The sequence below is a fragment of the Vulpes vulpes genome, chromosome 13 (assembly GCF_048418805.1).
Source record: "Vulpes vulpes isolate BD-2025 chromosome 13, VulVul3, whole genome shotgun sequence".
Lineage (NCBI taxonomy): Eukaryota > Metazoa > Chordata > Mammalia > Carnivora > Canidae > Vulpes > Vulpes vulpes.
In genome coordinates this window covers 119844501-119915705 of record NC_132792.1, presented here as the reverse complement: position 1 = coordinate 119915705, position 71205 = coordinate 119844501, and the positions used below count along the sequence as shown (strand labels likewise).

Below are 71205 nucleotides of genomic sequence, written 5' to 3'. Positions count from 1 at the left end.
CCCATAAAAGTTTAAATATGGGTGGGAGTATCTTACAAATAGCTTGACCCCGTACTCACCATAATCTGTCAGGCCTTGCACGTAACCCCAGTGACAGTCCACCTGGCACAGCTCGGACATTCATGCACAGAGTGACAGCGTGGAACTGCTGAGAAGCGAGAGTGTGCAACGAGTGGGCGGGGTGGAGGGGACATCCTTCCCATCCAGGACAGCACCCACTGCCTTCTGCAGGACCGCAGTCTGAGGAGTGCTCTGCAAAGTCAGAAATCACCTGTGGGAAACGTCCTTTGAGACTCCACTGAGCTCTTGCGGGAGGTCCTAATGTGCTAAAGTGCACCACGCTCTTCAAGTTGTGGACAGGGAACCAGCCTTCACTGGAGAGGAAATAGAGGTGGGCCTTGGGAGGCTCTCGTTCTTCTATTTCTGTAAACGTGCTGCAGTGGGACTTCCCATCCCGACTTCCTCAACCTTCAGACCAGCCGCTGCCTCTCTGAGCTGGAGGATAAACATCTGAGTGACAGTCCCTGATCTGGTCCTCATGCTGCTGGGGCTCATGCTGTTGCTGTGCGGTGAGTAGGATGTGCCAGTGAGTGTGGGGTCCCAGCCCCAGTGTCCCCATCCCTCTGAGGTCTCCACTTATGCCCACCAATGCCAAGATCTCTGCCTCCAACTGGCAGCTCTGAGTCAGGCAGTGGGTGGTAAAGACTGGACAGCCAGATGTTTGAAGAAAACTATCATTTTGGTTTCTATCTCATAGGAAACATTGAGTGTCTGTCTTTCCTTCTGATATGAAATCTGTCTTTGTTCTCCTGTTGTCAATAGCCATGGGGATAATTCACACAGCAGACTGGGCTCTTTGTTCCTTGTGCTTGCTGTCAACGTCTTTCTCTATCCTCTGTCCTTGGTCCCTCATTCCTACCATCACATCCTAGAATTTATCATTACCAACAACAGTTGGTTTTCAAAATCCTTGTTTTCGGCACCCTACCGCAATCCCACCCACCGGCCACATTGCATTTGCAACTTCCCTTCTGAACCTCCCAGAGTGACTTTTCAGTGCTAGTTACTGTCTTCCGCACCCCCGCCCCTCAGCTGAGATGCTGGGGCTGGCCCAACACTCCCCCGGCTACACCCTCTCCATCAACACGCTTCACACTAGTGCCTAAGCAGCTGAATGTGACTTCACATGGAAGGCATCACCCCTTAACTCATGTCCCTTTATATATAGGGCACACGTCTGTGGTGGCACTGGCAGGGCCAGTGACACTCCTACACCTTCCTAGTCAGTGCTTCACACTCAAACCGCTGTCTGCTACCTTCTCTGTCTCCTCAAACTCCTCCTCCTCGCTCTCAGTTTATAAGCTGGCTGCACGTCACGAGGAAGGAAAGCCATGAAAAGAGAATGTCCTCAGCTTTCCACAGCCGTGTCTGCGAACCCCCCGCCCCTGCTGTGTGTCCTTCATCAGGACCACACTGCCCATCCTCCGGTGTAGGACGGGACTCCTCCCTTGTGCATGGGTCCTTGATGCTCTCACTTTCTTACAGCCGTCACTGTGCCGTCACTACATTTCTTCATTCTGGGTTAGTCCTGTAAATATACAAACATGCCACCATGTCTTTTCTCCTAAAACGACAGAAATGTGCCCTGACAGTGGCCTGCTCCCTTTCACAAAATTTCCAGGGAGCTGCTGGGAGTGCTTCAGCTCCTCCCATCCTTCCTGTTTCAAACTCATTTTTAACTTACATGACAGTAAAATTCACTTCTTTGATGCACCATCTATGATTTTCCAGAAGGATCTGCAGTCATGTGAGCACCAGCACCATCAAGATGCAGAGCATTTCCATTGCTTCAAACCCTCCCTCCTGGCCTCCATCCCTTTGGCATAAAACCCTCCAGGTTCCTAAGCCCCGGTGACCACTGGCTGGTTCTCGGTGCTGACAGGTCCCCCTCAACCTTCCTTGAGCCACGGTTGCCCACCTTCTGTCCCCTTCACGGCTCCCGCTGAGACCACCAACCCTCTCCACGTCACCCTGACCCAGGCTCTGTTTTCAGCTTCCTTTCCCTCGGCCTCTCAGGGGTGTTCCTTCGCTCTGTCTTCTGGAAGCACCTCTTACCTCGGCTTCTGGAACACCACAGGCTGCTGGTTTTCTTTGTAACTCAATTTTTGTTGCTTCCTGGCCATCAGTGTTGGACTTGCCCTAAGGCTGGTGCCCAGACCTCATGCTCCACTGGCTCTCACTTCCCAGCCCAGTTCAGACACTTCAGCTCCACTTTGTTCTTAAACTCAAGCTCATTTCCCAGCTCTGGTCTCTCCTCTGAGCACTTTTCATGCATCAACGGCCACTCAGCTGTCCCATCGACACCTTGCACTCCACACGGCCAAATACATGTCCTGATCTCCTGTATGTTCCCCTCACTTAACCTGTTTCCTACGGTGACCTCCACCCTTCCAGAGGCTGTTGCCAAAAATCTAAGACCTGTACTCCTTCTTCTCTTTCTTCTACACTTGACCTCCAAACTGTAAGTAATTCTTACTGATTCTGCTTTCAAATTTATACTGGAATCTGCCCCTTCATGGGCAGCCCTGCTTAGCCTGAGCTGATGTCCTCTGTCTTCCTGACTAAATCGCTACAAGTGTCCTCTCTGCTGCTCCTGCATGACCGTGGTCTGCCTTTCTCCCAGGGTAAGAGTGATTTTACAAGCGTAAGAGGAATCAGAACTGCCCACAGCTCCCCATCATACCTGGAATGATATCCAGACCTGGGGCCAAATCCAGGAAGCCCTCCATGACTGGCTCTGACCACCTCTGACCACACCAGTGCCCACTGCTGCCTCTGTATCCACTCTAGGGCCACCGCCTCTCCTTCCTCCCCCCATGAGTTCATTCCTTCTCAGGTCCTTTGCATTTGCTCATTTGGTGCCAGGGGTGCTTGTTTCCAAACACTCAGAAGGCAGCTCTCTACTTTCATTCTGTTTTCTACTCAGTTGGCATCTCTCCTGAGTCAAGACCATCCTGAGATATTCTAACCTATCTCATGGCTTCAGCTCTCCTATAGCACTGATTGCTCTCTGAAATCAGGTTATATATTGATTTGGCTCTCTCTCTAAATTCCTTGATGGCAAACACTGTTGTTCACATTCATCCTTACAAACCCAATCCCACGTGCAGTGCCTGGCACACAGTGAGCACTCGAAATTGTTTGTAGTATGGGTGGCTTAAAAAATGTGATTTTCATGCCAGCTCCACTGATTGCATTCTGCTGAGGAACAAATAAGCTAAAATAGCAGGCTAAGCATCTCAGACTAAACATGGGCTCGAATAGGTAGCAATAATGAGTAATATTTACTGAATGTGAAATAAATGCCAAGCATGATTCTAAGCATTTTATGGATACCAATATATTTAATCTTTGCAGAAACTCTGGAAAGTAAGTCTATTATTACCTACATTTCACAGAAAAGGAAAGTAGAGCTCAGAGAGGTGAAGCGTCTTCCTGGGGTAGCACAGTTTGTAAGGAAAAGAGGCAGCGTTCAGGTCCGTGCTCTCTGGCTGCAGAGCCTGCAGCTCCCCAGAATGTTCTGTTCTTGATCCTCATGCTGCAACACTACAGTCAAGCCCTTGGGGTTTGGGAGGATCTTTGGAGAAATCCAAATCCCTTCTGTGGACCTCCTCTGCCAAGACATTGGTGCATAAAGGGCACTGAGTGTGAAGCAGGACCTAGCTGTTGTCACTGCGGTCGGCCCAGGGTGGGGTTGTCAGGACATTTGAGAGGAGGGATGAGGGCCAGGGGAGTGAAGGAGCCATGAAACAAAGGCACCACCTCCTAACCAAGGATGGGAGCAATGACTGGGAATGATTTCCCAACCACGAAGGGAACTGTGTGGTGATGGGGCACATAGGAGAGGAAGAGAGGTAAAAAAGGACAGAGGGAGAAGAACAGGGGGCAGGAGCCAAGGAGAGATGGGAGGGGAAGGGGGGAGGAGGGAGTGGGGGAGGGCATGCGGAGAGCAGCATGGGGCTGCCCATGGGCCATCCACACTGGCACTGATGTCTCCTGAATTCTCTCCTAGCTCAACCCCGAGAACCAACCAGTGAAGGTACGTAGCACTTCCCTTTCCTCTTCACGGTCTGCAGGCATCTTGTCACTAGGCCGGTCCATGCAGGGGGCCCGTGGATGCTGTGTGACATCTGGTGACAGCCGCAGAGGTCTACCATGACAGCGGCTCCCCCAGGGACCAGGTGCCTGTGTTCAGACCAGTTTGTGCACCTGACACATGGCTGCTCAGCTAGGAGAGCAGGCCTTGCTCTGACCTTCTCAAAACCACAGTCCTTTCTGTGGGAAGTGTGAGCTCAGGAAGGGAGATGCGCTTCCACAGGAAGTCAGAGAGTGTGGAAGATGGATATTAGAAGAATCTCCGCCTTCTCAGCCTGGAGGGCTCCAAGGCCCCTTGTCTCCCCATAGGGGGCTCCCCAAGGAGTGACGGTGGAAACGCTGCCATCTGACGTCCGTGGAGGACATGACGGTCGGCCCCTGGGTCACGTGAAAGCACAGTAGCCCTCTGCCTCCTTTGCATTCCCGGCCCTGCTCTGTCGCCACAACTGCTGCCCTGTGCGACTTCCTTCTGAGGCCCTGGTTGGTGCAAACCTGCCATTGCTTGGATTCTGATTCACCTTTACCAGACGAAGAGAGGAGGAAGATTTCCCCCAGAAGGAATCTTCCACTGAAGTGGGTTTCAACCCAGGATACATTAGAACTGCTCTTATACTTAGGGCACTAACCCCAGGGCTCAAAGAGGCTTCCTGCCACCTCAAGAACACAGGTCACACGTACAGCCAGGGGACAAAGCTCTGGAGGGCCAGTGGCCAGAGATATTTAGGGCCAAACCAGCCTTCTGGGTGCTCTCCTAAGGTTTGTCCAAGCTGAACTCAGGCCGAGGGTTAGTGCCAACATGCCTCGTGCCTGACCCTTTCACCCTACAAATGCATGTGCCCAATCTGAGCCTAAGCAGAAATCCAAAACCACATCCAGAAGAAACAAAGCTTCCACCCCCAGGCATTTGCCAGGTACTCCTGGGAATACCTGAGAATGATCTGAAACAAGCTTCGTGCTGCAAGACTGAGCTCCCGCCCTTGCAAACTGCCTGTCCGGTGTCTGCTCTATACCACCCGCCCCATTCAGAAGGGTGGGGTCAGGTGCCTAGATGTCTGCTTTATTCCCTTCTTTGTCCAAGAGCTGTGCTGTCCTCAGTGCTCTGGGGACTGCATTTTCCCAAGGAGAGAAAACAGCCCCCAGTGCACAGGAATCCCAGTTCCCAGAGCAAACATCCTGGTACCAGTGTTGGAATTGAGTTTTTAAAAGTGCTAGGGTAAAGCATTCCAGGAGCCAGGCTGGAGGATGACAGGTGTTGGTGCAGCAATCACCTCTCTGCGATTGAGAACACTTGGCATTTTCATCTGGTGAGGAGGGAAACTTCCTAAACTTTCCTAAAGAGCAGAGGCTCTGAGGTTGGATAGACACATGCCTCAAGAGCCAGTGTACTCAGGGATTTGGTGTTTCTTGGGTGCTGCAGCTGGGCCGATGGAGACGAAGGGAAGCGGGACCCAGCTTTGCCCATCTGTAGCCCACCCCGAGAAGAGCCCTTACAGCCAACAAGGGAGACATTCCTGAGGGTTAAGGTATGGATTGAAATTGTCCCTCACAACTGTGGCTTCTACAGAGGTTTGCATGAAATCCCAGAGCCAGGGAGCTGGGTGTGGGCACGTGGCACTTTCAGGCAAGAGTGAGCCTGTTCCTTCTATGGGGAGCAGCACTAACAGGGGCGGGAGACAATCCATAAAGAAAGCACTGAATTCCTCTAACTTCCCCTGATTGGCAGACCCTCTGGTGTCACATTCTGTCCATGAAAGACAGTGTGGCTCTGGGATGCCCGGTGGGGCGGGCAGAAGAAGATAACCAATTAGTTTACAACAAGAATGAATGAGACACGCTCACTTTTTCTGAAACCTCAGGCTTTACCATCTCCGATAACGGTCGTCAGTACCCTGTCCTGTCTCCAAAACAGGGGGTTTTAGCTCACAGAGTGGGAATCAAGCTGAAGATGGAGGTTGCCCTGTGGAGAGAGGAGGTGCTGCCCAGGGGCAGGTGGTGCTGAGCTGGGGGGTGGTCTCTGCACCCAATATACAGGTTGTTTGGGCCTTGTTTCAAATGTTGAGAACACAACATGCCTCTTACAGGAACTCTGAAACCCATTTCCCTGGCATGTCTTTTGTCCTCCTCTCTAGCACTGCAGCTGACAGCCAGGCCCTCCTGGCCCTTGGAGGGGAGATCAATGACCCTGACCTGTGAGACTGAGGCCACTTCTCAGCAGCTGGATGACCAGCTCCAGTTCTGCTTCTTCAGAGATGACCAGGCCCTGGATATGGGCTGTGGCAGTGACCCGGTGCTCCAGGTTCCCACTGTGTGGAGGAAAGACTCGGGATCCTACTGGTGTGAAGCAAAGACCTCGGCACAGAAAGTCACTCGGAGCCCAAGGATCCAGATACAGGTGCAAGGTGAGCGTGGGGGTCCTGTACTGGGGGCTGACTCAGGTGGGGCATGGGTTTGCTCTTCCCTGCAGAAGGAGAAGCTGTTGGAAGTTTGCCAGAGCCTGAGCTTCTCTCCTTATCAGAGTCCTTGAGGGGTCTTCCCTTATTCTTGCTAATCCTGCTCAAGTGCACAGAGGACTCTTAGGAACCCCTCACTGTGTCCTCCGGTGCTGGAGAGTGGGGGTGAATCACTACATAATCATGGCCCGTGATGTCCAGAAGTGCCCTCGGCACTCTCCACAGCTAGGAGGAAACGCGTGGTGGTGGTGGGAGTCAAGGGAGCTGCAGAAACCAGACCTGGATGGTAAAGGCTGGCTTTGTGCAGGAAGCTCCCGGAGGAGAGGCTGGGGCTGGGTTTTGAAAGAGAGGTAGAGAAGGGGGTGTTTTGTGACTCTGAACCATGTCACTCCACATCAGGGTGGACACTCTAACGTCCTCCCCCATTCTCAGACAAGGATGCGTCCATGGTGCCGGGAAGCGGATGTGGAATTCCTCCAGAAGGTTGGCTTTCCTACCCTTGCTCAAAACTCAGCACTGGTGAGGCTGGACCAGAACCAACAACTGATGGGCAGCAGGCCCCGCTCTAGGCCCCAAATGCATTATGTAATGGAACCGCCCCAGCTGTAGGAGATAACTATCATGACCCCTCACATTGTTTAGACGGGGAACTGAGTCTCAGAGAAGAGAAGCCATTGGAGCACACACAGTAAGATGTACGACCAGCATTCCAGGCCAGAAAGCTTGATCTGCAATCTGGACTATGGCCACTGTACTGCTGTGCCTTGTAGAGTGAGGGTTTGAGAAGCCAGGGTCCTGGAGGGAGGGGGTACTGTACCCATTGGCCTTCCTCACCCTACCACCATCCACCTGACCAAGGCTGACCCAAATCAGCAAAAACACCCTTCAGAATACCACCACCTGCCACCATTAAACTGTACAAATTATTGACTTTACCCAAGACCTTTGCTTTCAGGATGGTCACCCCATCTGTGTCACCTTGTGTTTGTGTAGGAGTCCCGGTCTGGAATGTGAGCTTGGAGACACAGCCTCCAGAGGGACAAGTGCAGAAGGGAAAGAAGCTGGTTCTCATCTGTTTGGCCACCCAGGGCACGGGACACATCACCTTCTCCTGGTACAAAGGGGCCCTGGGTTTGAACCTGGAAACAAAGACCCAGCGCTCACTGTCCGCGAATTTCGAGATCCCAAGGGTAACGGAGAGTGATTCGGAGAAATACTACTGCACGGCCGACAACGGCTACGGCCCCAGTGTTAGCGAGCTCGTGAGCATCACCGTTAGAAGTAAGTTTGCGACCTTCTGTCTCGCTAGCATCCCCACTAGCTGGGCTCCACGTTCCCCTGGGTCACCCCGGGGAAGTTCAAGGGGGTTGAGCCTGTGTGGGCAGGGATTATAGGTCTGTCACGACATGGAAACCCTCTCTGATGGCCCGCCATCTCCCTCAGGTCCAGTGTCCCGCCCCATCCTCACCCTCAGGGTGCCTGGGGCCCAGGTCTTCCCTGGGGACATGGTGGAGCTTCACTGTGAGGCCCACGGGGGCTCTCCCCCGATCCTGTACCAGTTTTATCATGAGAATGTCACCCTGGGGAGCAGCTCAGCCCCCTCTGGAGAAGGAGCGTCCTTCAACCTCTCTCTGACCATGGAACATTCTGGAAACTACTCCTGTGAAGCTGACAATGGCCTGGGGGCCCAGCACAGCGAGGTGGTGACACTCAACATCACAGGTACAGCTCAGGCTATTGAACTGTCTTGGTCAATCAATGCCTCTTTCCAGTATCCTGACCCCACAGAATTTCTGGCACTGTGCTACCAACGATGGAGTGTCTGTGGGTGGTGCTGTCCTGGGAGGTATGTCTGAGGGGCACAGAGCATGTGAAGGCTGGTGCGTCTCTCCTGCCATCAGTGTGATGAGCTGCAAGTCACATCATTCAGGCCTGCCACCCCTGCCCCCCTCACTCTGGAGGAGCAGACCTTGGCCTCAGTCCAGCCTCGAGACATCTGCTCTCCCAAGGCCAGCACCTTGCACGGGGGCTCATGTGTGGACCTCTCCCCTCAGTGCCCGTGGAGGACAGAGAGGAACTGCTTGCCTCAGGAATCTTGGAGGGGCTGCTTGGCGTCCTCGGTCCCACCATTATGGCCCTATTCTGCTGTTGGCTCAAGAAAAAAATAGGTTAGTATTTATTTCGGGTATTTTGTTACTGTGACCTTTGTTTTCATGGAAATAGGCACGACTGGGGATGTGTCCATGGTGAGGGACAGGAAATGTCCTGCCAGCAACCCAAACCGCGATCTGCTTCCGGCCCCTAGCAGTGTCTGTGGTCAAGTCCTGCCCTCTCCCTGCGCCCCGTGATCAGTTGGGGTTCAGCTGATGTCTGGTGCTTCTGGATCTAATTTTCACTCAAAGCTGTGACTCTCTTTAAAATAATTAGTCAGCCACTGGAAGAGAAGCACAGCAATTCCTGCTCTGCTGACCACCCCCCAGTTATAGTCACTGGCTCAGTTCTCAGCCCCGCAGAGCATCATGATGTACTTTTCCCCCTTCTGGAATGCTCGTCCATGTATCCTTACATCCTGCTGGCTGCGGGGTCTCTCCTGCTTTTCATCTTAAATGTCTTTTTCCCTGAGAGGCTTCACCCGGCTACACAGCCTACAATGCTCTCATTCTACTCCTCATCAGAGCACCAAGCTATTTAGCTTCCCTGGCTATTACTAATTACAGTTGGTAATTACATATTTATTGGTGCATTTAATGTTGGAGTCCTGTTCTCCACTGAGCAAGATGAAGACGGTGTGAGATTCTCATTTAAATTCCAAGCATGTCTGGCACCTGGGGGCACCTCACCCCATCTGTAACATGGCCGTGGCAGTGTCTGCTTCTGAGGGCCCCTGTTGTGACAAGAGTAGGTAGTGTGTTATTAAAGCCAAAAGCAAAAAGTGCAATAGGTGTTCGGCTTCAGAGACTTGGGCTCAGGTCCTCGCTCTGGTATGAGCTGTCTGGGAAGCTCGACTAACCATCCTGCACTGAGTCTCCTCGCCTGCAAAGTGAAGGATCTGCGTAAATGATCGCCAGCACGCTCTCTGGTACATGCTGGCACCCTGGCCCAAGGAGCAGTCCCCACACGAGGCCCATCTGCCAACAATGACAATCATATTCCCCCTTTTGACATGTTTGCTCATCTGCTTGACTTGTAGGAAGACGTCCGGCCAGGGACCTGCCCAGGTGAGGCTCTGCTCCCTCTGTGTGCAACGATAATGCAGAAAAACCTATCTTAACAGCTTTGTGTTGTCCCCTCTCATGTGTTTGTTGCATATTTTATTATCCCACCTTCCACTCCACAGTTCTCTCACTGGCAACTGAGTGTCCATTTGTCATTCCTCTTCGTTTATGCATTAATTAATTTAAATCCTTCTTCTGTCATTCTTCCTAATTTACCTCCTTCATTGAACTACTTTGACCATTTCACACATTCACCAATGAATTGATTCATTCAGTCAATTGACCAATATATGAGGGCCTATGAGTCATTCTGATGAGGCAGGAGAACAGGATCCCGAGATCCTGAAAGCGTCTCAGAGGCGTGAAGATATGTGTGTTTTTCTATCACTCAGGCCAGAGAGCGATAACCATCCTGAAAACTCGCTGGTGAAGCTGTTTAGTTTAGAGAAGGAAAAGATTTTTAAAACACTTGCACCTGGGAATATCAATGATTAGTCGACATATTTTTATGCTGTGTCGTTGTTTATGCTGACAAAAATCAGATTATTTTCCCAAATTGGAGTAGTCTTCCAGGAGTACACGTACGCCCACGTTCACCTTCTTCTCTCCTTTCCGCAAGCTGCCTGTCCTGCCTACCAGCCTGTTCTCCATCGGGAGGAGTCAATATTCATCGTTCAATGTTCACTGAGCCCCTGTGATGGGAGGGGCACTATTCCAGGTGTGGCAATGCCACACTGAGCCCATCAGGTAAAGACCTGCGCTCATGGGCTCTACACTCCAGGAGACTGCTGTGCCCTGCTCAGCCCAGGTACAGGGCTTGTACCACGCAGCTGAGCTGACTGCCGATTTTTCCCCAAAAGTCCGTATTCTGCTCAGGACCCTTGCTAACAGGCTTCTCTGCTTCGATGTCTTGCTCACAACCCTGGACGGTGATGTCTGGGGTGTCTGGGATGCTGTCCCACCTAGTTAGCGTGTGTTTCCCTGTCTGCAGGAGCCCTCCCCGCCCTGTGCCACAAGCTTCCAACTACGTCAACTCAGCTGCCCCACTGCAAGGACAGTCTGTATACGAAAATGGTGAGGTTTCCCAAATGGCCTGGCCCAAGTAGCTAGAGTGAGCTGAGGAAGGGACAGGGGGGTGAGGTCTGCTGGCCCACTCCGTGCCTGCTGTGCCCCAGTCACCTCGGTGAACAGACAGCACATCTGTCCTCGTGGTGACAGGTGGTTGGCATGGAGTGACATAAGTGGCAGGAAGAAAGGACTGTGTCACACCTCCTTTCTTTTTCAGTGAATGTCGTAAGCGGGGACGAGATTTATTCTTTGGTGTACCATATGCAGCAGGAGCGGCAAGCAGCAGGTGAGATGTGGGGGACTAAATTTGTCTCTGACTTTTGTCTTTCCTGGAGCAAAGAGGATAAATCAGTGGCCGTGAATGACATATAGGAAGTGTCCTTGGGCGCTGCTGCTCTGCTTTGGAGCTGGCTCTGGGCTCCGCTCTGCCTTTCTGAGCACTGGCCTTGGGTCTGGGGGCCCCGAGTAGAGAGCCCAGTGCAGGTGCTAGCTCAGCGCCTACTGTCAAGGTGGCAGCTGGGGTCTGTCCTCTCTGAGTGGCCCCGTGCCCACACTCTCTGTGGCACCCACACAGCTGCCCACTTGCTGCTGTTGTCCTATCCATACCTGGTGTGTCCAGAAATGTGAAGAGAGTAAATGCCCAGGGGACCTACTCACCTGCCCACCTCTAGGCTGCCCATCATTTTCTTTACAGTGAAGAAATCATGTTTGTGATAGGCAGAAAAGCAAGACTAAGAATATTGATGAAAATCAATGTGATTGATTTAAATTACATTAAATTACGAAGGATTTAAATTAATTAGCTAATGTATAAACGAAGAGGACTAGCAAACAGACACTCCTGCAGATAGGAGAAGAAGAAGCCTTTATTAGCATGAGGTTAGTGAAGGACTTTAAATATAAATGACATGTGACACATCTTTTATTCCCCAGCAAAGCCCCTGAGGACACATACCGAGGACCAGGTGAGTTAAAATCCTTCCTGTACTTTCGTTCCTGTTCTTCTCTCTGTCTTCTAGGAACTGGTTCTCAAACTTTTAAAACTGTGGCCACTTAGGAAAAACAAAAGATCTCTGTGGACCATCTCTTCCCTTATCTCCCCACACAGTGGGAAAAACATTCAATCATTACAGTAAAGCCTCGCTGTACAAGGGAACTGTGGAGGTTTGCACAGGTGTTTCCTTTAGCCATGGAGACCTGGATGATTTGTAGTTACACTCTAGTGCATGAGTGGTCTAAAAATTCTATTCTTCGAAAATCTTTATCCTGAAATAATGTTGAACCACACACACACCACTTTGTATTGTGAGGTTAACCACACAATCTGTGGAAAACCAAATTAATATTGAACAAAGCTAAACTGATAGTGGTTTGTGTCAACTCAGTAATTTGTAAACCTTGAAAAACACAACACATCACTGGTAATACAAAAATACTTCCAGAAAATTGCAGGAATTTCAGCTCCATATATGTGCAAGAACAGTAGGTGCTTTGTAAGTTTGTCTAGTGTGGTAGCGTAGCCAGATGTCTCAGGACAGAATTTGTATCCTTGGTAAAATCTAGTGACATGTTAAATGTAGTTTATGAGTACAAAATCCTTAAAAAAAACCACGACCACCCGTGGAACTGCCTAAGAGTGGTCTATCAGGATGGGAGTTTGCATGTTTGGTTGAGCATATGGCTCATCAGGAGCACCTCTGCAGCCCACCAGGGGGACACAGGCCTTTTGAAAATGCTCACCTAGGGTCAGTCTTCCAAGAGGCTCCACTTTATGTGCTGCGTGGAGTGCACATAGGATGCATCCAGGCTGATTGGGGAAGAGAACCAGATGGAAGCATGTTCCATATGTCTTCCCTGCTCTGGTCCTATCCATGTGCCTTTGTTTTTAGGATGCCTCAGCCATTTACTTTAGGCTGAAGAATACAAGCGATACAAGTGTTACAGATGTAGACTATGAAGATGCTATGTAAAGTTCTGGAAGATTTTGCTCTTTGGAAACCTTGCATGACTCCAAGCCTCAGAATCAATGTGTTCTTCAGAGGCCCTGGGGTAGTCAGCTTTCTGGTACTTCTCACCCAGGTGCTTTGCTCCCAGAGACTATTCTTGCATCTACTGTGAAGTGGAAGTGGTTCTAGCCCTTGAAGAAACCACCCAAAAGAACCAACATGAACACGGCAGTGGGAAGGACCTTGTTACCATAACCCGATTCCAACTGGTTCTTTAAGCACATGTCAAATTGTGCTCTAACTTCTTTTTATCAGAGGACACAGAGTGGGTGAAAGAACTTGGGACCTCGGGGTGGAGGGACACCCAGGAGGGACACCTGAGTGAAGCTCACTCAGACTGCATGGACACAAGGCTAGTGATTCTGCAGGATAGCTGCACACAGAAGTGGCTGCTGCCCCGGCCCAGGGCAGACGAGCTCTGTACTCAACCCCAGAACAGAACTCCAGCCCTGACTTACAGGACTCATCCTGTTTCTGCATAAAGTATGTGACTCAGTGCATTAGAACTCAAAGTTTCGTAAAGAGTTACTGTGGCTACATTCAATTTTAGTGACATATTTGTATGTACAGGTCAATCTAGATGCCCCCAAATTTATAATGAAACACAATCTTTCTACGTTTTACCACATCCAAAATTCTGTATTTGTTGCACCTCTAGAAGTTTTATGAATATAATTTTTCTTCTCCTACTTACAAATTTTTAAAAATGTGATAATACCATTTGGAGTCTATATTTTAGTTTAAAAAGAATTATACACCAACTCTTACAAATTAAAACAATTTAGAAGTCTATGATGTAAAAAGTTAGAACCTTTCCTACATCTAATACCGCAAGTGGTATCCATTGTTTAAAAACTCAGTGTTGTTAACTAAATATTATCGTAACATATTTTAACCTTTTAAATCACTGATGGACGTTAGGTGATTTCCAAAAATTTTATATTATAAAAATAATACTAAAATAAATGTCATTGAACAAACATTTTTCTGTGTTCCTGCAAATCCATCTGAAGGATAAATTTGTAAATCAGGGATTAGGACATTTTAGGTTGTGAATATTTGACATTCTTGTTAAATACACTTAAATTGCTCCGTGGTAGCCTCTATCAGTGAATACATCAATCAGCAATACATGAGAGAATCAATCTGTGAGAGCAAAGTATCATTGTTACTGCAATTAAATTGTTTTATTTTATTATAAGATTTTATTTATTTGAGAGAGAGAGAGAGAGAGCACCAGCAGGGGGAGGGGCAGAGGGAGAGGGAGGGGTAAACTCCCCACTGAGCAGGAGCCCGACAGAGGGCTCTATCCCAGGACTCTGAGATCAGGACCTGAGCCGAAGGCAGATGCTTAACTGAAGGAGCCACTCAAGTGCCCCTCAATTAAAAAATTTAAAACGACTAACACAGTTGAACATTTTCCCCCATAAATTGGCTGTTAATCTGTAGTTCTTCCTAAAATTTCCTGTGCTGACCCTTGCACATTTTCTCAGTGTTCATTTGCCTTCTTCTTATAGCTTTTGTAGGAACTATTTATAATTTATATATAATGAGGTGCACACATTTGAGGTGCTTGGCTCCATCAGTCTGACAGACACATGCACCCAGGTAACCCAAACTCTTGTCACGATGTAAAATTCCTCCATCATTCCAGAAACTTCCCTCACATTCCCTCCCATGTGATAATGTTATAAAAAAATGTTCTTATATTTTCTTAGAATGCTTTCATAATTTTGATATACATCCACAGGATCATATGTATGTTTGGTGTGAGGTAAGAATCTGATTTTTCCTGTTTTGGCGTTTTATATTATATTTATATTATGACTTTACTTTTTGGAATTAAACAAATTATGTGAGATAGAGATAAGTATTTTTTTAAAAAATATAATCTACTGTTTTGTATTAAGTCGTCTGCTCTTTTTTCTTTTATTTCCATGCTACTTTATCTCATCAGATAATACACATCTGACATGAACTTCCTGTTTAGTACTTCTGCTTAACACTAACACCCTTTGAACTTCTTTCCAGGATGACTTTGCCCATTGCAGGATTGGCTCCAACTGTGTGGTCCCCAGTGTTCTTCATGCACCCCCTGCCCCCCTCAAGTCGTACCAGCTCAGGACCTCTGCACCCACTCTTGCCTGTGCCATGATTGTCTTTCTCTGGCACCCTCGCTGGCTCTCATCTCCTCAGCTGCATTTCTCACTTGCATTTCTATTTCTGGCCAATAGAAATGTTTAACTTTTTCTTTTTTAGGACACATGTAGGTTTTTATATTTTACATTTTATCTGACACTGCTAAGTATTTGGACCTTAGAGAGGGCTCCAGGAATGAAGTGGGAGCCCCCAGGGACTAGAAGGTTGAACTCTTTCTGGATTTACAGGTGCATTCCACCATTTACTTACTAGCACTGCAATTTGGTCAAATTAGTTAATCTCTGTGTATTTCTTCATGCTTAAAACTGGGATAACAATTGTTAACTAATATACAACACTGTCTTGCTCATTATGTAAAATCATTTGTTTAAAATGCTTCAAGGTCAACTGATGAATCACCAACTCTACCTCTGAAACTAACAATACACTATATGTTAATTGAATGTAAATAAAATTTTACTTTATTTTTAAAAAGATTTTATTTACTTATTCATGAGAGATACAGAGAGAGGCAGAGAGAGACAGGAGAAGCAGGCAGGCTCCATGCATGGAGCCCCATATGGGACTCGATCCCCGGACGCCCCGAGCCAAAGGCAGATGCTCAACCACTGAGCCACCCAGGCGTCCCAAATGTAAATAAAATTTTTAAAAAGATTTAGAACATCGAAAAAAAAATGCTTCGAGGTGCACACAGCACACATTAAATGCTCAAAAAATTATTGTTATTCCTTTTCAAATTTCCCTTTTTGTTTGCTGTTATGGGTGTAATACTTTATTTTATTATTTTAACCACCTTAAAATGGCTTAAATACATTAAATTTATTGTAATTCTTAGGTAGCTCTTCTTCCTGAAGGTTTAGGTACTTAAACCTGCATTAATCACGTTTTGAATCTTGTTCATCATAATTTGGTGGGTTTTGTGATTGTTGATGGAGACACTTCCTCTACAGTAGGAGCTTCACATGATCTGTGCTTCTGATTATCCCTCAAAAGCCATTTTGTAAGTGCTGCTTCTAAGCCCCGGGGGCGTTTCTAACTTGGGACCACTTTTTATGACAATTCTTTATCTCACCCGTGGGAGTGGCACAGTTCTGGGGTTTTGATGTCTCAGGGGAAACTATTTCCCCCAGAGCTCGTAGAAAGATAAGGTTGCTTGTCATCTCTGGTGGTGGGTGAATCTTTTTTCCACTAAGCCACTCTTTTATTACAAGGAAAGCCTGCTGGTGGTCCAGATTTTATGTGTTTTGGTTTCAGGCTTCTCTCTCTTATAAATGGAGGGTTTTGCCTTCCTAGTTTCACATGGACTGAATGCTAAGCTCACAAAAAGTATCCACTATGATAGTTTCCTCCTCTGGGCATCAGTAGTGTCAATTTACATATATGTGTAATACTCTGTTTCCACTTCCTTTTTTCTCCTATCTGTAATGGAGGAATTTCCCTTTTTTTTTTTTACCTGTTTAAGTATGCATTTAAAAAATTATGCATTATTTATCCATCATTGAATGAATGAATGCACGTTTCCTCTGACGGGTGAATCACCACCTCCTGACCTCGGAAGGAGTGGTTAGCAGAGTATGTGAGAAGAATAAGCAAATCCCTGGAAGGGGAATCAAGACCAAAAGCCACAAGTACAATCTGGATCTTGGTTCTTTTTTTTTTTTTTTTAAGATTTTATTTATTTATTCATGAGAGACACAGAGAATGAGAGAGAGAGGCAGAGACACAGGCAGAGGGAGAAGCAGGCTCCATGCAGGGAGCCTGACATGTGACTCGATCCCGGATCTCCAGGATCACACCCTGGGCTGAAGGCGGCACTAAACCGCTGAGCCACCCGGACTGCCCTGGATCTTGGTTCTTGATCGTCTTCTACCACCAACAGCCCATATTTACTGCTGGAAGACACCCAAGGAAACAGCTGTGGGTGGCTCTGCTAAGGGTGAGTGTGCTAAATGCCCCCAAATGTCCCCTCTACCCAGATCACACATATACAATTAGAACAGAAAACAGAGAGCTTCAGATTGAATTGTCTTTGATCCCCCCCCCAGGGGCCCCTTCATGCCTGCCACCCCCAGGGAGTCCGGGCAACTTGGCAGGAGGTATCCTCACAGACCCAGGGAGGTCTGCTCCCTGTTGCACATGCTGCTCCGATAACTACTCAGAGCCTCACTAAGTGCCCCTGTGCCCCTCCCCACCTCAGACTTTTTTTTTTTTAAGATTTTTATTTATTTATTCATGAGAGACACACACAGAGAGAGAGGCAGAGACACAGGCAGAGGGAGAAGCAGGCTCCATGCAGGGAGCCCAATGTGGGACTCGATCCCAGGACTCTAGGATTACGCCCCGGGCCAAAGGCAGGCGCTAAACCGCTGAGCCACCCGGGGGTCCCCCCAACCTCAGACTTCAAGATGGGGCTCACCTCTATTCCCCATCACAAGAATGGCAAGCTTTCTTCAAAAGGGGTTTGTGATACTTTCTACTGACGCTGAAGAAAATGATCCTCTTCATGGAGAAGAAAAATTTGAGACCTGTAAAACTTCGGTCTTCTAAAAACAATCACTACCTGAAACTAAACTTGCTCTTGTCCTTCTCAGATTGCCTGGAGTACATGTATGGATAATTCTTGGAGCGACTGGATCTCTGGAGCACCTTCATTTTCATATTCACCAGGGAGGAAATGGACAACAGTTTCCAGGCATTCTTGATCCAAATTCCCTACCATGCTATCTGGACTATGGAGGACCCATCAGAATTCTAGGAATTAATGAACTGCATTGTAAAGAATCTTCTGGGCAGAAGGGTCTGGGTTTACCTAAATAGCATTTGGAGAGCATCTGCAGAGACAACATTGAGATTCCAATTAGCCAGCTCTGCTCTAACAAACATTAGCACCTCCAAAAAAATGTATCTCTTACCCTGGAAATAAAATTTCTAAGTCAAACCCCATTCAACAAAGACGTATCATGTTGTTCAAGATAATTATAGTAACAATTGAAATTACTACTGTAACTGCTCCCCCACAAGGATGATGGTGGTGAGTTATCACCATGTCCACTGTGTACAGCAAAGTGTGCATTAATTCCTGCAGGAAGTGAATGCATACATCATGATATTCAATTCTATCATCCTGGCCTTGCAGGCCCAAGTTCAACCAAATATATCCAGAGATCTCTGAGGTTAACCAGTTTCATTTTCTTATTGTGACTATCCTGGTAATCAACATCCTCAAATGGGAGATGGTAGTTATTTTATTCTGAGCTGTAGTTTGTGAAGACTCTGTCTCTGTCCAGTCCTGATGCACCTCATGTTGGCATTGCACCTTGTGTTCCTTCCAAGACATGAAACAGAGTTGACAGGGACACTGTTGCTCTGCATCTGACAGAACACTTTTGTTGCCACCCGCAGGATCTCCAAGTCAAGGGTCTACCTGGTTGGCCCCAGAGGCTTTTGTGTCTATAGGAAACTCTGGTGTCCAAGACTCCATCTTGCTGGTAGCCAAATAACCCCGCACAAGGAGTGTTTGTATCTCTCATTTTGGCCAACGCACCCCACCCTACAGTTTCAGTTCCGCCACTGTAATCTTGAACATGAAGCTACTTTGTCCTCCAATGAGCTACTGAGCTCTTCACATCTGGCTGCAGCCGCTCATTTGCATCTGAGTTTAGATGGGCCTGCAGATTGTGTCTGTCCACATGTAAATGTCTGCCATCTGTTAGATGTGAGCAAGCACCCAGGTGGCACACACCATCACCTCAAGGACATGTTGCCACCGTAGTGGCCCACTTACCCCACTGTAGCAACTCAGCTCTCTTCCCCTGCATCACTCGCTTTCACACAAAGCACACCCTCTACCATTTGGAAATGCCATGGGAAATAAAATGAATTCTCAACTCAAGAGCCTACATGCCCATACAGGACAGAATGCAACCACAAATATTTCTGTGAAAAACCAATACCTATCAGCAGCTCTTCCTCCACCTTTTGCATATGCCTTTTTCTGTATCGTCTTCCTTAATTCAATGTTGTCTGTCAGAGTCCTGTGCCGTCCCAACTAGGCAGGGCTTGACAAGAAGCTCAGTGAGCAGCTCTGGTGCCAGGGTGAGGAGCATTCACTCTCTTCCAAACACAAATAAACCATTTGTCTCTGCAGAAAGGTAAAATAGCATTGCTTGATACACTTTGAGATGAGAGAGATCCAAAAAAATTGGGTCTTATTTTCTATGAATCTTTTATTTTTATTTTTTAAAAGATTTTATTTATTTATTCATAAGAGACACACACACAGAGAGAGAACGGGGGTGGGGGCACAGAGAGACACAGGCAGAGGGAGAAGCAGGCTCCACGCAGGGAGCCCGACGTGGGACTCAATCCCAGGTCTCCAGGATCACGCCCTGGGCTGAAGGCAGCGCTAAACCACTGGGCCACCAGGGCTACCCTTTTATGAATCTTTTAGAAACATATAAATAGCATGTATTTATTGTAAGAAAGCTAGAACACAATAATGAGCAAAATGAGGAAATTAAAAACCACCTTTAATTACACTAGTGAAATACAGTCACACTAACACTTTGGTGTTTATTGTTCCACACAATTATTTTTTTTTATTGGGCAATCAGTGGAGAGGATGGTGTACAGCAATAAATTGTATTCAGCAACCCCTTTTTCCTTAACAGTATATCATGAGTAATTTTTATTGCTATTAAATGTTCTACAGAACCACTTTAATGTCTGCTTGGTAGTAGCACACTGTTTAACATATAATTTATTTTTTTAAACTGCTCTTTTGGGGTATTCTTAGCACTTTCTTTTTACACGCCTTTAAGCAAGGCTTTGATGATAGGATGTACGACATCACATACATACATCAGCACTTCCTACAGGAAAATTATGTTTATGGTGAGTGACAATGTTAAGTATTCCCCTGAACACATGACACTGAGTCTATGATTCAATTCAGTATGAGTCAGTCCCCATATTACAAATATCTATGATTTTAGGATTTAAAGTTTCATGCTCCCTAAGTCCACAAAGGCAACTTGTATCTGCCTGTTTAGCCTGCCCCTGAGTGGACTGTTACATAGGACACCTAGGGGACCACATCTAATCAGAACAGGGTGATAATAGGCTTTGGGGATGTGTGCTTGGAAGGTGTGGCCACATTGGAAGCGGCGCACTGTCCAAAAAGCAACATGGATTAGAAATAAAGAAGAGAACAATGTTTTCAATAATACAGAGCACATGTTTTGAATGTTAGCAACATTAGCAGTTCTAGATGGCTAGATATGGGCCGAAGAAAGGGTCACCCGGGGACTCTGAGCGGTTACACCAATGACCCTGCTATCCTAAGGAACGGTGAGAAGCATTATATATCATGGTAAGATCTGCTAGCATTTGAGTCAGACTGTAAGACAGGGCTGCCTGGGTTTGACTCCCAGCTGTCACTGCTGGAAAGTGACCATGCTGATCTTGGTCTATTACTTATCTTTCCTGCTGCCTGTTTCTCTAACTGTGTAAAGGAGATTGTGCAGATTCCAGAAGCTTCCTCAGGACATCAAATAACCCTGTGAGCATAAGGCGCTTAGAACTGTGTCCAACTCATGAACAGCTGTGTGTCAGTGTTAACTGTCATCAGTGTCAAGAGGAGGAGTTTCTTTGGCATCTAGAGGACCATCTTCATTCTCATAGCACCTACAGAGAAGAAGACAGTGGCCAGACGTTGATAAGCCCTTCCACTTCCTTTTTTTCGCTAATTGCTCAAAACTAACTTTGAAAAGCAGTTTCCATTCCCTGCACACAGACTCCAGCTGGTGACTGAGGGAACATTTCTTCTCGGGTAGATGAACCAGGTCCTCATGCTGTTGTTGTGGTCATTGCTGGTCATCTTTGGTAAGTCCAATAATTTGAGGTAGAACTGAGGTGGTACCAGAGTCTCCAGCTCCAGAAAGCCCTGAGGGTTTATCAGAGCCCGGAGACCAGTAGGCATGCCCAGGTGTCTGCTTCCAGCTTAGAGAGCAGAGTCAGATGCATAGCAGTGGGCCCTGGGCAAGTCAGACTGTAATGCATCCTTGTCCTTAACGTTCAAGGTCGGCTACTTTACTGTTCGTGGGTTATGAGTTTCACGAATTACCATTCGTGAATTATCTTAGGTAATTCATACAGTAATGAATTCTCATAAATACAGTTTTAATTATTTCAACATTTACTACTTCTCTATGAGAACTGTTTGGACAGTTATCTCCAAGTTGGAGTTTGGAGACACATGCATACCCTTTGCTCAGGCTCCTCTGTTGAGCCGAGGGCTACCTGGACAGGCAGGCTGCTATAGGGAAATGAGATTCCTTTCTCTACATTCAGGAGGAACTAAGCCAACATTTGTTAATGAGTAAAAGAACCCTCACATAAAATACAGCCAGAGAAACGGAATCCATTCAAGGTGCCTTCAGTTTTCAAAACTGTGTGTGCCCGTCTCAGCCTATCAATAAGCAAGGTTGTGGCTGGACCAGCCCTCCTGGTTCTTATCATGACTGCAAAACCCCCTTCAGTAATAATGGTCAAGAAACTTTGGAATACTAAAGGTTTATTACTTACAGAACCTGGAACTACACAGCACCCCTGGGATCACACAAAGAGGTCGTGGGGAGAGAGACAACATGGGTCTGGGGTTCTGCTCTTATTGGGGTGGAGGCTGGGAGCCCACAATTTCATGGGATTGCACTTTATTGGTGAATTCAAACAAATGAGTGGGAATTTAAAGTTGGGAAGAGAATAAATCAAGTGGCCCACATGGTCAGTTATAGAAATCAGCCAAGATTTCTAAAACGAAAGCCTCAGAGTGGGGAGGTGGCCTGACTCTTCATTTAGTCTGATGACTTCAGTGTGTTGTGATCACAGTCTTCGAAGTGGATGCCTTAGCTCAAAGCTTAAGTCAGGCACAAAGTCTGGCTGAGAAAAATCCCAACTGTCAGGGTTACACTACAAACTCTGGGTGTTTCCTGATGGACTCTTGGTGACTTGGGATATCATGTAGCCAACACACTGGGTATGCAGGAGATTGGTGGGGGGAGGGGAAAGACAAAGAATTGAGAATCACTGAACATCTGGCATCCATCTGTGGGACGTCCCCCACGTGCTCCCTTTGGTCAAAGGAGAGGTTTGCACTTGCCTTGTGATTGTAACATGAGTAGGGGTCAGTTGGTGTTTGAGGGAGATTGCATTGTTGGTGATAATGGAGTAGAACAGAAAAAGGGGTGATGGGGAGTTTGGGGGCAGTTTAGCAGAGTAATAGAAATGTCTAAATTTTGAAGACAAATTCTCTGGGCTAACCTCTGGTTTTTGATCCCCTCACAGCTTCCGCCAGTGAAGAGGCAGGTGAGTCACTTGCATTCTTGTCCTTCCTGGGGTCTGGTTTGTCTGTCACCTGGCACCCACGAGGTCCTGTAGAGAGGGACGAGGAGAGGCCACAGAGATGTTCCAATGTCGTTGCTCCCCTGGGCCAACCTGCCGCAGGGCCAGTCCGCTTGGCTTGGTGATGGGTGAGAAGGCCTGCCTGGCCTGCCCAGGTGGAGTCCACCACCCAATCACACAGCCCCAGCCATAGAGGGAGCATCTAGAAGAGGGTGTGCAGGCTGGACAGCTCATGGGGGAGGATGGTTCTCTGGGCCATGGGACCATAACCCTCTACCAGGTCCGGCTGAGTGTCCCCACAGCTCTGAAAACAGTTGTTCTCTCAGGAAAACAGTCAAGAGTGTCTGCATGGTCAGGATGGTATTGAACCAACACTGCTGCTCTGGCTCTGGGTGGGGAGTGGACACATTGTCCTGCGAAGTCAGAGAGCAACTCTGTAGGCATCTGTTGTAAGCACTGAGCCGCCCCTGAGCAGGACAGCTGCTGTCGGCCACACTTCCTTTCCCCAAATAGGCATCCGGGCAGCTCCCAGACCCTGGTCTGCCCCTGGCTCTAGAGCACTGCCAAATTCTGTGTGCCTACACACGTATGCTACCTTCCTATGGTTGTGTGACTACAACTAATCTCACCTTGCTCTTCTTGACTTAAAGCTGTGCTCACCTATGTATAGAAAGCAAGACTTTATTCTGTATGTACACGAGCCTGGACTGAATCTAGAGAGATGGAGGATTGCTCCTGTGCCTCGCCAGCACCAACTGCCAAGTAGAAGGGGCCCTTAGGGCTCCAAAGCACTGTCCTGGGAGAACAGAACCCTGCCTCACCTATTATGGCCAGACGTTAAGGGAACAGGGATGCCAGGGACACCTACAGGAGCTCTGGCACCTAGTGTGCTCAGGAGCAGGCCTCATCTGTTGCATTTGCGCTCTGCCGTGAACAATCCTTAGCAATGGACTCACAGGCTCACCTTGTCAGCTGCAGCCCCAAGTCCGTGAGATTGCCTACCGTGTGACTTTTCAGGTAGACTTTCAGACTACCAGACTTTTCATGGCATCTCTAACCATGACACAGAATGTTTGCCCCCTACCCTGACAGTGTTCTCCCTGGGAATCCTTCTAGTTTCTGGATGAAGACTGTACTAGCGGTTTAAAAATCAGCTTGATTTTAAGTCCCACAGCCAAGTCCCGGTGAGATCTGGTCTCTCCATCAGTGAAGGAGGATGAAAACCTCAAATTAAGTTAATTGTTTCTACAACCCACCTTTCCTGCCCTTCTGATTTCATTTTTCATAACCCAGATTGTTTTCCCCAATGTCCAACAGGTAAATTTGATTCCCCACCTGGAACAGTAGGTAGCATGTGTTCCAAAAATTATGATTCTAAATTTCACGAGTTTTCTGAGGCATTTCAGCTTTGGTTCTGCTGAGGTATTTGATGAAGCCCTTCATCTCTTATTGGGGTGACCTCTACTTCCCTACATTACACATCCAAATTCTGGCAGCCGTGCCACCAATGAACAGTGGCAGGGAGATTGCTGTTTGAGATATAACTTAGTTCCTCACCTCGAGGTCAAAACCTTCAACTACAACCCTAAAAGGTAATGCAAATGTCCCAAACCCAGAAGGTGGTCTGGTACCATAAATAAGTGGAGTCACAGGGTAGAATCTGAGAGAAGCAGTCCCAGGGGAGCACATTTATTTTTGGCAATGACTTTTCTCACTACAGTCAGTCCCCTAAGACCTTATTACACATGGAATGGACGGGAAGTGTTTGGAAAATAGTCAAGTGGAAAGTTCTGAGGATTGAGATACTGGATCTTATTTCAGTAACCACTTTATTCCCCAGCTATCTAGGTCCCTTGGCCATCTCCTCTGGTGAGGCAAGAAAAAGGGGCAGAACATAAATTGAGAACACAGTGTAGGGCCTTTGAAGGCTGGATAAAAGAAAGCATGGTGGTGGGTAAGCAAAATGTCCCCTGACGACGATGGTCCTCCGTGTGACGTCACCAACAGAGAGAGCTAAGCAAGAAGACCTTTGGCAGGACACTCCTGCACCTATATCTGTGTAAAAAATTCAGACTACTTTGACCTTCCCTGCCATTGATTGGATGTTGAGTCTCACACCCAAACTCGTATGTTGAAATCCTAATCCCAAGAGGATGTTATTTGGGGGTGGGGCCCTTGGGAGGTGATACAGTCCTGGAAGTCCTCATGATGGGATTAGCACCCTTAGAAAAAGAGGCCAGAGAGCTCACAGGTGAAAATACACAAGAAGTCAGCAAGTCTATAACCTGAGAGAGAGCCTCCCCAGAACCTGACGCTGCCAGCACCTTGATCTTAGACTGTCAGCCCCCAGAACCATGAAAAATAAATGTCTGTTGTTGATAAGACACGCAGCTTATGGTATTTTGTTATAGCAGCCCATGCTGACTCAGATACCCCTCAGGAAAAAAGAGGACGTAGCCCCGAGAAGGTGAGGCATGAATAGGGGTGTCTGTCTTGCCTGAAGGTGAAGGGGCTGCTCTGCCCAAGAGCTCAGAAAAGCTCAGGGAAAGGCCAGACATCTAGATTCCTCGCAGAAATGGCAAATCCAGTCCCCTCATGCCCTCTCTTGCAGACTGGCTGACTCTCAGGGCTCCTTCTGCTGTCTTTGAAGGAGACCGCATAGACCTGATATGCCAGAAGAAAACAGACAAGTGGAAAATCCAGACTATGGCATATTACAAGGATGGAAAAGAGTTACATTTTTCAAATGAAGTCTTCAACTTTTCTATCCCAAGTGCAGTTCTAAGTGACAGTGGCAGCTATTCCTGTAGTGCTACTGGTAAAAAATACTTCTGGTACAACTCAAAAAAGTCAAGTAGCGTCAAGATTCAAGTTCAAGGTAAAGCCTTCCCTCCTGTGGGAGCCAGGCTGGAGGAGACTGTGGCAGAGCAGGGTGGGTCCCTGGAGGGGAAACCTGCCCCCACACCAGATATGAACCAGAGTCCTGTAGTTTGACTGCAGTAGGGGGTCGTGATGGGTGACAAGTCTGTCTGAATGCCTTGTTTGCTGGGGTTGCTTTTCAGCAGGAACCATCAATCTCACTGCTTGGGGCACTTGTGATCCTTCCTTCTAGAGCTATTTCCATATCCCGTGCTCACCGTCAGCTCCTTCTGGCCCACAGAGGGGAGCCCAGTGACCCTGACCTGTGAGACCCAGCTTTCTCCACAGAGGTCAAATGCTCAGCTCCGATATCGCCTCTTCAGAGGTGGCAGGGCCCTGGCGTCCAGCTGGAGCAGCTCCCCAGAGCTCCAGCTCCCTGCTGTGTGGAAGGAGGATTCAGGGTCCTACTGGTGTCAGGCAGAGACCGTGACTCCAAGGGTCATAAAACAGAGCCTCCAAACCCAGATTCAGGTGCAGAGTAAGTATCAGTGGGTCTGAGCATGGGCAAATCAAGAGTCTGGCAGCTTCACTTCGGGCTACTTGTCTTTTGGGTACTTGTGTAATTCCTATGCTTGTGGAAAGTGGGTCGTGAGCTAGGGAATGGGCAGTTCATAAAAATAGAAAATGAACAAAGCTATGTTAAAAAACGGAACCCAATGGAGCAAATGTGAAGATGGAATTGACTTTATCAAGCCTTCATGAATTGGCAGGATCCCAACTAGCAAGCAGAGAGATGCCCAGAGGAGTTGTAGGAAATGGAATTTTTTTATAGTACATTTATTTTTTATTGGTGTTCAATTTGCCAACATACAGAATAACACCCAGTGCTCATCCCGTCAAGTGCCCCCCTCAGCGCCCGTCACCCATTCACCTCACCCCCCATCCTCCTCGCCTTCCACCACACCTTGTTTGTTTCCCAGAGTTAGGAGTCCTTATGTTCTGTCTCCCTTTCTGCTATTTCCCACACACTTCTTCTCCTTGCCCTTATATTCCCTTTCACTATTATTTATATTCCCCAAATGAATGAGAACATATAATGTTTGTCCTTCTCCGACTGACTTACTTCACTCAGCATAATACCCTCCAGTTCCATGCACGTTGAAGCAAATGGTGGGTATTTGTCATTTCTAATGGCTGCAACTCAAAAGTCTTAAACCTGCGTTGCTCAAACTTCAGGGCTGATGCACAAAGATACACTTAAATTGGAAGTAAGAATGTTGGGCAAAGCCCCAGAGGTCACTTTTCTGCAAGTGAATCATTTGTATTTATTTAGCGATTTAATCCTGAATATCCACAGTTTTATAAACTTGGGACGAATTTCTATCACTAGTAACAATAAAGCAGCACCTTAAAATAGTTTTGTCTTCCAAAAGCATACTCTGTTGTCTACTGTTTTAAAAACCAACCAACCAACAGAATAACAAATTGCTCTGTCACCACTTGTTCTTCCATAGCTAGTATTCCATTTCTCTACTCCTTTCCCAACAAAACTTCTCAAATGAACTATTTTTTTTCCACTTCTATTTCTTTGCCTCTCATTAGCTCCTCAATCAATTTCACTTCATCTTCCATTCCACCACTCACAGAGACTGTTCTTGTCAAACACACTAGAACCTCCTTGCAGCAAAGCCAATGGTCACCTCTCCGTTACCATCTTATTAAACCTCTTGGCAGACCGGTGCTCTCTCACAGTTAGACATTCCCCTCTCTTGACTCTCCTGGTTTTCTCCTGCCTTATGGCCACTCCTCCTAGGTCCCTCTACTGCTCTCTCTCTCTTCTCTGTTCACTTTCTTCTGGAGTGTTCAAGTCTGACCTAAGCTCTCATCCCTTCAGTACATTTTCCTCCCAGCCAGTCCATCTCACCATGCCCCTTGGCCTTAAATACCACCCACTATCAATGACATCTGAGGTTTTATCTCTATCCCTGATCACTCTATTAAACACCAAACTAATTTATCTAACTTCTTTTTTTAATATATAATAAATTTATTTAATGGAAGTTTTTATAGGCACGAGTGAGGCAAAGGAGATTATTAGCAAAATAAAAGAGAGGATTTCTACAGGCCTGGACATCTTTGGAGAGGAAAAGGAAACTGCAAGGTGTTTTTTGTTTGTTTGTTTGCTTGTTTTTTGTTTTATCATGCAGATGACCTCTCTAGTGTGGGTCAGATTGACTTTCAGAAGGTCACATTCCAGGGATAGGCTGAAACTGTAATTAAGCCTTGGTTTGCTGTCTGTGGGAGACAAATACTTAATTTTGGCCTTTCTTCTTTTTTAAACACTCCTTATAATCCTGTCTTCTTTATTCAAGTAAAATCCATCAATCATATCTTCACTGGTCACTTCATGCTGTGGTGTTTAGGAATGGGCTGGGACTTTTCACAGCAAGGCACCTGCTCTTCAGTGGCTTCATAGGTGGCCTCATGTGCTGCCTTGAAACACAAGTTGGTTTCTTAAAAGGCACCACAGTGCTCCAGCATGGGGAAATAAATGAAGCAACAGAGAAAGCGGAAATCTGAGTGAACCAAGTGGCTGGAGGTGGGGTTGTAATTCTTGTGGACCCTTGACATTGAGAATAATGGAGGAATCTTTATTGATATTGTTAGTGGAAGCAGTGCCTTTTCTGAGGTAGGACTGATGCTACCAGTGACCCCTTCACACTGTGCAGATGGCACTACTGTGCACAGCGACTCCTCCCTCAGGAAAATGTTTCATGTCTCACGGAGCAGATGACCCATCACACATTCTTTAGTGGTTCCATGAAAATAGGGGTGATGGGGAGGAGGTTGGGACACAGTATCTGTGTCCACATTCTTCAAGAGTAATCACCGCAGATTCCCTACTTTGTGTGCTTATAATGGATTACATGAGCCCTACCCATATTCTCAGTGAAGCAAATCATGGGCTGCAGTCCTCTGCAGTCAGCTTCTGACCTGTCATCGTCTGTCCCTCCAGGAGTGCCTGTCTCTAATGTAAGCTTAGACATCTGGGCCCCCAAGGGCATGGTGATCGAAGGAGAGAGTCTGATCCTCCTCTGCTCGGTGGCAGAAGGCACAGGAAATATCACATTCTCCTGGCACAGAGAGGACACTGGAACCAGTGTGGGAAAGAAGACCCAGCGTTCCCTGTCAGCAGAGATGGAGGTCCCAGCTGTGCAGGAGAGCGATGCCGGCCGCTATTACTGCAGAGCTGACAATGGCCATGACCCCATCCAGAGCAAGGTGTTGAGTATCTGTGTGAGAAGTGAGTTGCACTCTGACTCGTCCAAGACAGAAACCCTAGAGCCAAGGCCATGGTACCAGAAGCCCATGCCAGGGGTCAGTGCTGTGGAATACCAACAGCAACTGAAGAGTGGGTTACCCTTGCACGTTAAACTGTAGATGTCTTTGTTTCCATGGAAAAGACTAGAAAGGGGGCTGGACTTGGCATTAGGAAAACACAAGCTGACAATGACAAATGACCATGTCTTTAGACAGTACCCCAAGAGTGATATTCCTCCTAATTTCTAAAGAGGCTGTTGAGAATCTTAGAGATACACAATGACCAAGGGGTGAGGCCCTTTGCGAGGTCCTAGTCTGGGGCTCTGTGTGTCTACGATGGCCTCACAAACCCTCTCCACCGGCCCCCTGTCTTCCTCAGGTCCAGCATCCCGCCCTGTCTTCATCCTCAGGGTGCCCGGGGCCCAGGCCATGGCAGGGGACATGGTAGAACTTCGCTGTGAGGCCCACAGAGGCTCTCCCCCAATTATGTACCGGTTTTATCGTGAGAATATAACCCTACAAAACAGCTTGGCCCCCTTTGGAGGAGGAGCATCCTTCAACCTCTCTCTGACCATGGAACATTCTGGGAACTACTCCTGTGAGGCTGACAATGGCCTGGGAGCCCAGCACAGTGAGGCAGTAACACTCTCCATCTCAGGTGGGTTGATGGTCCCTGGTTACAGGAGCATTATGACCAATGGCTCTGCCCCAGCAGTCTTCATTGGTACCATATTGGGGTTTTGGAATGTAGGTGGAGGTTCAAGGGATGTCTACTCTGTGTGGGAGATTGGAGAAGAAGATAAGTGTCTGGCTGCTTCTCTTTTCTCCACACAAACCTGGAAAGTACACATTATACTTGGATAACATTGTGAGAATTTATATTAACCATTCCTGCAGAGTGTTTGACAAGGATCCAGGAACCAAGTCTTGACCCTCTGAGGCTGATGCACCTGTGCCTTCCCTCAGGAACCAGAGGCTACAGAAGAGACGGCATCACAGCCAGAGTTCTCGGAGCACTGTGTGGTGGCCTCGGCTTTATAGTTGCTGTTCTGCTGCTCTATTGCGGGTTCCACAAGGTATCAGGTTGGTTATCTACCATTTGTTTTGATTGTCCTTTATTTCTGTGAACTTTTCCATTACCGATACAAATTGGATTTGAAAAAAAAAAGAAAGAAAGAAAACCTCTCCATATCTGATCAATTCTTTTCACACTTCATGATTTTCTAAGGTTTCATGCAGTGGGCAATGCCTCCATGTTCTCTTTTATAGTATGTCATGGCCCCTGTGTATAGATTAAAATAGTTAACACACACAAAAAAATAGTTAACACAGTCCTTTATGCTTGCCTTTTAAATAAAAATTTCCAAGTATTAAATCATTTAATAGCTTTCAATAGACAAAATCAGTTTATATGCAGTGGAGTGAAACATAATAAGTAGCTGGACTTAAAGGAATGAAAATAGTCTAGTACATTTTCTCCTTCATTTATAGATTTCTTTTTTTTTTTTTAAGATTTTATTTATTCATGAGAGACACAGAGAGAGAGGCAGGAGGAGAAGCAGGCTCCCTATGGGGAGCCAGATGCGGGACTTGATCTTAGGACCCCAGGACCATGACCTGATCCAAAGGCAGGTGCTCAACCACTGAGCCACCTAGGCATCCCTATGGATTTATTAGTTACCTACTCACAGAAAGAACAGTGTCTTCTCTTTGAATTCCTGAATCTCTTGGATGGGTCATGTGGGGGCATATTCACGCATGCATGATGGCTGGTGCTGGCTAGAGGTTGGGACCTTTGCTGGTACTCTCAGCTACAATACATACACAACCTGTCAGTGTGGCCTAGACCACTGCAGGGCATGACGCCCACAGGGTGGTCAAAAATTTTACATGGTGGCTTCTGCTTCAAAAGTAAGTGTAAGTAAGATAGCTAATCTGCAACGTCTTTTTCAACTAATTTCAGATGACAGTTTCATCAGGTCCCAGTGCCTAGCAAACTTGCAAGAGGAGGCAGCACTGTCTCCACCTCCAAATGGAGGTCTCAATATCAAATAATTGGCAGCCATATTTTAAAAATTTCCACACAAAGCACAGCAAATTCCAATCCGTGCCTCCTTGCCCCACCAGACTTCCTGAAGCACCGGCCCTTGGGCTTCCCTGTCCGGCCTTGGCAAATGCCCCGCAGGACCAGCGGTTTCAGAGCCAGGCCTCTCACCCAGAGCCTCTCCCCTCTCTAACCTGGCTTCAATAGTTCTTCACTTAAATAGACTTCTACCAATATTTTGTCCAATATTTCCAGTTTTCAGAAGAAAAGTCTGTTCAATTTCTTTTTCTGTCATCACTGGAAGAATGAAAGCTCCCCCTTCACTGACCAGCAATCCCATAGAGCTGCTGTGTTTTCAGCATGATGATATCTCTTTGTAACATTATTTGTAAGTCTAAGAATTTAGAAGACTCGTGTAAGTGATATCGCATACTGACCCCTACTAATATTCTGCTAGCCAAGACATGTTACCAATGACCAGTTATTGTATCTGTTATGTATGGCAAGCTTACACATATTATCTGTAATTATAAAAAATAAGTGTGTGTCATGGTCTAGGTTTAACCATCTTGGGAAGTTAAGTGGGCTGTCTTGTTCACGCAGCCACTAGAGGGCAGAGCTAAGACGGAGTCCACACCTCCTGGCCACAAAGCCTGAAGCCTGCCCCTAGAATCTCCTGACCTTCACCATTCTCCTCTTGCAGATCCCCGCCCCACTTCAGTGGGCTTACATTAATTTGTAAGATACAAGACAAGCATGGGGCACAACAGAATCACAAGATAAGCTTTTAAGCTCTTGCAAAATGCTTGCTTAGACCTATCAACTACCACTAGGTAAAAGAGATTTTGGAAACTCATCAAATAGTGAAAATGTAATTGAGTTTTTTCAAGTCCAATGGAAGTTATATTTTTTAAACAGACCATCTAAGACTAAGGAATTGTGATTTTTTTCTCCATTATACTTTTTAGTTGATAAAAATATATGTATATGAAGAGAGAGGTTGTTGGTTAACATAAAATAATTTCTAAATCATCCATTGTGATGGATTCTCTCAATTTTCAAGTTACATACCAATATATTAATCACTTTTCAAATATGGAAATAATCTACAAAGCCATAAAACATTTACTTTCTCCTTTTCCATTTTTAAGCAAATTATTTTCTCATGTCTAATTATATGCACAATGGCCTCTGGTATCTTATGTGGATAAGCTTGTCTGGTTCCTGTTTTTGAGGGAAATTTTTCTAGTATTTCTATGCTGTGTAACATATTCAAATACCTCTTAACATTTTCTCAGAAACAACTTTTATTTTTTTAATATTTTATTTATGCATTCATGAGAGACAGAGAGAGAGAGAGAGAGAGGCAGAGACACAGGCAGAGGGAGAAGCAGGCTCCCAGAGGGAGCCTGATGCGGGACTCGATCCCAAGACTCCGGGATCACAACCAGAGCCAAAGGCAGACGCTCAACCACTGAGCTACCCAGACATCCCCAGAAACAATTTCTAATTTTTGCTAATACTCGTTAGTATTTGTGAAGATAATCACACGTTTCCTTTTTTCATCTATTAAATTGACCAATTACATTATACCAGAATACCTAATATTGACTAATCTTTGCATTCGTGGTAAAAATTCAATTTTAGTGACACATTTTTAACAGAAACTAGCATTGTTTCAAAGGTTTTTTTTATTAATAGTAATGTGTGACTTTTGCCAGGTTCCTTGTTAATTGTGATCTTTTCTGGGTTTCGTACTCAACATTACAAAGGAAATTTAACACTTTTCCTCTTTTCATACGTCTTATATGCTGGGAATCGTTTACATGACAATATAGAAAACATGGCAATGTTTTTTAAAGATTTTGTGGAATTGTGCCTGTTGGGGTTTTGGAGGAGCAGCTCTTTGACAGCTGTTTCTAGCTCTGCTCTTATAAGTCATCTTGTGAGAGGCGCTGCTAATGCTCACTGACACCCGGCCCCCCCTTTGCCTCTGGGCTCATAAGCAGGTGCATTTCCCTGTCTCCTTGAAGTGAGACGCAGCCAGTGAAATGTCGGCAGAAGCCGCTTGTGTTATTTCCCGTCAGAAGAATTTATGAGCAGGGCTGTTGCCTCCTTGTCCTTCCCAAGCAATGGTGCTCATGCAAACTCACACTGAGTGACGGTGTCTTCTCCAGACGGCGTGGCCTCCAGCAGCCTCCTGAGTGACTTACTGGCATATTTTCTTTTAAGATTTTATTTATTTATTCATGAAAGAGAAAGAGAGAGAGAGAGAGAGAGAGAGAGAGAGAGAGAGAGAGGCAGAGACACAGGCAGAGGGAGAAGCAGGATCCACGCAGGGAGCCCGATGTGGGACTCGATCCCAGGTCTCCAGGATCAGGCCCTGGGCCAAAGGCAGCACTGAACTGCTGGGCCACCCAGGGATCCCCCCCAAGCATATTTTTGACACGTCTGGGGCACAAGTGGGAAATTCACAAACCTGTGCTGCTTTAAGCCCCTGCAAACTGAAGTTTGTTTGTCAATGTAGCATAACACACTCCGTCCTGACTGCCACATTCTGTTCACAGTTTCTTTGTCTTCTGGGGAATTTTCCTGGAAAACCATCTGTTTTATCTAGGGCCCAAAATCTGCTTACTCGGAGTGGAGTGAAGTGGTGTCCTGTGATTCCTCTAGCTTATCTGTGGCTGCTTTTATTTCTCATACCTTCTCCTTTCGCATTCTTGAGTGGCATAGAAAAGGAAGTATCTGCCCTTCTGATTAAAAGGTGAAGCTGCTAGAGTTATTTATTTGATCTACCATTTGCTTTCTAATTCTGACATTTCTGCTTTTATCTTCATTAGTTGCTGCATTCTGTTCTTGTTAATCTTATTCTTTAGAAGAAATTTGGCATTTAATAGATTTGCTTTCCTTTGTCTTGCATATTTATATATGTATTTAGTAGCTGAAGACTTAATTCCCTTAAATGTGTATGTTGTAGACCTATCTAGTTTTCTTTATCTTTTTTAAAAAGACTATTCATTTATTTATTCATGAGAGACACAGAGAGAGAGGCAGAGACATAGGCAGAGCCTGATGCCGGACTTGGTCCCAGAATCCCGGGATCGTGACCTGAGCCAAAGATAGATGCTCAACCACTGAGCCACCCAGGTGCTCCACATATCTAGATGTCTTCACAGTTTTGTGATGAATTACCAGTTATACTAAGGTCAGAGAAGATAATTTATACCATTATACCATCACTTGTTAGAATATTTTTGGAATTTTCTTTGGGAGCCAAGATATCACCAATTTTTGTTATTGTTCAAAAGTGTTTAGAAAGTAGACTAAAGTCCATTTTTAAAAATAATTTATTCAGGATGGAGTTGCTAGAATCACATACACCAATTTCCTACTGTTTGAAGATGTGCGTCCTTTGCCTTATGGTTGAGTGACTGGCTTGGTAGAAAATCCCGAGGTCATTCTTTTTTTCCTTGAAGAAAATAAGTTAGTTCCTCCTTCTCTTTGGAGAATACACTTAGGCTAGCCTTCTAACACTGTCTACAAAAAACCCAATACAGTTGGAGCGCTGGCTATATCACCATGCAATGTTTTTCATGATTGCTGAGCTGCATCTAAACTGGAAGGGCTCTGAGTGGGGTTATAAATGCTCAGTGAGAAGCAGAAATAGGCACATCCCCAAGTGTAATGTGACTCTTGAGACTAATCATGTCCCTTGTAGTGGCCTGTGCTCCCATCCATGTGGACTTGTCCCAGAGCTGTTAGTTGAAGGACCAGGAAAGAGCTCCTTCCCCCTGGTGACACAGCTGACACATCCATGCTGACATGCTGTGTTTCTTGTTCTGCATCTCTCTGCAAAGCTAAATGGTGCAAAGGAGAGTCCACTGGGTCTTATGAATGTCAACATCAAGCCTAAACCCAAGACCACTGCTTTGGGGGGGGGGGGGGCGGTTGCAAATATCAGAATATTGAAAAAATGAGAATGTTTCACCTAAACAAGGAGAGTGGTGAAGTCATCAGCAGGTAACATATATTTTGCAATAATTGAAATAGCAATAAAAAATCCAGAAACCGTAACCCATGCTTGTGGGGTTTGCCATTTGAAGTGGCATATCAGATCAGTGGGAAAACACAATGGGTTGTCCAACTAACAGTGTTGGAGTAAATAAGTGGTCATCAGGACACAACATAACTGGATCTCTATTCTGTATCTTATATCCTAGCAGTGACAACATGTGGTTAAGTCAGGTCAAAGTTTTAAGAGGTAAGGACACCTCCCCTAAAATGAATATTTCTTTATCTGCTTTTAGGTGGACACTCTGCCACTGATGCACCCAGGTGAGAACTTTTCTTTTTCAAAATGGGAACTCTAGGGGCAGGCTGGGTGGCCCAGTGGTTTAGCGCCACCTTCGGCCCAGGGTGTGATCCTAGAGACCCGGGATTGAGTCCCACGTTGGGCTCCCTGCGTGGAGCCTACTTCTCTCTCTGCCTGTGTCTTTGCTTCTCTCTCTCTCTCTGTCTCTCATGAATAAATAAATAAATAAATAAATAAATAAATAAATAAATAAATAAAATTTTTTAAAAAAGCAAAATGGGAACTCTAGAGAACTTCCTCATTTATGATTTTAAATACTTACTGCTCCTTCTGCATGTACAGATTACGCAGTATCTTTCTATGATACTCAACCATGTCTGTATTCATTACATTTTTCTATCAGGGTGCTGTCTTGGGGTGGCCCATATGACTCTAGGTGTTATCTTGCATAGGATTCAATGTTTCTAAATTACCTTACTAATTCACATACTCAAGATTATTTATGGAGTATTTACAATACATGAGTAAGTTGTTGTTAGGCTTTTAAAAGTGTGAAAATATGCATAAAATGGAATTTATTTCCATAGGACACATAATGTCTTATGGAGAATGTAAGACACATACAATATATAAAAGAGAGATAAATTGAGGAGAAAGAAGCAGATGAAGTTCTAGGAGAGTTTATAAGAGAAAAAATTAAATCTAAGGCAATATCATTCTCTTATTTATAACTTTAAAAAAGCTAAATATGAGGAATAGAACATGTTTGCCACATCAGAGAGGCTATCCTATTAACAAAGTACTTTGTGATGCTGTGGCCTGTCTCTGGCTGCCCACCTGAAAGACTATACCTTAAGAGTCTAGATGAAGGGCCATCAAATCACCCAAGCCAAGTGCCCTGTCTTCCTGGCTCCTCCTACTCTCTCCTCAGCCTACCTCCTCTCTGTTCTCACTCTTGCCCTGGGGACTCCATGTAGTTAGTTTGTTTCCACACAGAGATGCTTCCAGTGCAAACCCTCAAGGGTCCATTCGCTCCAGCTCACTCCCAGACACTGAGGAACTGCAGCCAGAGTATGTCAATGGTGAGTCTCCCCACTGAAAGGGGCTTTAGAGCTGCAGCTGAGAGGGAAGAGAAAGCAGGTGAAAGAAAACAACAACAACAACAACAACAACCATGAAATGGTCTACATGCCCTGACCCCATGAAGCCCAATTTCAATAAATAAATGACCTTCAGAATCATGTTGGGGTTGGGAGGACAGTCACAAAGCAGGGGACTGGGAAGGCACATATGAAGGTTGAACCCCTGTCCGTGGACACCTGTGAACCATTGTGCACACTTTTTCCTGCAGTGAACCCTGTAGATGTGGATGTGGTTTATTCCCAGGTCTGGAGCATCCAGCCACCAGAAGACTCAGGTGAGAAACTGCAAAGTGGTTCTTGTCAGATGCATCTTCCTAAGAAAGTGGCACCATGTGTGCAATAGAGGCTTTCATACAATATTTCACCTTGGTATGAAATCTGTAGATCCAAGAGGGAGCAAGAGATATTTGCAGGCAAATTCTCGTGGAGAAGCTGAATTACAAAACAAAGCAAAAACAGATGGTTGGTTGAGAAGAGACAATAGGGAGAATCTGGAATACAAGGTCCTGTCAAAGAAGCCTGGCAATGACCTTTCTCAACTGGGACAATTCCTCCTGGACTGTACATACCATACTTCAGGTATTCCCACCCTTATGTGATTTTATTTTCCCCTTGTCTTGTATTCCAGATTCTCCCTAATTGTCTCTTCTCAACCAACCAACCTCTATTGCTGCTCCCGTGTCCTTGAAGCTGCAACCTTCAAACATGCCCTTGGCTCTATGCTTCAGCTGTTTCTGCTGGAGTCAGAGGCTGTTGGTGCTTAGTGGGTTTCCTGGCAAAGGGTCACTCAGCCATGTTTCTCTGAGCCACAGAGGCTGGGTCCCCAGCCAGCCTTGCTTATGGCTGTGCCACTACAGCCTGCAGAGAACCAATCATTCTCCATTCATTCACCTGTCATTCTCCTTCCCTGTCAGGGACCAGCCCAGCAAAACTGAAAAGGTACAGTCATGTCCACTGCATGTTTATTCTCCAGGCCCTTGAAGTGTTGATGTGTTGTTAAGGGCAGGGGGAGATTTAGTTCCAGTCTGCCCACCTGGAATAAAGAGAGGAAGAAGCAGCTGCCACATGCTCAAGCTGCCATGTGACTCAGGATCTCCCCTCCTGTTTCCTTCTATATAGTACATCAACCACCTGTGGTCATTATCTGAAGGACATAAAGGGCTGACAGAGAGTGAGCTATGACAGCATATTGTCAATAATCCATGGAAGTTGCACCAAAGAGAGGAATGATTTTGCTTAACAAGGGTTGGTGGGGGGCTTAGAGCATGGGCGGTCTTAGAAGGACTGCAGAGTGGAAAACATTAAAGCATGGATTCTAGAGAAGAACAGGAGAGGCTGGAACCCACACATTAAGCATCACCAGCATGTGCCCTGGAGCACCATTTGGGCATGAGGTCTAAGTGGAAACCCAAGAGCTGAGTAATATTTTTTCTCCATAGCAAACATCAGAAGGACAATTCTGGAGAACAAGGTGAGCTGGACTCCTGGAGAGTTCTTTCCCCTGTTGTCTCCCCCTCCAGCCATGTTCCTTCTCTTCCTTCAACTGTGCATCTCTCCTAGGACTCCCATGTCATCTACTCTAATATAAAGGAGACGTAACACTCAGAGGAATTGGGAGACAGATCACCAACAAGGACAGAGCAGCACTAAGGGTGCGAAAAATGACAAAATGCCCAACTCTCATGAAGCCTCACAGATAGAATGTGCTCCAGGGGCTGAGCAGACCAGCGGGGTCATCATTTTTGTTTTTATCATGTTATTTCCCAATGTCTTCTTTCATTCATTCAGTATTTATTGAGCTGCTGCCGCATTCCAGATGCCTTGTGGGGGGTTATCTTTGTTATCTTCTCTTTTCAAAAAATTTTTATTGAAATTCAATTTAGTTGACATATAATGTATTTTTAGTTTCAGAGGTAGAGTTTAGTGATTCATGTGATGAACACTGGGTGTTATAGTCAATGTTCATCACATTGAACAGTGTTCATCACATCACATGCCCCCCTTAATGCCCATCACCCAGTCACCTCATCCTCCCACCCACCTCCCCTCCAGCAACCCTCACTCAGTTTGTTCCCTAGAGTTAAGAGTCTCTTATGGTTTGCCTCCCTTAATGTTTTTTATCTTATTCTATTTTTCCTTTCCTTCTCCTATGTTCATCTGTTTTGTTTCTTAAATTCCACATATGAGAGAAATCATATGATATTTGCTTCAATGATCAAAGAGATGAGGAAGAGGAATGAACACAAGAAACAAGTTTTCTTCTTGTTCTGAGGTGTTGTGAACAGAACCTATTTCTGGGCTTCGCTTTGTTTTCCAGACTGGGATTTTGTTGTCTTTTGTTTCTACAGACAGACATCTCAAGTTTTAAATAAATCTCTTGCTCTTGTGAAAACTTTAGAGCTCAGTTTGTGGGAGGGAACAGCAGCTTGAGTTAGCTTGCCATATTTGTCCATTCTTGAATGCTTGGTTTGTATATTGATCCACATTGATTTAAAAGTAACAAGGATATTTATGTCTTCTTGAAATGCTAAGTGTTTTATGTTCATTTGCACCATCATGTAGGGAATAAGATCACAGCCTTTGAGACCCCCTACCTAGGGTGGTGTCCCAACCTCATCCCCCACTGAGTGTGTGGTCTAGAACAAACTACTTAACTTCTGTGTACTTCAGTTTCTTCATCTTTAAATGGGGAAGACCATTTGTTAAATGTTCATAAATCACATAGAACAATGTCTGGCATATAAGTAGCACTAATTAATTATTCAACAAATAAATATGCATAATTATCACTTAGCCTCAAACATAGTTCAAAAAAAGTTAAAAAAGTTGAGTAATGAGAATTTCTAACAAAATGACTATCAAATGCAACTATCAGAATTTTTAACACTGTAACTCTTTGAATAACATCTTATATAATCTACTCCTCTGCTAAAGATAGATCACCAATGGGAAGAACACAGGTGACTGTGGGCTTGGGATTGGTCATTCATCTACAAAGAGGTAATTTGGGATATTTTATATAAATTATACACAAAAATTTGAAGTTTACCAGAAAAAACAATGAGGAATACTTACAATTATTATTTAAAGTTTTATATTTAAATAATTATACACCCTTAGCAAGATCACCTGACCTCTGAGCTCCAAGCATTAGGAACTGAGAGTTAACATATCCCAACAATCTAATTGTTACAGGATGAGGGTACTCCCAGCCCTATAGTTAGTGTTGTTACCACCTTAGCAGTGACAAATGCCCCATAGCTGTTCTTTACACCCAACCATCCCTGAGGTATATACACACTGTCATTATTAACAGTAACCCTGGCATAAAAACTTCTAGGGGAACATATGAAAACTGTATATAGGGACACAGGTAAAAATTTTTTAAAGAATTTATTTATTCATGAGAGACACACACAGAGAGGCAGAGAGATAGACAGAGGGAGAAGCAGGCTCCATGCAGGGAGCCCGACGTGGGACTTGATCACCGGACCCGGGATCATGCCCTGAGCTGAAGACAGACGCTCAACTGCTGAGCCACCCAGGTGTCTCCAGACATAGATAACTGGATGCATCTCTGCTCAGCCTCCCACTAAGCCACCCCAAATCACCCTTATCCATTACAAGTTACTTATCTACCTATTTCTGGCTTGCCAGAATTGGTGGGAAATCATAGGTGGTCACGAATCTTTCTACATTACCAAGGTTTGTTCCAATAGCTAGGTAACCAATGGGCACTCTGATCCATAGATGGGGACAGTCTGACTCAGAGCTGACCCTTAACGCTCCTCTGTCCACACACTGTTATATGCAGACATGCATATAACCTGACTATTCTGTAATCTGAGGGCTACCACCTGGAGCTGGAAGAAGCTGCAAAAACCTATGGACTTTAATATATAAGATAATGAGATGTGGTTTATGTATACAATGGAATATTACTCAGCCATTAGAAACGACAAATACCCACCATTTACTTCGACGTGGATGGAACTGGAGGGTATTATGCTGAGTGAAGTAAGTCAATCAGAGAAGGACAAACATTTTATGGTCTCATTCATTTGGGGAATATAAAAAATAGTGAAAGGGAATAAAGGAGAAAGGAGAAAAAATGAGTGGGAAATATCAGAAAGGGAGACAGAACATGAGAGATTCCTAACTCTGGGAAATGAACTAGGGGTGGTGGAGAGGGAGGCGGGCGGGGAGTGGGGGTGACTGGGTGACGGGCACTGAGGGGGGCACTTGATGAGATGAGCACTGGATGTTATTCTATATGTTGGCAAATTGAACACCAATAAAAAATAAATTTATAAAAAAATATAGGATAATGTATCTTTATTGTAGAAAATTTAGAAATGAAGGCAGCGAAACAGACAACTATTAGATTCATTCATACTTCTATCAGTCAGACAATTGTGCTAGTATTTCAATTATCTATCAGCCAGAGTATTTTCTATGGATGTCTTCCCATGTACGTAAAAACATGTGATTTTAAAGGAAAGATAACTATAATCTATTTTATTCAAAAATTTGTGATGTTTTCATGCTGTTATATGCTCAAAGATCTTTGTGGATCTTTGCTTGGTATTTTTGCATAAATAGTAAGTTGCTTTATAAATTATTTATTTGGGAGCCATTATCATATTGACAATTACTCACTATGATAAACAGCGTTGCAATGAATAACCTTGCTTCTAGGTCAACATTTTGTTTGGGTAGTATTACAGTTTAGAGAGAAATAACCTATTACTCTATTTAGAGTCAAACTCAGCAGGATTTCTCCCAAGAGACTGAAGTGGTTGTGCGAAGGGTCCATCAGCTTATTGTGTGCTATACCACGAACAGAAGTGAAGGGACCTCAGAGAACAGAGTAATGTCCATTCCTCTGACTTCTTTGTGAGAAAACAGAGGTCAAACCCTGGAGGAGTCTTCTGCTTCCTTACTTTCTTTTCATTCAAAATATCCTGAAGACGTGGATGGAACTGGAGGGTATTAGGCTGTGTGCAGTAAGTCAATTGGAGAAGGACAAACATTATATGGTTTCACTCATACGGGGAATATAAAAAATAGTGAAAAGGGATTATAGGGGAGAGGAGAGAAAATGAGTGGGAAAAATTAGAGAGGGTGACAAAACATGAGACACTCCTAACTCTGGGAAATGAACAAGAGGTAGTGGAAGGGGAGGTGGGTGGAGAGATGGGGTGAATGGATGATGGGCACTGAGGGGGGCACTTGACGGGATGAGCACTGGGTGTTATACTATATGTTGGCAAGTCGAACTCCAGTATATATATATATATATCTCCTGAAGGGCAGTTTTTGGTTCCTGCCTCCTGTGACTCTTGTAAGACTCCCTCAGGCCAGCTGCTGAGAGTCTCCTCTCCAACAGCTGAGTGAGGAAGAACTTGTGCTGCTGCACTAGGTGCTTAGTGCTGCAGGTATGTGGGAAGTGGGACAACGGGAATGAGACTGGGAAGTAAGAGGATGGAGACTGAACATGTGGCCATCCCGGGGGCTTTTGTGAGGTCCAAGCCTCTGGCTAAAGTGTAGCAGCCAAGCTGGGTCCCCATGGCCAGTCCAGTCTCCAGAGATCTTTGGGAAGATCCCAGTTTCCAAGAGTGTATAAAAGTGGTACATCTCAATTCCTATCAGGAAAAAATATAGTCCATCTTTGCATAAATTTCTATTCCAATCACATGGGAAACTTTGTAAATGATGTAATTAGCATTCTTTTTTCAATACTAAACCCTCCATTCCTCCTTTGTGCGTTTAAAGTGAAAAATGAGATGCTAAGCAGCGGGATGAGATGCAGTCTGTGGAGAGATGTGGAAAGTGGGAGGACAAAGAGGACAGGAAGGGGAGAAGAGGAAAAGTGAAGTAGGGCAGAGACCTGGGCGTCACAGAGCAGCAGACCTATGCTCAGGCACAGGCCCCTGGGCCCCTGAGCCCCTTGGCCCTGCACCTGATGCTCTGGGCAGCAAGGACTTGGGTAGTTTCCCTGCTGCTCCATCTCATAGGTTCTGAGAAATGCTGTCCTGGTCAACTCAGGAGACACATGGATTCTGCTCCAGACTCCCAAGGTTGAGGATGGCTCACTGTGCAGGGCCCAGGCCACTACTGGCACATGGCCACCGCAGAGTGGACAGATGCTGATCGGCTGTCTGAAGCTCTCTGATACTTGACCCTTTCTATCAGGGGCACAGCACTGGTGATGCCTGGCCTGACTTTAGCTCACACACCTCTTTATTTCACTAGCATTTGGGGGGTTTTGTTCCCATTAAAGCCTTTCCATTTGTGGACAAGATGGCTTCAAGCTCTCAAGCTCTTCCTCCTAATCCATATCTTGGAAATACATAAATAAGAGGAAGGTTGGTGCCTATCAAAACTTTACATGAACTATTATAAATGCAGGACACAGAGATTCAGGGAAACAGAAGCTGCTCAAAGAAGAAGAGGCAGACTGGAGGACGTGGTGTTCTCTGGATGAGACCTTTGCTCCCCAACATTGCTCCGAAGGGATCCTTGCCCGACCCTGTGGGACCTTTGTCCCACCAGCAGGAACCAGGCCACACAGGAGCTCAGCTGTTGTGGGCCGCAGATTTAATAGCAGGTGCAGGTGAGCTGCTGGGCTCCCAAGAACTCCCATCTTCCACCATCACCCACAGCTCCAGGATTGTGACTGTCGCTGAATGGGGCAGAGATATCCTTCGGACAGAACAGTGACCAGAGCAGAAGCACAGAGATGTGCACTGTGGGTGGACAAGTGGGGAAGGACACAGCAGGCAGCCTCCCCTCCACACCCCTTAGATGCATCAAACTGTGCCTAGTTCAAGAATAGCCAAGTCAAGACCACAGATGTGTAAATTATAAAAGTCAGAATAAATAACTGGCAGGTGGATGAATTCACACATGGAATGATATTGAGGAACAAGAGAGTAACCTGGAATATCAGAAAAACTCCCCTGAAAATACATAATGGGGTAGAGAAATGGAAAGTCCAAAGGAAAACAATCTGGGTGCTGGCTGTACCAGGGTCCCTGTGTGTAACATCTGCACTACAGGCACAGATAAGAGAGAAGAAAATCTTGGGGATGATAACCAAGGATCTTACATGAGCAGAGAAAAGAAAGATTTCACCCTGAAAGTATCATAATTTGCTGAGGGACACTGGGTGGCTCAGTGGTTGAGCATCTGCCTTCGGCTCAGGTCATGATCCTGGGGTCCTGGGATCAAGTTCCTCATCGGGCTCCCTGCACGGAGATGCTTCTCCCTCTGCCTGTGTCTCTGCCTCTCTCTTTCTGTGTCTCTCATGAATAAATACATACAATCTCAAAAAAAGGAAGTGTCATAATTTGCTGAGCTGTATAAATAGTGAGAACCAAATATCAGAGTACAGCTGATGAGTGTCAGAGACCAAGGGACTATTCCAAAATATTCAAGAGGGTAAAGCATCATCAGTAAGTCAGTTAGCTTGACTTTCGACTTCCTCACAATAACAATAAATATGAGAAGTCAATGGAAAATAGTATTTTCTTTATTTTTAAGATCTTATTTATTTATTCATGATAGTCACACACAGAGAGAGAGAGAGAGGCAGAGACACAGGCAGAGGGAGAAGCAGGCTCCATGCAGGGAGCCCAATGTGGGATTTGATCCCAGGTCTCCAGGATCGCACCCTGGGCCAAAGGCAGGTGCTAAACCGCTGCGCCACCCAGGGATCCCAGAAAATAGTATTTTCAAGGTGGAACTTATCATTTCATATCTAGCTGCCGTTTACTTTAATTCTGAGGATTAATATGATTATCCCTGGCAAAACGGGCCTCAGTGTCTTACACACACATCATGTACCATGCACTACACATACACACCATATTCACACACATACCACACACAGATACATCACAAACACACATACACCACACATCATACATATCACACACACACAAACACACATGAACACACACCACACACTATACACATACAACACAGACACACCACACACAAACATACCATACACATCACACACACACACACACACACACGCACACACACACACACCTGAAGATACTCTTAAAAGAAGTACTCTATTGAGCAGAAGAATATATTCAGAGATATGCCAGAAGATATAGAAAGTAATTTTGAGTAATTAAACAGTAAAATTTTGTTGTTTATTTATTTTTTTATTAATTCAAAGTACATTTATTCAATGCTTATTTTGCCAGGCCCTAGGAGTGTGAAGTTTACTAAGACATAGTCTCTAACCTTAGGTCTAATGGGGAAGACAGAAATTTTTAAAAATTATAAAACCCACAAGAAAAGCAAACACTTCTGTCATGAGAACAGATAGAAGGGATTTTATTCTGCATCCCAAACCAGGAGTAAGTTCTGTCCTTTGATTCCAAGAACTTTCATTCCGCTCCTAAAAATATTTATGTCAGGGAAGGTCCACCTACAACACTGAGGGTGGACAAATGACAATCAGGGATTCACCAACTGAACAAAGAAAGTGTAGGTATTTTAGGCAAAGGCAAGTGCAAAGGAACTGGGCCCAGAAAGAGCAGTTCCAATAAAAACATTTTTTTTCCCAGCCACTAGAGCACCATGTAGGAAAACAGTAACAGTAATGGTGGGCAAAACAGTTTAGTGGGAACCAGGGGCCTGTACGTGATCTATTTTTACATAGCAGGCAAGGCACTTATGCTTTAAACACAGCTGTTTAAGACAGGACACAATTATGAGGGCTCCACTTTCTCTGAACTTGACTCTAAGCAGATAACCTGTCATTTATTTTTAAAATTCTTTTTTCTTAGTGATTTAGAGGGGCTACTTTCAAACTACTATAAATATTTTATAAGTAATATCTGGCAGTTTCCTCACCAATTGAGTATATTCTGTTGCACAATAAACCACTTCATATTTCTCAGGAAGAAACCCCCCCCCCACACTAAATTTGAATAAAGACATCACCCAATGAATTAGGACACAATTAATGTTTGCTTTAAATATTTCTTTGGGGAAGGGGACACCATACTTTACTCAAATAAGAGAAAGAGTTTTACAATTTTGAGGTCTTTTTTTTTTTTTAACACTTATCATGCCATGTATCCATGGGAAATGGTTTCCTGTGGCTCATGTGCCTTTCCATGGTTCTCATGGTGTGTCTCTTGGTGGGACAGGCTGGTGCTGTCATGGGACCAAGTACCTTTCTCTTTGTCTTCCTTCTCTTTCTGATCATTTTCCTTCACACACTCCAGGAAGCTAGCTTGGCTCTTTGAGTGCTTAATACATTCACTGCTCACATTAATTCTCTTGGTAGGAATCTTGCCCTTAACTTATACTTTTACAACAATGCATGTGGGTGACACCAGAGACCCTTCCAGATTTGTCACAGTGTCACCTTTCTTGTGGATTTACACGTATGTGGCCAAAGGAGCTGCTCACATTTTGTAAGAAGCTTAGTGAGCCTGTAGCAGATGCCTCTCCTCTTTCTCTTTGTGTTGGTCATTTTGGCAAATTACTAGAAGATGGCAGCTCTGGTTGAAATTTTGTTGCTGAAATAAGCAATTTCTAACTAATAGAGGAAATAAAATAAAATTTTAAATTCTATTACTTCAACCCTAGACTCTGATAGCACAATGGTAATGTGGGAAAGTGTCGTGTCAAAAAATATACATTAGTATTGTGAGTCATCTTAGTAGTTAGTCATGGGTCCCAGAAAACAGAAACAAAGTATGTGACTTAAAGAGAAGCCTGTCCCCAGGCCACAGCCACCACAGAGAAAACGGCCATGCCTCGTGTGTGCTCACCTGGGCAAAGCTACCAAGATGTCTTCACCAAGAGCTACATGTAAAAGGGCTATTCACAAAATCTGATTTGGAAACAAAATCTCAGAATGGACCAAAACCTAACAGCCCAAGCTCAACCAACATGAGGCCACCACAGAGAAGGGAAATTTGGAAGCAAGTTCAGGTGGACCAAGTGTGCCCTGACATTTGGGGAGAAGTGGAAGACCACAGCTCTGGGCATGGAGACCGTTGGGGAGGATGAGCTTGCATGTGCACAGAAGGTGACTTTTGATTCGTGCTTCTCGGCTCACACTGGGGTGGTGGAATAGCTCAACCCCAGATAGGATATCAGCAGGTGCACATCCGCCTGGGCTGTGAGGAGAATCTTGACATTACTGGGTTCCGGGTGCTTAGAGCTGAGTTAGCAAGGCCGGGTTGGCTGGCTAACAAATGAATTTTGAAACTGCAAAGTCCTGAGTAATCCAGAGCAACTTTGCTTGGCTCCAAACTCGTAAGTGAATGGTAGGGCAGAGTTTGGTGGCTCCACTTACCAGAAGGTGAACAAGAAGTTGGATCTCTGGGTTAAAGATGTTTCATCTCAGTGGTGTTACCCATTCAGAAGTATAATCCTAAAAAATTCCAATTAAAAAAAAAAGTCCTTTCGGCTAGCTATGTAGCTATGGAGATCTGGGATAAAGATCAGAATGACAAAGATCAGAATGCAAAGGGCTTTGGAGGCCCTTAAGCCCTGTGCCAATATGGGGAGGGGGTGGAGGAAAGACCCTGTGAAAATGTTGGTAAGGGACTGAGCGAGATTGAAGTAGTCTTGTAAGGCTAGCAACAAAAATCAAAGTCTAGTGTCTGTGAAGCTCTGGGAAACACCCTCCCTATTGCACTGGGACCTCAAAGGGTCCCACTAGAAGCATAAGAATGAATTAGAAGTATGCTAGCCTCCCTACAAACGGGTGCCTGGCTCCAGCTCCAATATGCTAGCTTTCCTACAAATGGGTGGCCTTCTAGAAGGCCACCATGCTCAGATGCTTAAGATGATCTTGCACTGGTCTGCTCAGTTGGTTAAGCATCTGCGTTTGGCTCAGGTCATGATCCAGGCCCATAGGACGGAGCCCTACACCCAATGTTGGGCTCTCTGCTCAGTGGGGAGTCTGCTTCTCCCTCTCCCTCTGCCTCCTTCGGCCCTTCTGCTCATGCTTTCTCTCTTGTTCTCTCTCTCCAATAAATACATAAAATCTTTTTTAAAAAATGGTCTTGTACTGTTAGTGCCTCCAAAACACTGATTTTTCCCAAACGGATTTAAGCAATTAAATATGCTTGGGAAAAAATTATTGTTTTTTTAAAATTAATTTTTATTGGTGTTTAATTTACCAACATACAGAAAAACACCCAGTGCTCATCCCGTCAAGTGTCCGCCTCAGTGCCCGTCACCCATTCCCCTCCAACACCCGCCCTCCTCCCCTTCCACCACCTCTAGTTCGTTTCCCAGAGTTAGGAATCTTTATGTTCTGTCTCACTTGGGAAAAAATTAAATCAACCTAGGCTTCAAGTTAATTCTACAAATTAATTTCCAAATGCAATCTGAACACAAACACAGGCCCATGAGGAAACAAGACACCATGAGTCACAATCAGAAGTAATGAGAGACAGGTCACACCTGTGGTTGGCTGATCAGGACAAAAGAAGAGAGAAGGTACCAATAACCAAGATCTAGAATGAAGGACATGCCATGATTATATATTCTGAACTTATTAAAAATTAAAACAAGAGGATAATACATAATTTTAGTAAAAGTGAAATTAGATGAAACAGTTCCTGGAAAAATTAATACTTTTTTTCCAGGAAGAAATATTATAAAATAAACTAAAAAAAACAGCAGGAGAGAAAGAACACCTAACCAGTGTTATAACTATGAAATAAATTGAACCAATGGTTTAAACATATCAACAAAGAAAATATCAGGCCCAGAGAGCATTGCTGGCAATTCTACCAAGTATTTTGAAAGAAATAATGCCAATTGACACAATGCCTGTCAGTATTTGAAAATACTAAATGCATGTTTTGAGTCATTTTATGAAATAAGCACAATTTTTTTTTTTTATCACATTTGTTGCCCTTTGCTATAAGAGCTGGTATGATTCTTTGCAGGTCGTTAGGGATCATATCTCATTTCTCTTTGTGTCACCGACGGCAGCTATGGGAGTTCCTGAAAGTTGGTGGCTGGGCTCGTGATTGCTTCCCCAGAACCAGTTCTGCTCCTGTGGCTATCCTCCTGGCAGCACCGCTGAGCAGTGCTGGGCAATTTTCCCAAAGACACAGGGGAAAGATGTTAATTAAATAACTCCAATGTCATTTGACACCCCAGGGTGAAAATTCCCTTCTAATTACATTTTCCATTCCAAATTCAGTCCAATGAGCTGTGTAGAGGTTCTACGATGAGATTTAACAGTACCCTAAGATCATCTAATAGTAAAATCTGCAACCACTAGATGTCATAATTTTTGTCATTAACTCCTTCCTTGTCAATATACCTAGGAAGAAAGTGAGGTTCAAAGATTAGATCACCTTGTTAGAAAAATTCCAGACACACTAAAGTCAAAACAAATCAAACCCTGACATCATTTTCTCTCTTGTGAGTCAAAAGTCTAAGGAAATGAAAGTAACCGCTTATCCAAATTTCTCTTCCTGCTCAATTTCAGCTAAGAAGCAGTTCTCAGCATCTAAGTGGAGCTGAGGCCATTGGAGCAGCACTGTTCCCACAGAACCTAATACTTCTGTCCAGAACTTTAGAAGTTGTATTGATGCAGCACCAAGACTCTCAAGAGCCACGCATGGTTTTAATGATTTCAAAGAATTAATGGGACATAGAAGATGACAACAGCAAGGCCTCCTGCCCCACACCCCCTGGATTTTAAGAGGCCAGCTCCCTGAAGCACTTGCATGGAACAGACATACATCCCAGAACCTGTGTTTAAGGTCTCCAAAGACCCTAAGAGAGGCCCAGCCACATATGAGTAAAGGGGAAGGGGAGGTAAATTCTCTGTTTGGCTTCAGGAGGATGCCAGTCAGTAGGTGCCAATTAACATAAACTCAGTTGTGAGAAACCTTCCAGCCAAAGGTTAATGCTGTCACCAAACACCTACTATCTTGAGAGTGGGTGGAAATCACCTATTTTGTACCTTCTCTTAACTTTCAGTTCCCCTCCGAATGCAGTACGCGTGATACTGTGGTTCTGGACGGAGTGGGGTCTGAGTGACACAGCGTCTGCACTCTCTATAAGCAGACAGCCTGCTGCTTCTGGAAGAATGGCACTGGCCTGAGAAATCTGTCAGGTTCATATGCTCCCCACACATATTCCAGGTGGAAGATGTATCTCTGTGGATTCTGGGAATGAAACTGCTCTGTGTATCTGAAGCTCATGCCTCAACCAATCAGTCCAGTGAGACTGGATCCTTCATACTTGTGCACACCAAGAACATGACCTTCCTCCTCCTTCTAATTCCATAAATTTGTCGGTCACATTCTCAGAGGACACAGGCAAGCCTTGTATTCCCACTTGTAAGACCTACATAATCTTGACCCTTACCTACTAGATCTCCAAAAGAGTCATCCTCCAGTTTGCATCTTGGGCCTTTTTTTTTTTTTAAATATAGACAAATTACGTCCACATAATGTGTCTATATATTTTTTTAAATTTTTATTTATGATAGTCACATAGAGAGAGAGAGAGGCAGAGAGAGAGAGAGGCAGAGACACAGGCAGAGGGAGAAGCAGGCTCCATGCACCGCGAGCCCGATGTGGGACTCGATCCCCGGTCTCCAGGATTGCGCCCTGGGCCAAAGGCAGGCGCCAAACCACTGCGCCACCCAGGGATCCCGCATCTTGGGCCTTAAAGCAGGGTAGAATTGGGGGTGACTGATATAGGAGCCTTTCTAGGCCTGACACGAACAATTTGAAGCAAAAACGGTTACTGGTGCTTTGTGGCACACAAGGAACCTTACAGCTAAAAACTATTCCAGTCATCAGTGCCTTCAGAAGCTTTAGAGTTTTCTACTTTCACTAAAGTATGCTGCACCGCTGAAGCTGTAACTGGCCCGGAAAGCTACTCAGGCTCCCAGGGGACTTTGTGGGGCTACCCCTGCAGCCCCAAGGCTCTGTTGCTGGGTAGCCCTGTGCCCTCTGCCCGCAGTTAAAACTCAGCTCTGATGAGTCTGTGTAGTCTGTCAGAGGGAGAATGGAGATGCGTCTTGGGCTGATGGATACCATAGCTACTCCCCACCCCCATTCAGCACAGAGCAAATGGCAAAAATCACAGCTACCTGTTTCTACCCGAGGAGGGAAAGAGTTGTAGAGTACCCCCAGAATCTCTGGATGGGCTGATTGGTGGGAGTTTTCTCCTGTATAGGTCCAGTCTATGAAGACCTGGAAAGGTGTCTGCTTTGTCTAATGAACAAATGTTTACACAGAAGGTCAAGGAAACTGAAAAGCCAGACAAAAACGTACCAACAAAGTAAAATTTCCAGAAACCAATTCTAATCAAGCAGAATTAAATGATTTCCCTGACAGAAATTAAAAACAATCCCATAAAGATGCTCACTAGAGTCTAGAGAATAATACATGAACAAAGCAAGAATTACAACAAAGGGATAGAAACCATAAAAAGAACCAAACAAAAATCATGGAGCAGAAGAACACAACTGACCTGAAACATTCACAGGAGCAATACAACCACAGATGAGACTGATGCAAATGATGTGATTTGAAGTTTTGGGTTCATGAGCAAAGGTTTAAGAAAGAATGCTTGAGACATTTTTGGTACAAAAGGTGATTTTATTATAGCACAGGAACAGGAACCATGGGCAGAAAAAGCTGCACTGGGGTTGTGAGGAGTGACTGATTATGTACTTTTAAGTTTGTGGAAGGAGGGAGGTGGGTAGAGATAAAGCAAGTTTTGAAGAAATTTTGATGCAAGCCTTTCAGGATGTTGAGGAACTATCTGCTGTTAAGTAAGGTTACTCTTAGTCTCTAGTAAAACATCAGCGTTAAGACAGCCACGAGTTCCTTGAGGAAAGTCATCCTCTGCATGTTTCAGGAATCTATCAGTGGAATGAAAGCTGTAAGGGATTTAATTTAAGCTATACTTCTCTCACCTTTGTTTTCCTCATCATTTTCCCTCTGGAACAATTTTGACCCTTAAATCTTTAAGATTGCTGAAGATGGAAAGTCTCATCTTCTGTAGCTTCTTCCTGCTGAATAAAGGTATAGAGATGTCTCTACCTATGGGTTAACATTGAGAACATTGAGCAGTTGGGGAACATATAGGAGAGCTAGGAAAGGTGGAGGCAGCTGAGTCCAACATGACAGCAAAGAAGTATCGCTGTGGGTGGTAAAGACCATCTGTCAATGTGAAGTTGTTGTAATGGTGGAGTCTTGGCATCAAGCAAAGAAATATTGGAAAAAGCAACATATCAGGATTAGTATACTATAATAATGAGAAATCCAACAAAGAGACCTTTAATAATTGACCATAATTCTCTCCCAAAACTAAGAAATCATTAAAAGAAAGGGAAGGATCGTGTAGAACCCCAATTTGGGTATTTCTAGCTTTTAGTAGTCCGGTGATATTTTTATGGTAATCTGGGATGTATAGACAGTATTCTGTTTTAGCAATGGCACATGGACTTCCTTGTACTGTTAGAACATCTAAAACCATCTCATTTTGTCAACAGCTTTGCACATTTGTGCAAGTTCAGTATTGAGTAAGGAGATGCTGGTTTATGAATCATTGAGCGCCTTTATGGTGTACTTCTACGTGCCAAATAATGCTTTCTAACCCTGCAGATGGAACAAAGATGGACATTAGATGGTCATATCAATGAAAGGTATATTGCGTCCATCTTTGTTTTAAACTGAGAGGATTAGCCAGGATAGTGATGATTTAGTAACGTACCCATGAATCCAGGCAAAACCTACCGTGCAATGACCTACCCAACCTGGAGGAAGCCAGGGCCATAGATTAGTTTCATATAAACAGTGTGTTCCATTTGGAACTAGCCATCTGGTTCCAGGTCACCTTATCCAATCAGTAGCAAACCAATCAGTAGCCTGGAACACAATGGTTTGGGAACATGTTTCTAATAATAGCCATCCTAGATGCGTGCTATTTGCCCAGCTATCATATGTATGATTCCTTTCTTCCCAACATAAAAATGCCTTTTTGATTGAGCTGTCCAATGTTGTATGTGAGCCATAAATAAGTATCCCAAATTTGATATATATTCTCCTCAGTAGAGTGATAAGTAGTATTTCATAACTTAGACAGTTTTTTGAGGGTATAATAAAGTCTGATTATGTCCTGGTAAATTCCATGTCCTATTAATCATGGGCCAAGAAGCAACATTTCAGTTAGTGATAGATTTATCATGAAACAGGATATCATTATATACTATTTCTGAAATGTAAGTATATAGAGAGTGCCAATCAGTACCTTATAAAAGGGAAACCCATCAAGGTAACCCAGATGTCCTTCACATGGGCAAAATACCACATAGCCAACAAACTGATTTTGAAGTTCAGCATAATGTGCCCATTGTAGAAAGGAGCTGTCTTTTAAGACAGGTGAACAGAGAGCAAAAAGAAAATACACATTGTCATCTGAAGAGGAGTTTGAGATCTTCTACAGTTTCACAGGAGTAAGAAGACATGTTGGTTTGCTTGTGGGTTTCCTGTGAAGGAGATACAGATTTTATTCTAGATATATGAGCCCAGGAAGAATGTCCCTTTAATTTTACCACAGCAGGAGTACATAATATGACCCAAATGGACCTTTCCATTTTGGATTTAAGTACCTCGCCATTCTAGATTTCCAGTCTTTTAAGTTAACCACATCTCCCAGGCTTATGTGGAGCAGACTTTCATTTAGAGTAGAGCCAATTTTGTGGAGCAGGTGATCAGTATATTCAGTAAGTGGCCAATAAATTAAACCAGCCTCGAGTGAATAGTTTAATAGAGTATTAGAATCTTCTTCCAATAAGAGAATGAGATGACTTTCCATATAATAACTCAAAAAGCCTGAGGCCTAGAGGTTGTATGGGAGTCATCTTTACCCTGAGAAGTGCTACTGGTAAGAGAGTGGCCCAGTTTTCCTGGGCCAATGGACCACATTTAGTAAGGTGTTGTTTTAAAGCATGATTAGCTTTCTCTACCTTTCCAGAGGATTGTGGATGTCAGGCTGAATGTAGGAAATATTTAATTTTTAAAGCTGTGTTATTTGTTGAGTTATTTGTGCAGAAAAAGAAAGACCATTGTCACTTTGAAGGGATTGTGGTCGGCCAAATCTAGGAATAATTTCTTGCAACAACACTTTGGTTACTTCTATGGCACTTTTGGTTTTACTAGGAAAGGCTTCTATCCATCCAGTGAGAGTACCAACAAACATTAGTGGGAATTTCTAGCCTTTGCAAGGAGCCATCTGTGTGAAATCAAGCTGCCAGTCCTCTCCTGGATATATTCCATGACTTTGGACTGGTCTTAAAAGTGGAGGCAGACTGCACCTTCTCAATTTACTTGTGTACAAACAATATAAGATTGGCAGACCTGTTTTATTATAGTTTAAATTTACTCTGTCAGATACATTTTGAATTTTTTTTTAATTTTTTATTTATTTATGATAGTCACAGAGAGAGAGAGAGAGGCAGAGACACAGGCGGAGGGAGAAGCAGGCTCCATGCACCGGGAGCCTGATGTGGGATTCGATCCCGGGTCTCCAGGATCGCGCCCTGGGCCAAAGGCAGGCGCCAAACCGCTGCGCCACCCAGGGATCCCTGTCAGATACATTTTGAATTAAATGTCCTAATCTATTTTTTTGCCCAAATAAGTAGCCTGGTGTAAACCTCATATTACCTATCATTGATTATTTTTGAGTATAAAGATTTTCCCTCATCATTAACAAGCCAGTCTTGTGCATTTTTTTAATATCTCCATTTCTGGGCTATGTGAACTTCTTGGTCTGAATAGACTAGAGTTATTAACTTTATTGGTTAATAAATATACCAGAATAAATTCTGGTATAAAATTTAATATTTGTTTATTTAGTGCTGCCTGTTTGGCTGCATGGTCTGCCAAATTACTTCCTTTAAACTCTAACGTCATGTCCTTTTGATGTCCTCTGAGGCGAATGATAGCTACCTCTTTAGGTAGGTGAGTAATTATTTCAGGCCCATATTTGATTGGGGAGTTATGGCTTGACAATAACATCCATGGGCATGTAGTATCAGGAAAGCATATCTGAAGTCAGTATAAATATTAATTATTAGGCTTTTTGCCAATGAAGAGCATGGGTAAGTCTTATTAACTCAGCCTTTGAGCAGAAGCATTTTCTGGACGGGCTTTTGCCTTAATGGTCTTAATTAAACTAACTATAATGTATCCAGCTTTTCTTTCTGCCTTATCCAGGAAGTTGCTACATCTGTAAACCAACTGTCATCCGCATTTTCAGTAGGGGAATCTTTCAAATCTGGTGTGCTAGAACAAACAAGGTCAATAATTTCTGAACAGTCATGTTCTAATATAGAGATATGATAGTCAGATCCAGGCATAAGGGAAGCTGGCTTTAAAGATTAATGGGTTTTAAGTATTATTTCAGGTATGTCCAAAAGAAGAGCCCAGTATCTAGTAAGCAGGCCTCCCATCATCCATTGGTGGCCTTTGGTCTCTAAGACACTTTGAACCTATGTGGAGTCATTATTGTTAAAGACTGTCCCATAGTAAGTTTTGAAGCTTCTTCTACCAGGAGGGTTGTAGCAGCCCCTGCTCAAAGCCAAGCCAGCCACCTCTGTGTTGCCTTATCAAATGACTTTGAAAAATAGCCCACCAGGCTTGTTTCATTTCCTAACTTTTAAGTAAGAATTACCAAGGCTTGTCCCTGTTTTCCTGCTACATACAAAGTAAAAGGTTTTTCTAAATTCGGTAAAGCCAAAGCTGGGGCTGACAAAAGTTTAGTTTTTAATATTTGAAAGGCCATTTCCTAGGCTTTAGTCCAGAGTAAAGGTTCCTTCATCAGGGCCTTTAACTGAGTCATATAATGGTTTGGCTAAGAGGCCAAATCCAGAAATCCATAGGCGGCAAAAGCTGGCCATGCCTAGGAAAGTATGGAATTACTTCTTTGTATTTTGGGGTCCAAGATCTTATATAACTTTTTTTTGTCAGCAGATAGGGCACAGTGTCCTGGTGTCAGTTCATATCCCAAATATTGTCCTTTTTGTCTAGATATTTGTGCCTTTTTAGGGGAGATGGTATACCCTCTGTCTGCCAAGAAATTAGAGTTATAGAATTACTATCAGACCATTCTTTTGTGGGACTACAGATTAAAATGTCATCCACTGACATTTTGAGTAATAGTCCCTTGAGGCGAGGAGATATTATAGAGATCTTTCCTAAGTGTAGCCCCAGTGAGTGAAGACTGTCTCTAACTCCCTGGGGCAAGACTGCCCAAGTTCAATTAAAAAAAAAAAAAAGACTGTCCAAGTTCATTCAGTAGCCTGTGGGCTTGAAGATGAGGCTCATTCAAAAGCAAATAGTAGCTGAGTTTCCTCACTTAGAGGGATACAAAAGAAGGCATACTTTAAATCAAGTACTGTAAACCAGTTGGCATCCATAGGGACATGAGTGAGAATAGTACGTGGATTTGTCATTACGGGACATATAGGCACCATTGCCTCATAAGTGCTCTTAAATCTTGTACCATCCGATATTCCCATTTGGCTACTTTACTGGTAAAACTGGAGTATTATAAGGAGATTGACAAGGCCTTAAAATGCCATGTTTGAGGGGTGTCTGGGTGGCTCAGTCAGTTAAGTGTCTGCCTTGGGCTCAGGTCGTGATCTTAGGGTTCTGGAATCTAGCTCTACTTTGGGCTCCCTTCAGGGAATCTGCTTCTCCCTCTCCTTCTGCCCCTCCCCATGATGCATGCTCTTTCTAGCTCTCTCTCTCTCTCTCAAAATAAAATAAAATAAAATAAAATAAAATAAAATAAAATAACATACCATGTTTGAGAAACTTATAAAAAAATGGTTGTAACCCAGCTTTTGCCTCAAGTTTTAAGGGGTATTGTCTTTCATGAGGTATAATGGCTGGGTCCTTTATGGTTACTTTAACTGGCTGGGCTTTAAGAGCCTGTCCTGGGACATCACTATATCAGGCCTGTGGATTTACTTCCTCCCAGATATCAGAAGGGGTACTGGGGTAAGGTTTTAATTCCCTAGTTAAAGAGAAAAAGCCTTCCTCTTCTTTAGTAAGAGCAAATCTGCTGCCTAGTTTATACATTAAGTCTCATCCAAGTAATGAAGTAGAATAAGACAGAAGGACTTGAAGAACATGAATAACCAATTGGCACTGATTAAAGGCACTGTCTCCATTTACAGATTAAAGGCACTGTCTGGTGACACATTTTAGGTTCCCCCTCTATGCCAACAATCTGATGGTTAGAAAGACAAGTAGGATCAGAGTGCTGAATAAGAACAGAGTAAGTGACTCCTGAATCAATAAGAAAATTGATAAACATATCTCCCACATCTGGGGTAACCGGTGGTTCAGTCATCTTGCTGTCATAGGGAGCCAGAACAGTCTCAGGGCCCCATCATGCCAGATCCTCCAGTTCTTGCTCTTGCAGGGAAGTGAGTTCCTGTCTTCCTATCTTTCTGGAGATGAGGACAGTTTCTCTTCAAACATGGGTGTTTTTGTTTTGTTTTGTTGTTGTTTTTCATACAGACAGGTCATGGCTCTGGGAGAGAGCCTTTGTTAGGACATTCTTTTCTTCAGTGTCCGGTCTGGGTCTTACCTGATCCTTTGTGTGATACTGCTCTTTCTTTGGCCCCTGGTTAGTCTGGTGTTGTGGGGAGTCCACAGTAGGGGAGCCAGTACTTGAGCCTGGATTTAGCAATTTTAGCTCTCTGGTCCTTTTTTTTTTTTTTTGACTCTAAGGCCACATCTCTATTATTAAAGTCTCCAGTAGCTACCTCTAGTAGGTGTTAGGTGGAGATTTGAGGACTCAAACCATTTTAGTCAGTTTTTGGCTGATGTCAAATGCCAACTGACTTATAAAATGCACATTTAGTATAGTTGTTCCCCCAGATGAGGTTGGGTCTAGATTTGTATATTTAAGAATGGCTTCTATTAAACGACTCTGAAATAGGGCTGGATTCTCATCAGCTCCTTGAGTAACTTCCTGAATTTTGTCAAAATTTACAGTTTTAGAGAATCCTTCTTTTTCTTTCTTCTATTAAACAGGTGATCACATGGTCTTGTCTTTCCCTTCCTGTTTTATCCTCTTCGTAACTCCAGTGTGCCTCAGCATTTGGGACAGCAGGGTCCTCCTACCAGATGATGTTCCCTATCTATCCTTGCTAGCTCACAGTGAACTCTTGAGCCCCTGCCCAGAAATGGTTCTTTTCCTCAGGGGTGCAGCAATGAGTTGATATGATGGATATATCTTGCCAGGTCAAATCAAACATAATAGATAACGAAAGCCCCCCAATAAATTGAGAGGGGTTTTCAGACTATCATCCTAATTGTTGTTTTATCTGAGTCAGGTCTGCCATGGAGAATGGGACATAGACTATAATTGCACCCATTTCTCCGTTAGTGACTTCCCTAAAAGGATGCATTCCAATTTAGGTGGGGCTCCTGCTGTCAGAGAGCCCACTGGAGTTCCACTCTTGGTATGTCTCTCTGGTCTGAGAGCAGATGAATCATGGGGGTTATAAAGAGGAGGGATAGAAACAGAGTCAGTGTCCTCTTTGTCTGGACTGGCCAGTGATTCCTCTTGTGGCCCAGGAAGGGGTGTATTTACACAATATGTTCAATATGTCCAAAGAGGATGTTTATTAACCTGGCTGGTGGTTAGACACATTCTGCAAGAAGCCCTTAGGTCCAGACGCTGATTTAGGGCCATAAAGGCCTAGACATAGGGTACCTCACTCCATTTTCTCTGTTTCTTACAGAAGTGATCTGATGGATCATATTAAGGTATAATATCTCATTAATGAGCCATTTTCCCTCATCTCCTAAGGAGTCCTGAGGCCAGGTAGTATTACATAAAAAGGTCAGTTCATTCACTTTATTTCTTCCTTCCTTTCTTTTCTTCTCCTTTAATTTAAAATTTTTCCCCCACTCAAAGAGTACTCCTCTGTATTTCTTTCAAGGCTGGCTTAGTGGTCACAATCTCTTTTAGTTTTTGTTTTTCCTGAGAAATTCTTTATCTTTCTTTCTATTCTGAATGACAGCCTCAATGGATAAAATATTCTTGGCTGAATATTTTTCCCGTTCAGTATGTTGAATATATCCTGCCCCCCTATTCTGGCCTGTCAAGTTTCTGTGGATAAATCTGATGTGAACCTGATTGGTCTTCCTTTGTAGCTTAAGGACTATGTTTCTCTTGTTGCTTGTAGGACTTTTTCCTTATCAGTGTATGTTGTAAATTTGCCTATGATATGCCTTGGCTTTTGTTGAATTCAATGAGAGTTCTCTGTGCTTCTTGGATTTTGATATCTGTGTTCTTCCTCATATTAGGGAAGTATTCAATTATAATTTGCTCAAATAAACTTCCTTCCCTCTTTTGTCTCTCTTCATCTTCTGGGACTTCTTTGATATGAATGTTATTATACTTTAAGGAGTTGCTGAGTTCCCCAAGTCTACCTTCATGGTCCATTACCTTTCTTTCCCTCTTCTTTTCAGCTTCATTATTTTCCATCTTTATCTTCTATATCACTGATTCACTCTTCTGCTTTATCCACCCTCATTTTTATGGCATACATTTGGGTTTGCATCTCAGTTATAGCATTTTTAATTTTGGTTTGACTGGATTTTAGCTCTTTTATCTCTGCAGTGAAGGATTCTCTAGCGTCTTCTATGCTTTTTTCAAGCCCAGCTAGTATCCTTATAAACGCTGTTTTAAGTTCTAATTCAGACTTCTTACTTATATCTGCATTGATTAAATCCCTGGCCATGAGTTCTACTTTCTGTTCTTTCTTTTGGGAGAATTTCTCTATCTCATCATTTTGTTCAGAAAAGAAAAGAAGAAACAAAACAAAACAAACAAAAACAATGAAAAAACAAACAAAAAAACCACCCCAAAAAACTAGATTCTGGGTGTACTCTGGTCGGTTTGTTAGAAGAATCTAGGTCCCAAAATAAAAACAACAACAACAACAACAAAATAAATAAATAAATAATGAAATGAGATAAAATAGAATGAAAATAAAACATAAGAAAATATATTATGTATAAATTAAAAATATGAAATTTAAAAGGGAATTGAAAATATAAGAAAATAAATGAAAAAAATAATAAAAAAATAAAAAATAAAGTTAAAAAGGAAGCTAGATCCTATTCCCCTAGAGCTGAAGCTTAAAGCACTCTATGATCTCCTTACTCTATGATCAGTAGACTTGATGCAAGTGAGTTGTTTGTGCTGTCTTTTTGGGGAGGGGTTTCTTATGCTGATTCTCCAGCTGACTTGTTTCATTGGGAAAAGCACCTCCAGGGCACAGGTGGGCAGGGCTCGGTGTAAGTGGCTCTGGACTCCACTAGGTGGCGCTGTTCTGCTCCCTGAAGCCTTCTAGTGCTGGTGAGTGGGATGAACATGACAGGCTCAGCTCTGTAGCCCCAGTGTAGAAAGTATGACCCACCCACTCTTCCATAAGCCCTCGCAGGAATGCAATGAATCATCTCTCCTGTGTCCATGTTTTCCGCCTGAACCTTGCATTCACCCTGCCTGTGTCCGAGCTGTTTTATCTCAGGCACACAATTGAGTTTCAAAACTCCAAATTTTAGGGACTCCCAAGGTGCAGACCTACACTGCTTTCTGAAGGTCTCACCCTGCTTTTGCTGTTTGCTGGCCGCTTCCAGGAAATCAACCACACAACCACACAGGAGTTTGTAGTTATGGCAAGGCAGAGAAGAAATTTGGCACCGAGACGTGCTGCTCTCAGCCAGCTTCCCCACGCCTATGCCTGGCAATAGTGCACACATTGGCACCACTGTTCTTTTTGTGACCCGGGGAATCCTTAGGCCATGCTGTCACTCCTGGCACTCTGCCCTGCTTCACCACCAGAACACCTTTAAGCCTGGCATGTCCCTCATGATAGTGGACTTCCTTGTTCTGATTTTGCATTCTGCTGCTTATAATACTTTGCAGTAGTCTCCATAAGCAGGCTCCCTCCCTGCTGCTGTACCCACAGCTATATCTCCCCCAAGTCAAGTTTCTGCACCTCCTACCTTCCAAAATGTGGTCACTTTTCTACTTGTAGACTTGTAGTTTTTGTTTTATTAGAACTCTGATCGACTTCTCAGGTATTCAGAATGATATGATAACTATCTAGTTGTGTTGGAAGGAAGAGATAAGCTTAGGGTCCCACTACTCCTTTGCCATCTTAACTCTTCAGTTTTTTCTTTCTTAGATCTTGCAATCTGAATTGATCCCAGTGGGTGAAAAAGCATCCCAAGAGAGAGTCCTTGGGGACTGAAGAAGATCCATGTTCCTGGAAAAGTGGAGAAAGTCCATTATCAAAAATCCTTCTGACTCCTGGATGGTGTCCCACACAGGATATGTTAGAGGTCCCAGGTCTCAAAAGCAACTAGAGGGAGGAAATTGGTATTGATCATCATTCTGTTATAAAGGCCCCACAGGAGGGATGCCAGCCAAAAGGCAAGCTTTATCCTCACCACCTAGTAGCCATGGACTAGAAGATTGTAGCCTGAGCAATGGATATGAAAGTGTTCCAATAAGACCATACTCCTGGAAAAGTCCCTGGAATGAAAGTAAAGGGAGAGGAGTGGAAGTACTCACCAAGTTTGTGCCAAGGTTCGAGTATAGATGAGCAGACTCAAAACCCCATATTGGGCACTAAATTATGTAAATGATGTGATTTGAAGTTTTGAGTTTGTGAGTAAATGGCTGAGAAAGAATTCTCAAAACATTTTTGGTATGAAAAGATGGTTTTATTATAGCATGGGGACAGGACCTGTGGGAAAAAAAAGCTGCTCTGAGGTTGTGATGGGTGACATTATGTATTTTTAAGTTTGTGGAGGAAGATGGGATAGAAATAAAGTAAGTTTCAAAGGAATTTTGAAGCAAGCCTTTCAGATATTGAGGGGCTTGCTGATGTTAAGATAAGGTTACTTTTAGTCTCTAGCAAAACATCAAGACAGGCATGAATTCCTTGAGGAAAGCCACGGTCTGCATGTTTCAGGGATCTTTCAGTGGGATGCAAGCTGTAAGGATATTAAATTTAAGCTATATTTCTCTAGCCTTTGTTTTCCTCATTAGAGACCCAACAGAAGAAAGGACCAGAGAACGGAAGACAGGTCACCAGAAATACTTCAGTTAGGGGAGCAAAAAAGGAAAAAAAGTCCCTGAGACAGAACAATACTCACATTGTGAGAGTTTCAGAAGAGAGAAAGAATCAGAAAAATAAGGAAATAATGGCTAAGAACTCTCCAGATCTGGGGAGGGAAATTGACAAACTTTGAGAAATGTTCCTGGAGTGTAAATAGGAAGTAATGATAAGAGACCCTTAGACCACAAGACTGCATAGGGCCCTTCTGGGGACGATCCATGTTAGACACTGGGCTTCTGTGTAAGTGGATGGGAGGTTTCCATTTTGTAGGGATGTGCCTGCCTGAAGCCTGTGGTTCCCAGAGCACCTATTGCATGATGGTGGCCCCTAGCCTCTGAGACCCAGCCAGTGCCCTCCACCCCAGGCTCCTTTGTTTCAGAGATCTTGGTTGATTTAGCTAACCAACCATTTGGACCACTTGTTTTTCTTCATGCATTTAAATTTCTGCTATTATTTTAAATTCACTGATGAAGAGTAAGCCCATGAAACTTGAAGTGCCCCCCATCTTGATCCCAATAAAAGCAGAAGAACCTCAGGCTTGTGGCCTCACACTGTGGTCCCAGGTGTGTCACGTACTTTCCAGGACATGTGAGTAATAAACCTTCTCCACTCCCTGCCCATGTTTCCTAATGGTTATTGCTGGGGACAATAATGAGCACCACAGGGCTGGTCCAGCCACAGTGCTGGTTGTTGACAGGCTGAGATCCACACAACACAGGTTCCTGTGTGTGTGCTTGTCCATTCATCCCCTAATCTGCATAGGTCCAGGTGGCATTTAGAGAAGCCTGTTTTGCTAATCTGCAAAGGGGTGTTTTTGTTTTTTAAGTAGGCTCTACACCAAACATGGGGCTGGAACTCGTGACCTTGAGATCAAGAGTTGCATGCTCTATTGAGCCAATCTGCAAATCTCTATTATTTTCCTCTTCAGCAACTTCAGGACAATCTATGTAAAGGTAAAAAAAGACTTTTACAACTGCTTTAACCTTTTGGCTTTGTGGGACTCACATAATAAAACATCCTGAAATCACACTTACCAAGTGTGTCTATATTAGGACCTCATGTGACACTAAAGTTTGTATGACTTTAAGGTGATAAAAGGCATTTCCTTTTTTTTTTTTTTAATGATAGTCACACATAGAGAGAGAGAGAGAGAGGCAGAGACATAGGCAGAGGGAGAAGCAGGCTCCATGCACCGGGAACCTGATGTGGGATTCGATCCCGGGTCTCCAGGATCGCGCCCTGGGCCAAAGGCAGGCGCCAAACTGCTGTGCCACCCAGGGATCCCATAAAGGGCATTTCCATTTGAAAAATGAAATAAAAGTTATTTGAATACTAGTAAATCTACAGCTTGGTATTTTCTGAGGACCCAGGCACAGCCTTGGAGACATTTTTCCTGACAGATGTGAATCACTGGAAGGTGGCCAGCAACACTGAAACTGCGCAGCCATGAGCCCTGAAAGACAAGCAGCATTTAGGAAGGTAGATACATTCACATTTTGAGAACACAGGCAGGATATTATTATTTTACTTCCCTTTTCTAATTCTTGCAGGCCTTATCTGAATACCACTCTCCAGTCCTCCTTTGCAGATGAGAGATAAGCCTGACTTTCAGTGAGATGGCCTTTCCCTGCCGTCAGCCAGGCCAGGTCCTCATGCTTGTATGGCTGCTGCTGCTGATCTTGGGTGAGTAGGGGCCCGACTGGGATAGGAGCCTAAGTTACTAATGTCAGCTGGGGGAAGCCCAGGGGGCTTCTGTCTCCACTTCTATCTGGGCTTCAGAGACATAGCAAGAGGAAGAAAATGAGCAGAGCCAGGTTTCCAGGAAAACCAGAAGGCTCCAGATCCACCAGAGAAAGCCATGTGTGGCACCTTGGCTTCCCACCTGCTTCCTTTCTCACCTCATAGGAAGCTTGGATTTTCTCTCTGCCAAATCACGTGCCTAGACCCTCAGAGAAACAATTACTGCCAACACAGGCAAGGGAGGGCAGGTCTTCTGCAGAGCAACAAAACTCCCTTCCTGAGATTTTAAGCCAATATTTAACCAGAGATTGAAAAGGTATGGAATACAGTGCCCAAGAAGTAAGGTAGGGGAGATAAACCATTTCTCCAAGCTGTTCCCTGCCTCTGCACTGCCTAATTCAGGCCAGAGAAGAGAGGGAGATGGGCGTATAAGCTGCTACGTGCATAGCAAGGAGGCCAGTGGTGTGGGTACAGCCATTCACGTTCATCACACGAATCATAGGTTGTGTTTTTATTTGGAGGTATGGAATGTGGGCAAAGAAATAGGAGGAAGAGCCCAAGAAGGGGCTGTAGCTTGGTTGCTGGGGAGTTTCTCAGAATTTAACAAAGCATTGGAACACCATCACCCCGTGCTAACCTTTAACCTTGTCTCTCTCTCACAGCTCCCGGACGAGAGCAGTCAGGTCAGTCTTCCATTCTCTCTCCTTCCTGCTATCTGGGCATTTGTCCTCCCAGCCAGCATGCCTGTCCTTGTAAATGGGGACTAGGGGGATACGCCAACATGAATGGTGCTGCCACTCTGGAATCACAGCTGTCACCATGGAAGATTAGCAGAGCCTCCTGTGAACTCTGCAGCCTTCAGTTCTTTCCCCATCGGTGCAGGGGAAGGGAATATTTGCAGAGACAGTAGGCTAATGCCCAGAACCTTCCAACTATCTCCTTTCTTCCCTAAGGAACTCCCTCCTCAATATGTTCAAGGTAGAGCCACCATTAAAAGACAGAGAAATAGCTCGCATTCACAGAGGAAGTGCTACAACCACATCTTTATACACCTCCAAGGGAGCTCATGTTGCTATCACGCTTTGATTTCTGGTCCCATTGGTCAGTTGCAATTTTACATACAAAGGTGGTTTCTCAAGTAGCTCATGCCTCTCTATTCAAATTCTTTATGTCCCTTAATCTTTTATTGTGTCTGACTTAGATGGAGTGCAGACCAAGGTTGCCTTCACCATAGGATCTCAAGTTAAACAAAATTTAAAAGTAACGAAAGGAGAAAAAAATGTTGTTCATTATATATGAGCAACCAAGTAGGAAGTGGTTTTTCAGAGTCTAGAAACTACATTCCAGGCCCACCTGTATCTTGACAGGAATGTACAGGGCAAGAACATTTCAGAATCAGCCACCTTCAGAGACCCTCATAATGTTTGCCTTGCTATGTATTCCTTCTCTCAAGCTTTTCTGAGCCCATACCAGGGACTTGAGACCTCTCCCTATGACACCCACTTGCCCACCTCTGGACTAGGAAAAGAGTGAAGAAGAGTAGGTTCTACCCAAGGCATGTCCCTGGGTTGTATCTGCTCCCTTCCCAATGGGAATCAGTCCAGCTACTGGCTGCCCCCTCCTCTGGGTTTGACCCACCTCCCACTTGCATTCACCTGCCTGCACCTTTCTCTTACCTATTCAGGAACACTTCCAAAAGCTTTCCTTCTCCTCACACCTCCATGGTCCACAGCCTTCGAAGGAGAGAAAGTGACTCTCACCATTCTCTGGCCAAGGGATATATAACTTGGTATTACAATGACATTTTCTGGTCACGCGGATCTGAAACAATCCAAATAGATGAGTCTGGATATTACACATGCAAGATCCAAAGATCTACCCTCAGTGATCCTGTGCGTGTGGAATTTTTTTCTGGTGAGGAACGAAAAGGGTGAGTCTCTGAAATCAAGTTGCTGGGCACCATGTCTGAAGGTTGGGTGAATGAGGGAACCCAGAGAAGGTTGTAAACAGGCATGAGGATATTTGATGAGCTGATCCTAGTAGGGGGAATAAGGAGATAGGGCTATGGAAAATAAAACACTGTCTATCTCCTCCATCCAGAGACACATGAGTAATCCAGAAACCACCAGGCAAAAAGGGACTCAGTTATGAAGAAAGATATTGTATAAAATTCCTCTTTTAATGATATGTATGAGGATCTTTTAAGTACGTTTTCTGAAAATTAGTTCACTATCCAGGACAAGGGAGTACTGGGTATTGGGGCCACATGGAAACATTGGTGTAGGACATTTACTGATATGTGCAGGGCTATAGCTCTTCCCTCATGGGCAGAAATGGGAGTCTGAAGAAAGAAACAGATGGAGTATGCTGGTTCACTCTTTGCAGAATGGCTGATCCTGCAGGCCTCATATCCTATCTTTGAAGGAGATGATGTAGTTCTGAGATGCCAGGGGAGGAAAGAAGAAAATATTAATGAAAAGACTTACTACAGAAATGAAAAAGAAATTAGTAATCATCTTAAAGGAAGCATCATGCTACGTTCAGTCTTCAAGAACAATAATCAATATCATTGTACTGCTTCTGGGAAATCTATTTGGGGATCATGGGAAACAACTTCAAATCTTTTAAAGATCCAAGTTCAAGGTAATGGCTACACTCCTGTGGGTAATAGGGCTTGGCAGCAAAACCATGTGTGGAATCAAAGAGGGGTACTCATCAGTGGGGACTTCATGAGAGGCCTCTTCTGAGAAGCCATGGGAAGGAGATGGGAGGTGGCTCCATGTGCATGGGTACCTACTTCCTGACGCTGTGCTGAGAACTCAGGTGCATGTTTCTAGGAGCTCAGAGCCTCACTGCCCTGGAAACTATGTTTGTTCTTCTTTCTAGAGCTGTTTCCACATGCTGTGCTAAGAGCCAGCCCCTCCCAGCCCATCGAAGGGAGCCCAGTAACCCTGAAATGTGAGACCTGGCTCCCTCCACCAAAGTCAAACATTTGGCTTCAGTTCTGTTTCTTCAGAAAAGATCAGGCCCTGGGGTCTGGCTGGAGCAACTCCTCAGAGCTCCATATCCCCATCATTTGGAGTGAAGACTCAGAGTCCTACTGGTGCCAGGCAAAGGCAGTGATTCCCAATGTCGTAAAAAGAAGCCAGAGATCCCGGATACATGTTCAGAGTGAGTGTCTGTGGGGCAGCTCTTCCAGAGTGAAGGCAGGGAGCAGAGAGCAGAGCATGACCTCTCCTGCTCCCTGAGATAGTCAATGTGGCAGGAGGAGCTGCCAGCCACCCTTCTATTCTTTTCTCTTCGGCTTAATGATGGCCTAACTTCCCTATAGCATCCTCTTCCATCTAAATTCGGTGATAGTTGTTATTGATCACTTACTGGATGTCCAACCTGTTGAGGCCACAAAGACATACAGGGTACATTTTCTTGTGGGTCAACAGTTAACAAGAAGCACTGTTGACCACATGCAGTCTGTAGAGGCCCCTATGGGGTGTCCATGTGTTAGCTGAAAATTATTCAAAAATAATTAGAAAAGAGGAAGATAAACACAAAATGGAATAGTCAGAGAAGAATGTGAGGAGCAGTGCTGAGACTGGAAGAGCCTTGGAGGATGGAGAGGGGTTTAGGTTCTGAATCAAGTCACTTCAGGGTACGAAGAACCTTCCTTGTTCTCTCTTTTTATGTGGTCCATTGATGCATCAGATATGCCTTAGAGATAAAAGTCTATAAAATCTGACTGTGGTCAACATTAGGTTTAAAAGAAGATCATAGGCCTGGTGCTCACATTATCTGAGCATGGGAAATCTTGTGTGTAGGGGCAGGTACTGCTCCCTTCGTAGTAATGTACACAACCACTTCCTTATTTCCCACTTTAGACTCTTGCCTATTGCACTGTTGCTATTAGCTTATTCCTGACAACACCAGCCTTCTCTTTCACCCTCCAGCGTCTGCCTTTGAGACTCTCTCAAGTCCTTCTCTGTCCTCCTAGGGATCCCTGGGTCTGATGTGAATCTAGAGATCCAGCTCCCTGGGATCCAGCTGATTGAAGGAGAAGATCTCTTCTTTATCTGCTCAGTAGCCAGTGGTACTGGGACTGTTACATTCTCCTGGCACTGGGAGGGCTCAGAGAAGAGTCTGGGCAGGAAGATGCAGCGTGCCCTGTCAGCAAAGCTTCAGATAGCCACAGTGAGGGAGCAGGATGCTGGGAGGTACTACTGCTCAGCGGACAACATGCATGGCCCCATCCTCAGTAAATGAATCAGAGTCACACTGAGAAGTAAGTCCCTCATTCCTTTCACTCAGCCTTGTTCCCAAGCCAGGGTCTAGGTTCTCTGTCAGCCATGAGGATCTTCTGAAGGAGACAGGAACAGAGGTGTGAAAATTTTAATGCCAACCTAGGAATGGAAAGGATGGAAAGTAAGCTGAGACAATTTACTTCTTGAGAAAACTAAGTAGTAATGAAAACAAAATTATCCAGCATCCCTCCTCATGGTTCAAGGAATACATGTACATCTAGGCTCCTTAAGTGGAGCCATTAATCTGTCACAGTGTCAGGGACCCTATCTGATGGCCCCTGTCTTCCTCAGTTCCAGCATCCCGCCCCATCCTCACCCTCAGGGCACCCAGGGCCCAGGCCGTGGTAGGGGACATGGCGGAGCTTCACTGTGAGGCCCAGAGGGGCTCTCTCCCCATCCTGTACCAGGTTTATCAAGACGATGTCATCCTGGGGAGCAGCTCAGCCCCCTCTGGAGGAGGAGCACCCTTCAACCTCTTTCTGACTGCAGAACATTCTGGAAATTACTCCTGTGAAGCTGACAATCGCCTGGGGGCCCAGTGCAGTGACAGAGTGTCACTTAGCATCACAGGTAAGCAGGATATACTCACAGCAGTCACAGCTAATAACAGATTATGTCTTCTCACAAACGGAGCCCCTCTGCTCTTTTAGCTAGTGTGACATCCCAGCATACTTCCCACTTCTGCTTCCACCTGGGACTTCTGGGACTCTTCCTGTGACTACACATTCAGAAACTAAGACCACTCCTTTATTTCTTCTGTCATTGTCATTAACAGCCCTGTATTCCATTCAGCCTTTCTACTAGAGGCTCAAAGACTTTCCAAAACACCAGAGCTGATGATGGCTCAGCAGATAGAAAGCTTTATTTCTAAATTCCTTTGTCCAAGAACAAATGACCAACATACTCTGCCTTGACTCCCATCCAATCTAGATTACTATCTGGGTTATGAGACAGCGTCTCCTCTTATGGATGCACACAGTCCCAGAGCAGCAGAGCTTTCTCATGGCCTTCAGACCCTAATCACCTGCTGGCCTTCTCATCTTCCCCAAATGCTTTCTCCTTGAATTTTAGGGTATCAGTTAATCTGATGTTCTCTGTTTAATCTCAGAGAGATTAAACATTTCAAAACATCAAGGTCATAGAGCTGATAAATGGCAGAGACAGGAGAGTCTCAAACCCAGGTTCTCCTGATCGCAGGTCCATATTCCTACTACTAAATTATGATGGACATTTTCCTTTATTATCTTGTACACGTACTCAATTAAAATTGCCTATGAACTATTTTTCCTCCTTCAGTTCCAGTGTCTCGCCCTGTCCTCACCCTCAACCCTGCTGGGACCCAGGCTATGGTGGGAGATTTGTTAGAACTTCACTGTGAGGCCCAAAGAGGCTCTCCTCCGATCTTATACTGGTTTTATCATGAAGATGTCATCCTGGGGAACACCTCGGCCCCTTTTGGAGGAGGAGCATCTTTTAACCTCCTTCTGACCACAGAGCATTCTGGAAACTACTCCTGTGGGGCTGACAATGGTCTGGGGGTCCAGAGAAGTTACATGGTGACACTCAACTTCACAGGTGGGTTGGGGGCACCTGAGCTATGGGTTGTAGTTACGGTCGATAAAATATTTTTCCTACAGGCTGTACAAATTCTACCCGCATCAAAGAGTTTTTCAACATACACACCAAGGCTTGGGGCTTCCAGGGATTGTGCTGATTTCATGGGGGAAGGAAAGGGAATAGCTTTCAGTCTTAGATGCTGACAATCATGTGAATCAAAATTCAAAATTTATTTTGAAAATTACAAATTATACTGGAGATCATTCAAATGGAGGAATCAGAATCTGGAAGAAAACAGCCCCCATAGATCTCTAGCCCCCACCTACGTGTTATCTAGATCAGAAACATTTGCCACTGGAACTCAAATATAGGTCTTCCCAATTTAGGGTTTTCCATGAACAAAGTAATCCATATCACTGTGGGAGTCCTCGGGGGGCTGCTAAGTATGCTTGGCCTTGCTGCTACTTTTGCTCTGGTGAGTCACTACAGGACCCAAAGGAAATCAGGTGGGTGTCTATGTCTTACCCTTTTATGTTGTGACTTTTGGCATTGTTATAATAATTTGGACTTGTGTGGTGCATCCTTTTAAGGTCATTATTCTCTTCCAAATACTAGACCTTCAGTTCTACTCACTGGCACTCTGTAGGCAACAGTGACAAAAAGGTAGAATGCATTTCTCAATGAAGTTGTTACTCCATGTGTTTAATTTGCAATTTAAATCAGGTAGTGAAGTTTCACTTCCAATAAAAATTAGAAAGATAAGTATTTACCATTTCACCCCTGATTCAAAGCTTACTGAGAACAAAAAGAATAATAATAAAAAGTCTTCCATCTGTAACAACAAAAAGTAGGCAATAGCCATGGTGCAAACTATAAACTCTGAGATATATTTGAGTGCCAGTCAAATATTGTGAAATTTGGAAAATTAATAGAGATCCTGAGGATGAAATCAACATTTCAGTCTTTTATCTTTGCTAATATATAGAAATACACCTGATTTTTTATATTGATCTTATACCCTACAACCTTGCTATATACATACTTATTAGTTCCAGTCTTTGTTTTGTAGATTCTATCAGGTTGTTTACATAGTGATCCTGTCACTTGCAAATAAAGATAGTTCTACTCTGCTCTTTCCAATCTGGGTTAGTTTTTTTAGTTTTTTTTTTTTTTTTTCTTGTCTTAATGCACTGGCTCCTCCTGTGCCATATTGAGTAGAAGTGGTGATGAGAGCAAACATGCTTGTCTTGTTCCTGATCTTAGGGGAAAGTGTTTGGTCATTAACTATGATAATGTTAGCTGTGGAATATTTATAGATGCTCCTTATTAGCCTAAGGAAGTCCCTATTATTTGTAATTTACTGAGAGATTTTATAGGAAAAATGTTTGTCAAATGCTTTTTCTACATCAATTGAGATGATCATATGGTTTTCTTTTCTAGTCTATTGATATAGATTTTGAATTTTGAATCTTAAACCAGCCTTGCATTTGTGAGGTCAGCTTCACTTGGTCACGATTGTTGAATTTGATTTGGTAAAATTTTGTTAAGAATGTTTACATCTATGTTCATGAGGGATATTGCTTGGCAGCTTTATTTTCTTATCCTGCCTTTGTCTGACTTGATGTCCAGGTAACACCTACTAAGTTACCACTTGTAGTATTTGTCATTCCTTTTTGTGTCTCCATATTTCCATATGGTATAATTTTCCTCCTGCCTAAGGTACTTCTTTTTACATTTCTTACAGTATGGGTCTGCTGGTAAACTTGACTGATAGTGTTGCTAAAGTCTAGTATATCCTTACTGATTTTCTACTTGATCTATCAATTATTAAAAGAGGGTTATTGAAATTGCCAACTATAATTGTGGTATCCATTTCTTCTTAGAATTCTATCAAGTTTTGCTTTAGGTATTTTGAAAGTCTTTTATTAGGTGCATAAATGTTTATAATTGTTTGTGTTTTTGATAAAATGACCACCTTATCCTTGTAACATGGTATTTTTATCCATGATAGTGTCATCTACTTTGAAATAGTCTTTCAGAGTACTGTTAATGTAAGTAGTATTAACATGGTATTTCTTTATCCATCTTTTTACTTGCAACCTATTTGGGTCTTTATATTTGAAGCATTTTTTATAAATAGATAGTATACAATTAACTCTTGCTTTTTAAACCAATATGACAGTCGCTACCTTTTAACTAAGGTGTTCAGGCCATTTACATTAATGTCATAATAAGGTTAGATTTAAGTCTATTATTTTGCTCTTTGTTTTCCATTTGTCCCATCTGTT

General features: G+C 44.2%; 3 protein-coding genes across 7 annotated transcripts; all 3 read left to right on the top strand.

Annotated features, from left to right (window-relative positions):
- The first annotated feature begins 198 nt into the window (after window positions 1–198).
- LOC112923442 (Fc receptor-like protein 1) lies at window positions 199–13876 on the top strand. 5 transcript variants are annotated; one of them, XM_072732642.1, is made up of 13 exons: window positions 238–569; window positions 4073–4099; window positions 4465–5678; window positions 6285–6554; window positions 7038–7088; window positions 7599–7886; window positions 8049–8327; window positions 8660–8773; window positions 9796–9823; window positions 10812–10894; window positions 11106–11174; window positions 11822–11853; window positions 12778–13876. In XM_072732642.1, the coding sequence occupies exons 4-13, from the start codon at window positions 6332–6334 to the stop codon at window positions 12856–12858; spliced, it is 1248 nt and encodes a 415-aa protein (XP_072588743.1). In that variant the 5' UTR covers window positions 238–569; window positions 4073–4099; window positions 4465–5678; window positions 6285–6331; the 3' UTR covers window positions 12859–13876. The 5 variants fall into 5 exon arrangements, with proteins under 5 accessions (XP_072588744.1, XP_072588742.1, XP_072588743.1 ...); XM_072732644.1 differs by lacking the exon at window positions 7038–7088 and having other exon boundaries at window positions 442–569; XM_072732639.1 differs by lacking the exon at window positions 4465–5678 and having other exon boundaries at window positions 457–569.
- Window positions 13877–20803: 6927 nt separating this feature from the next.
- Window positions 20804–38922, top strand: FCRL2 (Fc receptor like 2). Its single transcript, XM_026003286.2, has 12 exons — window positions 20804–20937; window positions 22399–22419; window positions 25067–25333; window positions 25568–25852; window positions 28331–28618; window positions 29015–29293; window positions 29602–29718; window positions 34987–35014; window positions 35988–36073; window positions 36343–36408; window positions 37573–37604; window positions 37694–38922. The coding sequence occupies exons 1-12, from the start codon at window positions 20889–20891 to the stop codon at window positions 37730–37732; spliced, it is 1557 nt and encodes a 518-aa protein (XP_025859071.2). The 5' UTR covers window positions 20804–20888; the 3' UTR covers window positions 37733–38922.
- Window positions 38923–62941: 24019 nt separating this feature from the next.
- Window positions 62942–69573, top strand: FCRL3 (Fc receptor like 3). Its single transcript, XM_072733717.1, is given in 11 exon segments — window positions 62942–63008; window positions 63728–63748; window positions 64750–64821; window positions 64824–64979; window positions 65451–65708; window positions 65952–66236; window positions 67054–67341; window positions 67652–67930; window positions 68657–68935; window positions 69304–69423; window positions 69533–69573. Coding segments are annotated over 11 exon segments (1866 nt in total).
- The last annotated feature ends 1632 nt before the right edge of the window (window positions 69574–71205 follow it).

Bases quoted from the DNA above. Each gene is read 5' to 3' on its own strand.
- FCRL2 (XM_026003286.2), top strand. From the start codon at position 20,889: ATGAACCAGGTCCTCATGCTGTTGTTGTGGTCATTGCTGGTCATCTTT. The intron at 20,938-22,398 runs GTAAGTCCAATA...ATCCCCTCACAG, and splicing joins GTCATTGCTGGTCATCTTTG to CTTCCGCCAGTGAAGAGGCA. The intron at 35,015-35,987 runs GTGAGAACTTTT...GTTTCCACACAG, and splicing joins TCTGCCACTGATGCACCCAG to AGATGCTTCCAGTGCAAACC.
- LOC112923442 (XM_072732639.1), top strand. From the start codon at position 539: ATGCTGCTGGGGCTCATGCTGTTGCTGTGCG. The intron at 8,328-8,659 runs GTACAGCTCAGG...CTCTCCCCTCAG, and splicing joins GGTGACACTCAACATCACAG to TGCCCGTGGAGGACAGAGAG. The intron at 10,895-11,105 runs GTGAGGTTTCCC...TTTCTTTTTCAG, and splicing joins ACAGTCTGTATACGAAAATG to TGAATGTCGTAAGCGGGGAC.